The 72,089-nt window shown below is 37.2% G+C and overlaps 1 pseudogene; it reads right to left on the minus strand.

Moving 5' to 3' along the window:
* Nucleotides 1-8,270: 8,270 nt before the first annotated feature.
* Nucleotides 8,271-55,388, minus strand: LOC134365554 (S-adenosylmethionine decarboxylase proenzyme-like; annotated as a pseudogene).
* Between the last annotated feature and the right edge of the window lie 16,701 nt (nucleotides 55,389-72,089).

The raw sequence follows: 72,089 nt of genomic DNA on the forward strand, positions 1-72,089 counted from the left end.
ACTAAGAATATAACTGAAAAAATACAATTTAAAGACAAAGGGGAATGATGGATTCTCACCTAGAATATTTAGCGAGGGTCTCAAGAAAGAGGTCCCACTTATATGCACATGAGAGGCAGAATTCGATAGGCTGAAATGAGGACAAACTTTATTTACTCCAATTGGAGGAGGGTACGTGGTGTCAAGGCATGTTTGGAGAATAAATATTAATTTAAACAAAAGATACTCACGGTTTCCATAGTGTTTAGGGAAGAGGAGGTTGAAAGCCAGAGGACAGAATGCCTTGTGTGACTGGTTAAGCCATGCATGCGGGCTATTGTGCACAGGCAGGTACTGAGGACAGACTTGTTTTGTTGAGCAGAGCATGTTAAGTTCAGAGCAGAAATACTTCTACAGGAGACAGTAGCTCATCCAGAACTGGGGTAGAAAGACCAGGTGCATAAGATTACACACAAATCATTGAGTAATGAGAGAAGAGGTGAATGGGTCTGACTTTCAGGACAACGGAATGAATGAACAGCAATATGGTCAGTCTCTTGTTTGTTAGAGGGCTCAAAACACAAACTCTGTGTGTGTGTGTGTGTGTGTGTGTGTGTGTGTGTGTGTGTGTGTGTGTGTGTGTGTGTGTGTGTGTGTGTGTGTAAGGGAAAAAGAGAGGGAGACAACTTGCAATTCATTTTGTCATAAGGACATTTCATGAGAAAGATCTGGATGCATCATATCCTCATCAATTATTCACCTGATTCCCGGCCACTTTTCAAAGCATGTTATAGGTTCGTGTGTTATTTACTCCTTGGCCCTAATGCATTTCTTCTCCTCTGTTATCCTTACATCAACCCTGAAATGAAACAAAACTGTAATTAATTTTATGGCATGTAATAATAATAAAGACCAGAGAAATGTTTCTCATTTCCTGGAGGGCAATGACTCTCAACTGCCTGAAGAAATGGAAAATGATTTTTGCCATCTTAGGGAGAAGTAAAACAGTGATTTCCAATCAAGCTGTTTGCTCTCTGTGTTCAGAAAGAGGAATGAACTGGCTTGGACTTGTTTCTATAAAACACAATCAAAATTATGGTACATGGTAGAGAACAGGAAAATGGCATGATGCAAAATAATGAGTAATACAGAGATGTAAGTAAAGTGCCAGCACAGTGCTTGGCACCATGTGTGTCAATGTTTTGCTGTTTTTATTACCAAAATTCTGAGTTTAAATGTGTTGATTCTGGGATTCTGAGGAAGTCAAAGAAAATCCCATTGAATTATAGGGGACAGCAAGATACTCCCTCAGGATTCTGGCAACAGATCTTATCACTGCTTCTTTCTAACTTCAGGGACCTGGTTGCAGGAATGAACCACATTACTTGTCTGACTTTTTAATTTGAGAAAAAAAAAAAAACATAAAGTTTACAAAAAAGATGAAAAAATAGTATAACATATGTCTGTATATCTTTTACCAGAATTTTCCACACGTTAACCTCTTACAGAACCTGGTACAATTATCATAACAATGAAAAGAACATGGATGAAATTCAACTAACCTACAGACCTTATATAAAGTCTGCCAATTGCCCCACTGATGTCCGTTTTTAGGCTCAGGATCCTATATTAAGGCTGCTTTTAGGCACCTGTCTCTTTTATCTCCTCCAAGCTGGGGCAGGTCCTCAGTCTTTATTATATATTTGTTTATTATTTTTTGTTTATAACTATGACACTTAGGGAGAATACAGGTTAATTATTTGATGGTATATCTACCATTTGCTCTTTCGCCACATTTAAATTCAGAAAATGCATTTTTGGCCAGAATATCATAAAAATGATGCTGTGTTCTCAATATCATATTAATACACAAAGGATGGCCACATGTTTTATTATTAGTCATGTTAAATTTGATCATCGGTTAAGGAGGTTTCTTCCTGGTTGGCCAATGGAAAGTTGCTGTTTTCCTCCATTTATTTGATAAGTTTCTTATGGGTATACACTTTGTACAGATATGTTTGTATCTAGACAGGATCTTCCTTGTCATACCTTCACTCACTAATTTCAGTTTCTATTGATAAATCCTGGCTGCAACAATTATTGCTATGATGTTAGCCAAGTGATGGTGTTGAACTGTCTTTCCTCATTTATTAATTGGAATTCTATGAAGGGAAAAGCTTTCATTCTCTCCCATTTATTTATTTATTAAATCATTTATTTATATCAGTATAGAACAATGAATATTTTCTTCATTTTATGGGTTGCAATCCATTACTATAAGTATTTATTTATTTTGTTGCTTATTTTGTCATAAAATTGGCCATCAGAAGCTTCTTTGGGTTGGCTCCTGTATCCTTTTTACATGCCCCATCAATTTTCAGGCATTTTCTTATTTTTTGGCACCCTAAGTTGTCCCAGGCTCATCTGGTATTTTCCCTGTGCTAGCTCTTGACTCATCCAGTGCTAAAATAAACTCATTTTTATTTTCTTTTGTGTGTGAGTGTGAAAAGTGGCATTTCTAAAGCATTTTGGGACTCTAGGCATGCTCATTGTGACTGTAGTGTCATTGCTTCTAGGCCCTGTCAGCAGAGATAGAAAACATAAGTAAAATATAAGTATGCATGCACATGCACCTATGTCTACATCTGTTTATCTACATATGTATAACATGCATAGCCATGAGTTCATTCTAATACCTCTGATTCAAATCAAACATTGCAAGGTTCATTCTAGCCTCCTCCTTTGAATTATAACTTCTTTCTTCAAAAATAAGAAACTCGGCTCTCATTATCCACAACATATTTATATATTTGCTCAATCTTAGAATACATTTGAAATAGCTTCAGAATTACTAACCCTGCAGAAAACAAATTTACTACAGTACAATATTGTATGCCGTATAATTTATAATCAAAATACTGTTTTCCAAAGTTACTTAGGTTGGTCCTTATCTTCCTCACCTCCTGAAGGAGCAATGTGAAATAATAACGATAATAAAGAAGTGTGATGATATTATTTATTTTTAGTAAAGTTAGCTAATTTGTCATATTTTGCATTCCACTTGAAATTTACTTTCCTACCAAAGACTAGTTGATTTTCTCTGATTGTTTATTATTTATTTGGAATGTGATACACTAAGACAGTTCTGAAAGCTGGCACTTTACAAAGACATTATTCAAGGAAATGCTGCTCGCCCTTCATTCATTACTACTTATTGCCACTCCCCAGTGTTTGCCTACCCACCCTCTCTAGGCAGTCCATCTCATTAGTTTTGGGCTTACCTTCCTGTATTTCTTTTTGAACAAATGTGCAGATACATGTGTGTTAATTTATGGCATCTTCTTTGTTACACTAAAAGATGTGTACTATAGATACTGTAGGAGAACAAATTCCCTGTCCATAATCTTTCCAAGCACTGAATAACTTAAAGGCATACAACTAGAGAATGAGCAGACCATTGCTGAAGCCGCATAAACACAGAGAGTCTAAGGCAGTAGTGTCTACATATAGTTGGTCAAATTTCAGCCTATACCGCCTCTGACAGCATCTATAGCAAAGTTTCTATATGTTCTTCAATGATCCAGAATCAAGAAGAGTTCAAATACAGTGCCAAACTCCTACAAAATTCTAAGTATTAACTTTTTAAATGATACTTTGCAACTTACAAAGCACATTTTGCATGCATTATTTTATTAGATACCTTCAGCATCTTGTGAGGTAGTTGGAAGAAAGTTTCTCACCTCTGTTTGCATAGAGAGACACCGAGGTTCAGTTACTTGAGTAATTGTCAGCCATCCCCAACAGATGGTGATGCTCTTGCGAAGCAGTGCATTTTGTCTTATGTACCCCTCTAATGCCTAGCAGAACTACATGGTGCTTACAGAGTGATTAGGAAACACTGATTGGACAAGACTGAATTGTAAATCGAGGATAAATAACCAGTCAGGGAAGAAGTCAAGAATCCTTGATGCGTTTAGTAATTGCACAAGCATTAAACATTCAACAAGCCTAGAGCATTTATTATATACTTAATACTGGGTATACAAAGACATGTAAATCAAGGGTTGCGTCCTCAAGGAATTCACTGTCATCAAAGACAGATGACTAAACATGCAATTAGAATGTGATGAGCATGCTTTGACACAGATAAGTGTTATGGTGTTCAGAATCTACTTTTGAGTAAGTAGAAGCCCTTTGGGATTTTGGTATAATGGAGACAGTGAGAACAATACCCCTTGATATAGGAACGCTTATTGGGGTCTGAAATATTTCTTCCTGCCTCTCTTCCCTCACTGCATAAGGGTACATCAAAAAGTTCATGGAAAAATGGGATTCAAAGGTAATACAAATATTTCATGAACTTTTTGAAGACCCCTCATATTTCTCCCATTCACACCTATCTAACTCATGCTTGGTCTTTAGGTCTCATTTTATTTTGTTTCCTCCTTGAAGATGCTCCTAATTCTGGTTAGATTTCAAGATTCTTATTTAAAATTTGTTATCATCCTGTATTTTCCTATGCCCAATAATGTTTTCACATTGTATAAATGCTGAAGTTAAAGAGTTGCATTAGTCACTGCCCTCTTAGAACATTGCCTAGTGGAGAAGACATGGGCCACATTACTGAGACTTAGTTTCCTGCTGTGGTAGAATGGAGTAGTCATTATGGGATCTAAGGTCAAATGACTCATTTAGAATCTGACTTCTGCTCTTCCCAGTCATGTGATCTTGGAAAACTTAACCTCTCTAAGTGTCATTTCCTTCCTCTGGGATTTAAGAAATAAACTGGTACTTACTTCAGTGGTTACAATTAAATTGAGTGTAACAAATGTAACATACTTATAAATATCTGGCATTTAGAAAGCACCTGTTAGTTAAGGGTTAACTATTATTATTTTGTCCTTTACAAAACTTCAAGACTCTATAAATCACTGTGATGTCTCCCCTATCCTGATGACCCCACAAGACATAAACCAGCAGGCCATAGACTACTCCAAGATCTGCCCCTTTTGGCCCATGAAACATTCCACCCGATGCCCCCTAATTTCACTTCTAGACTGTGCTCAGTGACTGTCTTCCACCTCTCAACAGAAAATCTGATTCCAATGTTGTGCTTAGGTCATCTCTATTCCAGAAATCCTAAGGGAAAATGAAGATGCAAAGGGATCGGGGCATCCTTTGGATTTTGATTGTAACTGTGTCTGTGACAAAAGGAACACTAATGCCAATTCATATATCTCAGATCCCTGAAATGTCAGAGTGGGAAAGGAATCTAAAAAAGAAGTCCTCATTTTACATATGGAATAATCTGAGGTCATCAGTCAAATCAGTAATATAACCAAGATTAGAACTAAATCTGCTCATTCCAAAGGTTGAATTCTTTCCAACCCATAAATGGACACATAAAAAGAGCAAATCAGATCACTGAATTTATACTTTTCAGACAAATTAGTCCAAATTTTCTCCTAGTATATAGATACATAAATCTGGGGGAAATCTCAGTTTTTGTTTCTTTTTTGGGACTTAGTACTGATGACTGAGAAATTAAATAAAGAAAAAATTGGAAATCTGTGCTGCGACATCCCCTGCCCCCGAAATTCATATGTAGAAACCCTTCCAGTGTGACTATTTATTGAGATAGAATATTTAGGAGGTAATTAAGATTAAATGAGGTCATAAGAGTGGGACCCTAATCTGATAAGAAGGTGGCTTTATAAGAAAAGGAACAGATCTCTTTCTCTTGGCCATATGAGGACATAGTTAGAAGGCAGCTGTCTGCAAGCCAGGAATAGAGCCCTCACCAGAACCTGACCATGCTGGCACCCTGATCTCAGACTTCGAGCCTCCAGAACTGTAAGAAAACAAATTTCTGTTCTTGAAGCCGTCCAATCTATGGTTATTTTTTATGGCAGCATAAGCTGACTAATATACTAACAGGCAATGAGGGTGTATTTTAAATCTTTAACAAATATAATCTGTAGATGACTTCTTAGAGACTAGGGAAGAGGGCATGAGTTTGCAGTGTGCTTTTCCATTACCTGCTCTCCAATTTTGCTAGAATTAGTATCAATGAAGCCAGATTGGTAATGCTAGTTGAGAGGGGGGAGAGCAAAAGGAGAAACTCAGAAATAATATTATATCGTGTTCCCATTGAGAGAGTCAGTGTTTGAAATGGCAACCATCAGCATCAAGAAGTTGCATGAGGCAGTGATGGAGATCCCCTCCCCTATTCCAGCAGCAGATGGGCAGTGCTCTCCTTCACTCCCACCAGTACAGAACTGCTCCCAGTGGGACACTGGGATTCCTTGCTCTGGTCTAATTTTAAGTGAATCAAATGACGCGGCACTTTGCCACATCCCTCTGGAAACTATTCCAAAATTGAGCAGATCTCATCTTTTGAAAATGTTCCCTGAGTAATGGAAACATGAGGAAGGGGAATATGCTACAGACCCTGGATGCATCTTCCAACCACAGTGGAATGCAATATGCCAGACACACTTTTATAGTGGTCAGGGTGGACGTGGGAAAGATTTTGGGAACGGAACAATAAGTTCTGCTGTCATCTTAAATCACATCCAGTGCTAGATGCTCTCAAGGTTTATATCACACAGTGCTAGGCACACTAAACTATTTCAATCCAAGACATGGAGATACAGTTACATGGCTGCTACCATCTGGTTAACAGACTGGTTTCTACTTTTCAGACAGATATTACGCAGTGAGAATAGAAGAGGTGAATGCAGCTGGACTCATTCTTTCCACCAACTTGTATAGAATTGTAACCCAGATAATAGTCAGGGTCTTTCTGAATACTGAGACTTCCATCATATTTATTTCAGCACTTAAATTTATACCCAAACCTAAAGCTGTGAGTTCCTAGCCAGTTTTTGTTTTTGAAACCATCTTTGTCTCCTGTTTCAGCACCTATGTGTGCTAGTTTGTTCCACACCTTCTTAACTCAACTGTTTTTATTTGCCCCAAATCCCCACTACCGAAGTCTCTGAATTTTTGTACTTAACTATCTGGGGAAAGACAAATATGTATTCAAAAGACAGCAAAGCAAATGACTTCAAATGATATTCTAGTTTGCAAAATATTTTTGGTTTGCTGAAAATATTTTCAGTTTTTCCACCACTAAAATATTTTCACTGCTCCTTACACCTCATAGTCTCAACCTATTTTAATCTTCCTGCCTCTCATCTCTAACCCCAACCTCACAAGCCCACCCCCAGCTGTTATTTCTAGAAGTGAAAAACATTTATCTTGGTTTAATGCAGTCTAGTAAGGGATCATTTACTGTTGCATAAAAATCATCGTCGTTGGATTTTTCTCTCCACTGGGCCCTTCCCATAGGTTAATCAAGGTTTTTTTTTTTTGTTTTTTTTTTTTTTTTTCCAGTAAAAGGAGAAGATGACTTGATCTGTGAGGAATTCTGACATCAGAGCCTCAGATGAGGCAAGCTTTCCATCTTGCTGTGTTTTTCACTGCTTCTCTACCACTCTGGTCTCTGTACAACATGACACTCAAAGGTACAACTAGCTGCGCCTATAAATATATCCTGTACCAAGGCTAGAGCTTCACTGAAAAGAAACCGTAGACCATAGGTATGCTCCTCCACTGTCAGGCTCACCTAGATTACTCCTTGCTTTAAAGTGAGCTTTCAAAGGCACTTTTAAAATGCAGGTAGCAGTTGGGAATCTGTTGTGGTAGAACAGGAAGGCACATCCCTGTTTATTGAGGGCTATTGTGGCTTGAAATCCATCTCTGCTACAAGGTCAAGGACCTCTTTCAACCTCATTTTTTTTTTTTTTTTTTTTTTGGATCTAAAAGTAGGGTTAATATAATTTGCTCTGTAGGGCTACTGGGAATGGGAATATCAAAGAACAGCTGGGTTAGAAAATACTTTGTAAATGTTTAATCATATATTGCTTATATTGCTAATGCTATTTATTATGACTTTATTATCAGTCATTACTATCATCTTTCAATCACATTTGTTTATTAGGCTTTAGAGCGAAGATTCTTTAGGAACGGTGAGCTTTTTTGATGAGGAAGCTCTTATATGAAGAGATTTATTACAAGAAATTGACACACATGATTATGGGGGCTGGCAAATGCCATGATCTGGAAGTCTGTGGGGTGCATCAGCAAGCTGGAGACCCAGGAGAGCTGGAGAAAACTGATCTTAAGAAAGGCGAGATATTTTGCCCAAAGTTTAGGACACATTAGTTGTGGAGATGCTTTGCAACCCGGTGTGTGATTGTCTCCAAAGTCTGTCTACAGCATAGCAGTTAGGGGCATAAACTTTGGTAGCAGTTGGAACTGAGTTTGGATCCTGAGTCTTCACTTTTTAACTTCATAGCTCTGGCCCCGTAGTCTGTTTCTTCATCTGAAAAAAAAAAAAAAAAAAAAGTACAGATAGTACCAAACTCAGAAAGATTTCATGAGAATGATTCCTTCTTTGTGAGCTGCTTTCCACAGTGCCATTCATATGGTAAGTGCTTGGCAATTGATAGATGCTATTAATAATATACCAGCCTTTGCCTGGGTCACGGTTCTCCTTAACATATCTGGACTACAGGTCTCCAGACTTTCCACCTCTGTCAGTCTATGGATGAATGCTGCACTCACAGGAACTGCACTGGTGCTGCTGTCAAGACTGAATCTATTGCAGTGACATAGATGGTTTCTTTGGCATCTACAGTCTTCATTTAATTCAGAAACTCACAGTTGGAGCAATTCTTTTCTCCCTCCTCCCACCCCCTGGCAACATACACAAAATCCATTATTTACTCCGCCCCAAACACAGTCCAAGCTTTAGGAAAACAAATAGAGGTATTAGAGTGTTCAACTAATCAAGATTTCTGCTACTCCTGTCTTGCCTAGGATAGGTGCTGCTAATCAGAGTGAGTGACAGGCACATCTGCTCAGTGGGCGAGAAAAGAGCACTCCATTCAGTGCATTTCATTCATTCACTGCCAGGAAGAGAATCCCAGTCAAAGGTAAAAACAATTCTGCCTCTCCTTGTACCTAATTGTCCAGCATTGCAGAGGAGCGTGATGGGGATGCCTGCCAGCATCTAAAAGCAGAGCAGATGTTTTTGATTGCTCCTTCCTTTGTAATTCTACCCTGGAAATAAAGAATTTCAAACCTGGAAAATAATAGAAATATATGAACCTCACAAAGGGACATACACAGCATCAATATGGAATAAGAGAGTAAATGCATTTTGAGTCATCAAATGGGAGTATTTAGGAATTATTTTCCCAATCAGGTTGGTACCAAAGGAACACAAATGCACCTCTAAATACCTTTAACTGAGGGAAAAAAATGGCAGTTTCTATTGAATGTGCTTTCTTTTGATAACAGAAAAATAGTGGGCTTCCTTTATGATGCCAGGGTTGAACATTGGTCAACACTCGTTTGAAAAGCTCTGATATTCTAACAGATCTGGTTAGCAAGCAGAAAATATTGGCAAATCAAATAGTGTTTCTTATATTATGCTTTCATAGAGAGTTCTGTAAGGTCTCTGAAGCTAAATTGGAATCAGTGTCACCAAAGGAAAGAGCTAGGAAGAACCTGAAAATTGAGTGATTAAAATAACGATTTTACAGATGGGGAACTGAGAAGAAGCTAACTTGCCTAAGACAGAGAATGCGTGTGACCAAATAGAACCATATCATCAAATTTAGAGAAACCTGAAATATATGGGTAGATAATCATATTTATTTCTCTTCCATATAGTTATGTGCATTAATTTGAAGGGTGGTTAAAACAATTACAGTTTCATTTTTCAAGCTTATATAGGACATGTTGCTACAACAAAGAAAGAGAATGCTAATTCAAGAATACAATGCCATCTTTTATTTTCTGCAGTCCTGCTCTGGCATGATAATGAGAAAACAGCCTACAGTGTGTCTTAGATAGGAATTAGCACCTTTAAAAACAAATGCCCCCAACAGGAAAAAGTAAAACATTAAATAAACAAAATGTTTATGTTTGCTTCTTAAAAGGAGGCGCTTGTGGCCTCGTAAGAGGAAAGTCTATCACATGTACATGAACTGGGATTTCAAAATTGCCCTAAGTGATTCAGAATATCTATTTGACATCATAGAGTCCCACACTTTAGAGGAACCTCGGGTGCTACCTACAGCCATATCCCCATCTGAAGCAGCATACCACCACTGGGCAGCTCCATTGTGCATAACAGCCCAGCTTTAGTATGAAGCCTTCATTAAGACAAAACAGCTGTAATTTGACACTGTTAGTTGACAGAACATTCTTCTTTATCTTGAATTTGGCCTCTCTTGGTCTTTGATGTGCCTTCTGTGACCTTTAAAAGTAAGTCCAGCTCAGCAGCTGCTCTTTAGGTATAGGAGATCAGCAATCATGTGCTTCCTGTGTCTTCTTTTTTCCAAACAACCACCCAGTTCTTTTCATTTGGAAATCCTATGTAATGTTTGGTGATGTAACACTTAATTTTATGTGTTAATTGGGCTACGCGGTAGTGCCCATTTCTTTTGTCGAATACCAGGCTACATGTTCTTGTGAAGGTATTTTTTTAGATCTGATTACTGTTAGACTTTCAATAAATCAGATTATTTTCCATAATGTGAGCAGACTTAATCTAATTATTTGAAGGCCTTAAAAGCAAAGACTGAGATTCTCTTGCTCTGGAATACCCTAATACAGGTATAGTACCTCCATAACAACTTGTAGAATTGAATAGAAACCAGTGTCACAGATAGAGACGGTAAACTACTTTGATGCACTAGCATTTTAAGGAAGCTTTCTGCAATAATGGAGAAATCACACTACCTTTTAGTACCCAGTAATTCAAGATACTTCAAGACATTTTGTTGGGATAAATACACGTGGAGAATGCAATACCAGATCTTTCCATAGTCTCACTTCTCAACTGTCGCTCACGTTGTAGACAACCCAATGTTAGAAATAACATTAGCCTGAAGGATGAATGAAAGTTGTTTCATTTCTCTAGTGACAGAGATGGCAAGATTAATGACACTCCCATGTGCATAGAGACTTAACATTTATAAATCATTTTTACAAATGTTTTCTCAGGGGGATTCTAATTTCAATCCAAAAAATTAACCCATTGACTCTATTTTATAGATACAAATGGAGGCCTGAGGATATAAAATGATTTGCCCAAGAACTCTAAACTCATTAGTGGTAGAACTCCAAGTCTAATTTTCTACACACCCACCCTTTCCAAGGCTTCCTGTCAGTAAGTGGACAGAGGAGCTACAGATGAGCTTCTCTTGCGGCCGTGCTACTCACTCATGAGGCTATGAACCATTTGACCAGGAGAGGCAAAGGGAAAGACCTCTGCCAAGGTCAGATCACGCATTGCCTAAGGTTATTGTTCTCCATTCCAGCCTCAAGAACGCTAAGAGATCAACGGAAGCATAGATCGGGAAATAAGAGTCATGAGAAAATTTTAAAAATTGGCTAGTTTTCATTTCCTGTTGGCTTTTCCAGCAAATTCTTGGCACCAGATAAGAGAAATGTGGTAATGCGGTAGAACGTCTCTGCCAGACGCTGTCCATTTAGACACAGAACAGTGAAATACCCGAGTGCTTGATGCCCTAAGGGCTTGTCTGGACATCCTGAGGTTTTTACAGTAGCCAATGCTGTAGACGTTTTGCCATTAAGTAGGATTGCTTTTAGCGAATTTCAAGGCATCACATTATGGTACTACCTATATTTTCCGCTGCTAGCTCTGCTTTGGAAATGCCAGCAAAGTAAGTTTGTTTACTTGATCTCTGAAGAAAAGGTGCAAGCTGAGTTGTGTCTTGTCCTAACTGGCATAATTACCCATCACAGTATGCATTTCACAGGGTTAGAACCAGTAACTAGGAGTCAAATCGTGCCTTGTTTTAAAGAAAATAAATGTTTAGGCTTTGAACTTGGAAAACAGATTCAACACAGGAGTTAACCCTCACCTTTGAAAAGCATTCTCATGTTATGATGTAATAACAGCAATTGTGATTTATTGAGAACCTACTATGCAGCTAAATATTCTATAGATGTTATTTATAACTCTCATATCAACCCTGCAATGCATGTGAGAATAAATTGATACTTGGTGAAGGAAAGTAACTTGCTGAAGGTCACATAAGAAATATCTAACCTAGACAGGCTTCTCCAGCAGGTGTTTCTTTTACTATACTGAAGTGTGTGTCTTTGGATCATATATAAAACATGTTAACTATTTGTAAGGGAGAAATCTCTCTCTCTCTCTCTCTCTCTCTCTCTCTCTCTCTCTCTCTCTCTCTGTCTCTGTCTCTCCCCGCCCCCAAACCTGTCTCAGACACAGAAATTCTTCCTAATGAAATGAAATTTAAATGAAATCCCTGACAAGGAAAATAGTTATGCCATTTAAAAAGGTATCTTTTAGGTCCTAGAAAGTGGCTACAGTTACATTAGGTGTTCAATTATTTTTTGTGAAGTAAAAAAAATGCATAATTTATTCCTATTTATCCAAAGTGTTGCATCTAAGACCTTCATTCTTATCATACCATCATATATATATATATATATATATATATATATATATATATATATATATATTAAAGACAGTCATTAAATTTTTCAATAAGCATACACAGAGCACGTACTCTGGTGGCAGATATCGTCCTAGGAAATAGGACGCAGAATTTTGGAAGAGAGCACTCTAGATACTACGGAGACCACAGTCCGCTAGGGGAGACAGACAATATCAAACAGTGTAACAAGTTGTAGTTACATGCACATGGGACCTAAGACAGCTTAATGGAGGACCATCTAGACAGCCCTAGGAAGAGATGAAAACCTGGAGTGTCCCAGTGCCTGGCCACACATAACATTCCCTTGCTTTCTCCCTTTTTCTCTCATTCAAAGAGGCTTTTAATGATGTATGACTCTAGGTTTTTCTTAGAACCATAGGACCTGGGATTTGGAGATTGTGTAGATATTTTAAAATCAGATATTTTTTTTTTTTTTTTTTTTTTTTGCCATAGAATAGGGTAGAGAATTGAAAATGTCCACTCCTACACAACACTTAGGAATCCTAGACATTAAATACACAGCTGAATTCCCAAGAAAATAAGAGAAATTTTCAAGCACTAAAACCTCAAGGAAGAAATTGTGATCTAGACAATGAAGAAATGAGTGGATGCTATGGCAGGGTCAGGGTGGGGAAGAAAGTAAGGGGGTTGTTGTTAGGGTCTTGGTCATGTAAATGTTGATGTTCATTGGGCAGAGGAGGATTTGGGTCTGCTCATGGGTGAGAGTTCAAATTTAGACTTCTTCATTACTCCAGGGTTCCCAAAGGTCTATGTCTTCAGTCAAAGGTTGGGTCAGACCTTTTGAGTATCGTTCACATTTGAGTAAATATCCATTTGTTCATCATTCATTTATTCCTTTGTTAGATATTTATTGAGCTCCTTCTATAACCAGTGCTCTTGTAAAAGTGTGAAATACATTATTGAGTAAAATCAAGATCCCTGGTCCAAGAATCATAAGTTCCAGTGAAAGAAACATATATGTATAATGCGCACACACACACACACACACGCACACATACACACACACACTATTATATACATTTATTTTTCAATTGCATGTAGAACAATTTAAAAAATCAAAACTGTATAATCTCACTGACTCATTTTAGAGAAGGGAAACTAAAATGGAAAAGTAAAATGCTATACCCCGAAACACAGAGCCTTCCACCCAGATCTTTATAGTAATACAAACCTATAAAGCCCAGCACAAGCAGAAAGCCAGCATACTTGGGAGTTTACACCCTCTCTGGGTGGCTCTTACAAATGACAGGTGGGTGCCACACTGTGGACACCCAACTATCTTGCCTTGAGTTAGGACAAACTCTGAGAATTGTCATGCCCCAGAGCTTCCTGTGAGATCAGGCTGAGATTGAGACTTCACCCAAAATCACACCCTTGACTGGCTTTGTCTCACCCCTCTCTTGTTCTCCCCTTATCAGTCTTTTCTGCGAGCACATCTTTAATAAATAACATGTGCATAATTCCTCATCTCAGACATTACTTTTGGAAAAAATGGTGAAGCCAGAATTCTGTCTCCCATTTCTGTGTTCAAAGTTCACACACTCTCTTTTATACCAAGAGGGGAGGAAAGTAAGATTCAGAGAGTTTCATACTTTTTTCTTAAGGCCATGTAGCTTGCAAGAGACTCAAATCTAATATTCTAAAACCTAGTGATATGAGCTATACCACATTGCTTTTTAAAATTTATCATAGGGAAGTAAATTTGTAACAAAGTGCTGCAAAGATTTCTCAGAATCTCCCAGCTAGACTTGCATTTATACTCTGAGTCTCAGTTTCTCCACTTAGACATTAGGACACTTATTTTCTTCAGTGTCTTTGTTTTCAGATTAAGTGGAATAGCAACATGAAATACACTTTGGTGCATAGCTAGGTGCTCAGTTTATGTTTGTCCTTCATTGAAGAGCCAAGGTAAGAATAAATTAACCAAACAAGGACTCAGATGATCAAAATTGTTTTGACCAACCATAGACAGGCTTTTCTTGAAGCAAAGCCCCCATTTCCAGGAAAATACTGAAAAAATAGCAAATAATCTTGTCAGTCCCTCATACATAATGGACTATATTAACATCTCCATGGGTCTGGTGGGTAAAGAACGGAGGCTCATGTATTCAGAAGGTGTCATGATAAAGTCCAGTCCCTTTCCAAAGAAAAGCCACAGAAGACCAGCATACCACATTAAAAACTGTAGGGATCCAGCCAGCCCTTTCTAACTGCTAACTAGGCAATTCCCAGGAGCCTAGGAAGGAAATCCAGAAGGATATAAACATGAAATGAATCAAGCATGCAATTGATTTTCTGTTCTCTCTATTTTTCCTTCTGTTTTGTTTTGATGTGTGTGAGAGATATTTATTTATTTTTATCATCATCAGGACATTAGTATTCAGAGAGAGGAAAATGCCTCTTGAATGAGATGTTTGTAGGGAAAATTACAAGGGAGAGGATGCTGACTTTGACCGAGCAATGCCCTCTGAGGATTGGGGTGGATCAGAATGGCTTCTCATGTTTTTTCTGTTCCCCTAATGGATGTAAAATAACAACATGAAATAGAGGGGATGGAACAGCCAGCAGGAGGATAAATACCAAGGAAGCGATGTAAACACAGCCCCCAATTTCCCTAGCGAGTAAGAGAATGAGGAATGTCTTATTTATCTGTCTTTGCAATCTGCAAGGCAGAGTATGGAGCTGCCTCCTTTGGGAATATCTTCTATAAATAATCAAAGAATTGCAGTATGGGAGTTTGAGATGAAGTGAAAGGAACCCAGGAGACTTAAAATTTCTCCAATCTCTAGGTATTCACACACCTCTTCCAGAAAGCACCTCTTTTTCTTCTTCAGCAGAGAAAGAACAGGCCCTTTAAAACAGAGACACTTTAGAAGTCATTAAGTATGCCCTCCCTCCTCATTATTTTAGGATAGAAAAATTGATGCAAAGTATAGCCACATGGCTTAAGATTGACATACACTTGCTGGTGAGTATGTAGAAAGAGCTCCAAAATGAAACCACGCAGTTTGAATTCTGCACTCTTAAGTGTGTTATCTTGGGAATGTTATTTAACTTCCCCAAGCCTCAATTTCCTCATTTGTAAAACTGGGATAAAACTAACAGTAATTCTTAATAGGATTACTGTAAGAAATAAATGTTCTAATGTACGCCAAGTTCTTAGCACAATGCCTGGAATGTATTAAGAGCTCCATAAAGCCTAGGGATTAGTTTTGTTTTTGTTGTTGTCATTATTATTAAAACTATTATTATTACTCATTGAAGAACAGAAGTAGAATCCAAACTCATGTTTTCCATCTTCAAATCCATCCTTTATTACTTTCCACTCTTGTCATTTCTAATCTCTTGATTAAGATTTCACATTGATTTAGCAAATTTTATTGTTCTGATGTGTAATAACTGGTTGCATATACATCTGATGCCACTAGGTAATAGAATGCTTTTGGAACTTCTTAGACCAGGCCTCAGCTTATATCAACCTAATACGTGTCAATAAATATACTAGATAAATATGGACCTATCTCATCCGGATACAAAGAACACTGATGAATTTGCCATTGCAAATAGAGTCAACTGCCTTGGAAAAAGTGTTTGCAGAATATGGATTAAAATTATTCAAATGTATTCTTATAGGAAAACCTTGATCTTCCTTTTAGAAGGGGCAGGGCTAGGATGACAGGGAAAGACTTACGTATGAAGGCAGCAGCATCTGTAGTGTGCCTTGAAGAACGTGAGAGCCTTACATAAAGGCAGGAGGTAAGAGAGGACATTCTGGGTGGATCAATCACATAAACCATGGCATTGAGGACTAGCAGAACTTGCTCATAAGACTATTCTTAATCTTTAGGCTTCCACTTAAAAGCCATTCCGTCAAAGATGCTTTCCTCAATACCACATTTAATAGTGTCCACACTTTTTTCCCTCTTTCATAGTATCCTGCAGTTGTCCTTTGAAGCATGTCCTATCATGTAAAATTGCATATCTATTTATGTGTTGATGGGGATGGAGTGGGGTGTACATGTTTTCAGTTAACAGCAGTCTCTGCTATGAAATCAGGTCTATTTTTACTTACAATTGTATCCTCAGTGTCTAGCACCATGCCTATGTGACACATTGTAAATGCTATTAAAGATTTTTTTCAGTTAATGGATGGATGAATGAAAGGATGGATAAATGGAACAGCCAGGAGACTCACCTGCTAGAGGAAGGTGTTGTGCTGTAGAAATAGAGATATGGATGAGGCTTAAGATAGGTCATTTTGTCCCTATCCCCAAGAGGACTGTGGATAAATTCCTACTTCTCCCTGAGCCTCCATTGTCTTTTCTGTAAAGTGAGGGCTGAGGGCATTATGTGGGTTTTCAGGCAAGGAAGTTCTAGGTTTATATAGTTTTCTAACTCTTTACTTAGAAGTATTTATGCTATAATAGCTAGTACCCATTAGTAAGAATGCAGATATCAGAGTGCTTTATAATATGCGAAGACAGAATAGTTGAGAGCTTTATTTCCTTATTTATTATATAAGTATCCATTGAGCACCACCTAGGTACAGGGTGCTAGGGGAGGCAGAGCTGAGTAAAACAGGGCCCCTGACTTTGAGCAGCAGGAATGGAGAATGACAGGAAGAAAGTGATGATGATTAAAAATGACAAGGAGAGTAAGAAGAAGAAAGAGGAGGAAAAAGTGAAGGAGAAGAAAGAGGAAAAGAAGGAGAAGGAGGAAAAAAGGCATGATTTACAGAGCATGGTACCAAGTATTTTATGCATTTTATCCCATTTTATAGATGTGGAAAGTGAGGTTCCAACAGATTAACTACAGAGCTGTTGGTGGGGCCTGGGTTATTTGAAGTCTGACTGCCTCGTGGTCTTGACACTAGGCCCTGATACCTCCCTGCCTGGTGAAAATGCACACGGGGAAGCAGGCAGGTGCAATGAGGTGGTGAGGGCTTTGACTGAGAGCTGTGTCCTTTGCATTTGCAGTCCAGGACCACGGCCCTATTCCCTTCTTCCCCTGGGTGTGATTCCCCCTTCCCTTGTCCTTGCCCATCAAGAAAAAGAATAAAAAACAGAAGTTTTCATTAGCAAGCTGTAGGGAGAAAGACTATTTTCCCCAAAAGGTAAAGAAAGAGAGGAAGCTTTAGAGGCTTGGGGCAGAGACAGGGCGGGGAGATGGCAGGAGAGGATCAAACTGAAGCCTGAAGCATTTTGGCTCCTCTCCTCCATTCTTCCTTCCCTACTCTTGAAGCTTTTAAGTTCCATTCACTATATCAGTGGGATTTGAGGATTGGATTGATGTTGCAGTAATAGAGGTGCCAGAGGCAAACTTTGATTCTGCAGCTTCCAAGGAAAACAATTATCTTAATCTGATCTGCCATCCCTGCTTCTCCCCAACAGTGGAAATTCACTGGGTTCAGAGAGCACTCTTAGGGAGGAGACACACGTGGTGTCTTGGTCACATTACATAGTGTGACTTTGCCAAAACTTCCAAACTTCCCTTTTATCTCATTCATTTTATTTGCCACTGGTTTGTTAAGCACGTACTCAATGCTTCATACAACTAGCATTTGTTGAGCCCTTCCTAGGAGCCCAGTGCTTGAGTCAGGTACATAAGATACGTTACTTCATTTGGTCATCAAAATGACCCACAAGGTATGTGTGATCATAATTCTTATTTACCTCAGAGAGGTTAAGTAACCTGTTCAAAGTCACAGCTATTAAGAAGAGGAGCCAATATTTGAACTCAGCTGTCTGACTTCAGAGCCTGTGATCTTACTATGTCATTATACAATCCCTTGACCATGACCTCCATGTGTTAGCTATTGTTTTGTCTTTTTTATAAATCTGGAAACCAAGGCACAGAGAACCAAAGCAATTTCCCCCAGGTCACACAGCTTAAACATGGAGAGGCAGGATTTGAATTCCAGCCCATTTAATCCCAGCGTTCATGCTTTTTCCACCACACCAAGCTCCTTATGGAGGGTGCTGAGCCAGGAGGGAGGTTTGCATTTCAAAAAGGCCATTCTGTCTGGGATGTGGAATGCTTTCTGGTGGGAGCAGGGTGCATGCTGAGAGGCCACTCCCTGTCATATCAACACCAGGATGGTGCTGTGAGTTTCTCTTTTTTTATTTCTTTCTGCTTCCAGGATGTCCCCACATGTTCATTTAAGTCTGATTTCCATTGCCAGATAAGAAGGTGAAAACAGTGAAATTTGCCTCAAATGCTGCATATCCCAAGGGAATAAGTTGGAGACTCACATTTCCATGATTTCTAGAAGGTATATTTTACGGGTTCTGAAGTAGGAATCTGATGACCAGCATGGACATTTTTTCTTCAAAATAGCTACCAAGTCAACATACGATTTTTAGGAAGGTAACTTTTTTGTTCTGAGTTTCAGTTTCTGGGAACCATTACATAAAGGGATTAGATTAAATTTGAGCAACATTCCTCCGAGTGGGTACCACAATCCTCATGTGTGGTGCATGTGTGTGCATGTGTGTGTGGATGTGCGTGTGTATGTTGTGTGTGCTGCAGATTCCTGCATCCCCAACCCAGATGTATTTATTAAAATATCTAGGGATGAGGTGTAGCATTCTACATTTGAAATAAGTAGCCTCAGTGATGCCCACTGAAGGTGGACTAAGTGATTTAAGGTTCATTGATTCTCATTGAAAGTAACAAAGAGGAGGAAAGAAGAAAAGAAGAAAAGGATCAAGGAAGGAGAGGGAGAGAAGAGAAAGGAAGGAAAGAAGAAAGGAGTGAGGGAGGGAAAGAAAAAGGGAGGAGGAAATGAAAGAGAGTGAGAAGGATGAAGACAGGGAGGAAGGAAGAAGGAAAGAAGGGGAGAGGAATGAAAGAGCAACTTCCCCAAACCTTTCTATTCCTGCTGGTGCTGTGGAGAAATAAATGCCAAGGTGGATGGTTAGTGAAGAAGAAGTAAGGGTGGCTATAAATATATGATTAAATTTAAGTGCATGTGCATATATACTGATATAGAAACACACACACACATACATACACACACACACTCATATGAGTTCATGAAAGATTTGTATTATCTTTCAACAGCAATCTTTTAATATATTTTAATACCAATCTTTTAATATTGTTTAGTATGTTTTACACGGTACTTCAGAAGGTTCATGGAAAAGTGCGATTAAAAGATATGTATCTTTCCATGAACTTTTTGAAAACTCCTCATCTGTCTCCCCGTAGTCCTTGGCATGGCATCCAGAGCATAGGAGGGGAAGAGGAAGCCCTGCTGATTTGGTTGTTCCTTTTAGTATTTCTTAGTGAAGATGTGCTTGAAGCTTCCACTTACCCTACCCTCAAACCTCTATTCAAGATTGCCTACTTAATTAGTGGGGACAAGTGCAAAATGAAAATCTGGGCCCCGGGTTCAGAATTAAGAATTTCAAGACAGCTGCAGCAGAGAACGAAGGTAAGCACACGGCTCTACTAAGCACAAGGCTCTGACTGTGCAGGTTGCACATGTAGGAAGCTGGCCCTGGCTTTATTAGGATTAATTAAGTGCTCCTTTGTTTTCTCATCACATTTGATTGTAACAACAATATCAAAAATGCCACTGAGATCATTGTATTGTCTTCTGTTGTATAGAACTCAGTCTCTTCTGTGGGATTATTACCTACCTGAGAGCAGAGATAATTTACTGTGCATATTTGTAGATCCCAAATACAGTGCACAGGTTCATATCTCAACTGCTGAATAGTCCTTTGCCGGATTGATTCACAAGAACAAGAGGATAGGGAAAGCTACAGGGTAAAGGGTGATTTGAACCAGTTTCTGGAAAGTCTTGAATACTAGGTCTGGGTGTCTAGACTGTATCCAGTAATCAAAGAGTTACCATTAAGAATTTTTGTGTTAGTTTATCTTACATGGCTTGAGTGGGATGGAGGCTATTCATTTTCTGCTCTTTTCCAAAGACTCTGATATCTTTTCCTTTCTCTCTCTCATTTTCTCTGTGCGCGCACACACACACACACACACACACACACACACACACAATTACATGCATTTTTTATTTTATCTGAATATAATTGATATATAAGTTAAATGAAGAAAATATAGGACATAGATCAAGTATAAGGCATATGAAAATCACCTATAATCCCACATGAGAAACATTAACATGTTGGAATATTTCTAAAAAAAAAAATATATAGTAAATACATATAAAATTGTATCAGATTCATTCCAGAGATTTATTAACATCCATTAAGTTAATAAGCCCCAGTTGCTATTAATCCTGGAATGTGTAACATAGTATTGGACAAATCAGAAGCAGCTGAATCCCAAGTCAACTTTGCAATGTCGAATGTCCTCCTTCGTGATTTTTAAAAAACACTTATATAGCACTTACCATGAGCCAGCACTGTTCTCCATGTGTTGAAAAGATTAACTTGTTTAATTCTCACAACTATTGAATGAGTCAGGTACTATACTATTACTATGTTCATGTTATAGATGAAACTGAGGACTGAGACGTTAAATAGTTTACCCACGTTTACTTTTTAAAGGACTCATATTTGTAACTATTTTCATTTTCTCCACCCATGGCCTCCTATTAAGGATGGTGTGATGGAAAAATTACAACTAGACAGGAAAAATAAGTCCTATTGGTATACAGTCAACCCAGGAATCTACAATGATTTACTGCATTTTATCAAAGAACTAGAAGAGAGGAGATTGGATGTTCACATCACAAAGAAATGTTTAAGATTTGCAATAATGAATATGCTAATTACACTGAGTAGATCATCACACATTGTTCACATGTATTGAATTATAACTCTATGTCCTCTAAATATGTACAATCAATATGTTTCAATAATTTTTTTTTAAAAAGTAAATAGGATCAAAAACAAACAAATAAACTAAAAATGGTGTTGTGGTGGGTAGAATAATAGCCCCTCACCAAAGATGTCCACGCCCTAGTCTCCTCTACCTGTGAATACATTACCTAAATTCAAGAATCTTGAGATGGGAAGATTACCCTGGATTATCCAGTTGGGCCCAATGTAATCACAAGAGTTCTCATAAGAGGAAAAAAAGAGGGTCAAGGTCAGAGAAAAGGAGATGTATGACAGAAGCAGAGTTTGGAGTGATTTCAGGTCATGAGCCAACGAAAACAGGCAGCCTCTAGAAAAATATAAAAAGCAAAAAACTCCAAATTCTTCCCTAGAGTCTCCAGAATGAGTTGTAGCTCCGGTGATACCTTGATTTTTAGCCTTGTAATACCCTATTTCAGATAGCTCACTTTCAGAACAGTAAGATAATGAATGCTTGCTGTCTTAAGCCACTAAATTTGTGGTGATCTATTATAGCAGCAATAGGAATCTAATATAGATTGTGCATCTAAAATGTACCTCTTATGTCTTTGAGGTGCCAGGCTGAACCCAACAGTCGCTACATAATTTATAGTCTAGATGAGAGGATTGCAAACATCTCCACTTCATCTGGTACCAAACCGTGTGTGTGTGTGTGTGTGTGCGCGCGCGCGTGTGTGTGTGTGTTTGTGTGTGTGTTTATATGTATGTATATATTCATGTCATTAAACATTATATACAAAGACCTTTCCTGATGTGTTTATGTCTCAGCAGATATTCCAGAGGCCCAGAATATCCATTGCCACCTGCTGAAGTAGAACAGGCTAAGGGCTGTGGAAATGGTTTTGCCATTTCAATTATCCCCCATATTGTAGGTATAGAGGAGATGCTAGGTGGTTGATCCAATGAGAGGAGGCTTCAGAGAATAGTATATGTACCCTGGAATTTGGTGGATATAGAGACAGAAACTTGATTTATGTCAGAATAGGCCTAATGGGGGAAAGATTTCCAAAGGAGTCTTTGGCAGATGGGAGTGAGTATGGCTGTTGGAGTCCCACTTCCTACTATGATGGGAAAGGCATGTGTGTCCTCTGGGCCAGACAAGGCAACAAGCCTATGGTTTTTCTAAAGGGACTTTGCACAAGACTTTCTGCAGGGCAAAGAAACTCAACAGAGACAGTCTGTGTAATATGAGCAGATGGATTGTGGGGCTGAGGTGTGGTCATAAACACTCAGATGGAGGTGCACTAGGATCTGAGATTATCAAATTAGAGGGTCCTGCCATGGTGGGGCTGGAGTAGGAGAACTCCTAATAATCCCCAAGGCATATCACAAACAAAAGAGCCAGACTTTGAACATCTACCACTTTCAGTCCACTTTCAGTCCACTTTCAGCTTGAAATTGTACTAGACAACAAGGCTGCCTCTCCCTGTATCACTTTGTGAAAATTTGTAAAAAGCATACCCTTCTGGTGAAGGCAGCAAAGAACAGCACCTTTGTGAAAATTAACAAGTATGTCCCCTTCTCCCAGGTGGATGCAGTCCCTCACCAGAGTACCTAACTTCCCTAATAAAGTGAGCTAGATTTCTTGCTCCACTGGCTGTGTACTCTTATGCAGTGTGTAACCTACACAACTGTACATGGCAGCCCAAATGGCAAGAAAGATACGTCTTGCCTCTGTCCTCTCTCACGTCACCCTGACCATTCTGGGAAGAGTCAAAGGAGTCATAATGAGTGGGGAAAGAGGAATAGAAGAGCACAGTAGGGAAACAGTGAAGACATTGATGGCAAGTCTCTTTACCTCTCTCTCTGTTTTCCAGTTGTTAGGCCATTGCATGGAAAACGTTTTTGTTTTGTTTTGTTTTGTTTTTTATTGTATATATTTAAAGTGCAAAACATTATGTTTTCATTGGTGTGTGTGTATATATATACTTTAAAAAATGTTTGTAACCATTTGCTGTCTATGGAGATTGTTTGTGTGTGTGAGTGTGTGTGTGTTTGTCTGTGGGGGGGGTGGATATTATTCAGTCTCACGAAGAAGGATATCCTGCCATTTGCAACAACATGGTGAAAGCTTATAAGAGGCTGAGATTGACTTTAGTTTTACATTGAGCTGAACATTTTAGTACCTGGTAAAAAGATTATGTATTAATACCTGAGAAGGATCAGAGAAACTATGGGAAATCCCTTGAGATATAAGCCAAGAGTGTAAGAAAATTTTCTCTGTGAAGTAAGTTAAAGAAGTAATAATAAAAAAGAAAAGTTATTTTCTACTTGTACCTACAGATCAGAACATTCAATAAGCCAGTTATAAATACTGTAAAATAGTACCTTTTAAACATGTAATGAAGAGCTCTGTCAGAAACTACAGTGTGTTGATTAGAGCGTGGAAGAAGAGCTGTTTAATTGCTGAGACTCCAGGTCCCTTGTTTTCACTTCAGCCATAGCAAGTTCATTATCCCACATTTATTTAATGAACTTCTTTGTGAAATTTCACTTAAATAAAGATTTTCAGAGCCCAAACAAAATGTTTGGATATCACTAGTTTAAGGCATAATTTTTAACAGTTGCACATAATTAAATATGCCTTTTATTGTAGTTGACTACGTATGAATTTAACTGTCCTTATTGGACTGTAAGATTCTTTTAAAAGTAGAAACTTTATTTTATTCATCTTTGCATATGAAAGAGTGCCTAGAACATAGGAGGTCTCTATTTTGCTCACCAAATGAATGAATGGTTCCACTCTTACCTGCCCTGTTGGAGTCACAGACTCAGTGACGATTTGTTTTTTGTTGTCAGGTGACGATAAGATTATACCTTGATTGGTAAATGGGCTATATTTTAGTCTTTGTATTTAGTTACATAAAAATAGAGCTTTGGTCTGTAGTCTCTCTAGATACAGGATATGCTCACAGAAAGGCAAGCAGTTTAGGTGATAATAACTCATAAAAACTGCACATAACTCCCAACACTAAGTGTCACTTGCAGCAGGAAATTGGTGATTTTCAGTTGACATGAAGCGGGAAATTATTCCATGTCAATTGAAGCTGGATGCCTCCATTTTTGCTAAGAAGATGCAAAATGGCTCCATGTGCAGGAAACATTTAGCACTATGTGAGCTGCCATCGATTTGGTTGTAAAGGCAGAGGTTCAAGATGGATGTGGGAACTGAAAATGCCAGAGAAAGACCGAAGTTGTCACATTAGATGAAGTAGACATGCCTGTCTTTTAACCTCTAATTCCTGTGAGATGCCCAGATGAAAGGGAATCAAGCTCAGTCCCCAGGTGCTTGTGGAATGTTGTAGAAAGCAGGTGTGGAATTTTGTTCTTGTAATCACTCTCCCTCCACCTTCTCATCAGATTGTGTAATCTGGCCTGGGACTTGCCACTAACCCTCTGTGTGACCTTGTGTTAATTGTTCCTCCTCTTTTTCTTTTCCATTAAGTGATTTTTTTAATTGAAAGATAATTGATTATACATATTTATGGGGTAGAGTTGACTATCAGTATTTATGTACACTATGTGATGGTCACATCAATATTATTAACATGTTCATTATTATAAATCATAATATTCTTTGTGTCCCTTACCCAATTTCTCTCTAACCCCTCACCCTTTCCTCCTTTCCCCTTTCCCATCTCTAGAACCATAAGTCTGTTCTTACATTCTGAAAGTTTGATATATTATTGTAGTCTTTCTTCCTTTTCTCTCTTTCCTTTTTTCTTTCCTTCCTTCCTTCCTTCTTTCGTTCGTTCCTTCCTTCCTCCTTTCCTTCCTTCCTTCCTTCCTTCCTTTGCTCCCACTTATGAGTGAAGACATGAGGTATGTCTCTTTATGTACCTGGCTTACTTCACTTAACAGCATGGTACTGGCATAAAAATAGACACTAAAACCGATGGAACAGAATAGAGAACCAAGAAAGCAACCCACACACTTACAGCCAACTGATCTTTGACAAAGGGAACAAAAACATACACTGGGAAAGAGACGGCCTCTTCAATAAATGGTGCTGGAAAAATCAGGCATCCATATGCAGAAGAATGAAACTAAATCTGTACCTCTCTCCATATATCAAAGTCAACAGAAAATTAATTAAAGACTTAAGTATAGGACCTGAAACTATAAAACTACTAAAAGAAAACATAGAGGAAGTGCTCCGGGAAGTAGGACTGGGCAAAGACTTTATGAATAAGACCCCAAAAGCACAAGCAATGAAAGAAAAAAATAAATAAATGGTATTATATCACACTAAAAAGTTTCTGCACAGCAAAGAAAACAATCAGTAGAGTGAAAAGACAACCTACAGAATGGGAAAAATATTTGCAAACTACACATCTGACAAGAGATTAATACCCAGAAAATACAAGGAACTCAAACAACTTCACAGAAAAAAAGTCCAATTAAAAAATGGGCAAAGGAGCTGAACAGATATTTTTTCAAAGGAAAAATGATCAACATCACTAATCATTAATCATCAGAGAAATTTTCTTCCTCTTTGTGCCTCCCTTCTCATCTGTGCAATATAGGGAATCAAATTGAAATTTTAGTGTACTTTTGACATAAACTCTGTGCTACATGCTTATAGCTTATGGAATACTCACTGAAAACCCTGAAAAATGGATTCTATACTCTATTTTACAGATGAGAAAACTGACTCAGAGACTTATAAACGGGTTTGCTCAACGTCACATGGCTAGGACATGAAGGAACAAATGTATAATTCTGTGTGAACTTTATCTTAGAGATTGTACTCCTAGTACATCATTCTACTAGGAGATACGTATGGTCATACTTAAGCTGTACATGGTTTTGTTGTTGTCATCGTTATTTTTATAATGGAGAGAATATAAGGTTAAAAATCTTGCTGCTAGATTTAAATTTAAACTGCTGTTTACTTGTTCCACTATCATGGACAAAGCATGCTGATCTTTTGGGCCTCCGTTTCCTCAACTGTGCTAGACAGAATAATGTCCCCCACAGTTCCCCATGCCCTAATACCCAGTACTTGTGAATATGGCAAAAGGGATTGTACCTATGTGATTAAGATTAAAGACTTTGAGATGGGGAGATTATCCTGGATCATCTGGGTGGGCTCAGTCTAATTACATGAGTCCTGAAAAGTAAAAGAAGAAGGCCGAAGAGTGGGTCATAGAGATGCAATGACAGAAGAGCAAGACAGATGGCAACATGAGAAAGAGTTGGCACCTCATCACTGATTCTGAGATGCAGGAGACCCCTAGGAGCTAGTGGTCCCCAGCTGACAGCAAGTAAATGAAGACCTGAGTGCTGCAGGCTTATGGAACTGAATTGGATTCTTCCCTAGAGTATCCAAAAATGAACACAGCCTTACAATACACTAATTTCAGTCCTGTGGGACTCATACCAAACTTCTGACCTATAGGCTGTAAAGTAATAAATTTGGATTGTTTTAAGCTGCTTCGTATATAGTAACTTGTTATGGCAGCAACAGAAAAGTAATGCATCAACTGTAAAGTGAAAATATCAAACTATACAGTGTTGGAAAAGAGACATTGATGGAGAAACTACAAAGAGCAAGAACCCTGCTTATAGAGGAGGGGAATTACAAGAACATCCTAAGATGCTAAAACCTAAGGTAACATGCAGCTTGAGGGTTTCTTGAAGCTTGTGCTATAAGAACACTTGCTGCTGGGCAAAGTCTAAAAGAAGGACATCATGCATTATTTTTGGAACTAATTTTAAAAGAAGTTTAGAAATAAACTCAAAATCCCTGGCCAAAGACAAATTAATTTTGACAAGGGATCTCTAAATTGCTTATAATCTATCCTACTCTCTTGGGTTGTGACACTGAAATCTGAACTGAATTATGCTGGATGAGGTTGCCAGAACTGGAAAAAGATGAACACAAATGAATCCAATGTTGTTCAGGGAGAGAAAAAGGAAATTTTCCCTAGTTTGAGGAAAAAATAAATAACCCGTAGGCTCTATTACTGTCCTTAAATAAACTACCCTTAGCTGTAATCCTCTATTGGCTTTGAACACAAATGTCCAGGGATCTAACATGGCTAGTGAATGTCTCTAGATATAAGATAGTGTTGCTGTTACACAGAGTGATGTGCAATGGTCTGAGCTCAGACACCGGACCTTGGTTTGACCACTTCAGCTCTCTACCCCTTCTTACTTGGTCCCCTTTTCTTTAACTCCACTTCTTTACATTCTCAGTCCCTCAAGGGTCAGTGCAAATGGTGCTCCTCTCTGAAGTTTATCAAGTATTGTCCAAATGCTTGTCACTCCCCAGTGTTATCTCTAGCACAAAACTCCTCTCTAGGAGCCAAATTCATATATTTAACATTCTCATCTCAGTAAATGGAAAGCAAAACCAACTTAATTGCTAAAGCCAAAGTCCTTGAATCATTCTTTATTCCATCTTTTTCTTAACTGGCTGCAATCAATACACTAATAAGTCCTAATAATTCTACCATTCAATATCTATCCGAAATTTATCTATCCCATGCCTGAATTTCTGATACCATCACCAAAGCCCAACCCACCATCAATTTTCACCTGCAGTACTTGGGTAGTCTCCTAACTGGGCTCTCTGATTCCTCTAATGTTTCATATAATCCATTGTCTACCTAGAAACCACAGATCTCTTAAAAATATGAATCATGCCCTGTTACTCTTCTTCATAAGTGTCCTTAAAATGAATGAACCCATCAAGCAAACTTAAGTGATTCTGCCTCTGTTTCTTCTTCAAAACTCTCCTTTTATTGATCATCCAGCCTTAGTGTAAAAATCTGTCTCTTTGCAATTCCCTTGCAATTTCCATGGGTCTGAGTTCCACTTTGGAGACTTCACAGAGTACGTTTAATCTCTCTTCCAAATGACAGATGTTCACATCATAATTGTATATTCCTTCACACCAACACTGTGACTTTTTAAATATATAGAGGTAGCTTAGTGAAAGCAAGACTCAGGTGGGGAGAGCTTAATGTACAGATAAGGAATCCAACAAACTTGGGGAAAGTGGTGTACTCAGGGTCAAATGGAGAGGGAGCAACTACACCAGGACTGGAATCCAGGCCTCCCGACTCCTGGTCCAGTGCTCTGTCCACCACACCTCAATAATTCCTAGCCATAAAGGAATCGAGCAATGGAGTCTTCATCTTTTTTTTTTTTTTTTTTCGTGACCGGCGCTCAGCCAGGGAGTGCACCGGTCATTCCTATATAGGATCCGAACCCGCGGCGGGAGCGTCACCGCGCTGCTAGCACAGCACGCTACCGAGTGCGCCACGGGCTCAGCCCTAAGGAGTCTTCATCTTAGTGAGTGACATCACCCCTTAGTTTTAAGAGGGCCACATGTCATTTCCTTCACCAAACACTCAGTTCTGTATTAGTTTCCATTCAATTAGACACTGTCTGGAAAACATGAAAGAGTGGAATGTTTTTACACATGACCAGGTCTCCAAGTTGGTCAAGGAGAATGTGTCCAAAGCACTTATGTTGTCTGGAAAACACACATAGGTACTCAAACGTGTCTGTTTTCATGGGGAAAGAGGGAGATTTTGGAGGTTGGTTTGGGTACAATGAAGGTTTTTCCAAGAAGTATATGGAAGGTGGTAGTCTATGAAGTATCAGAGTTAGCTCCAGAAAGAAATCTGTCTCATAAAAGCTTTGGTAATAAGATTGTACTCATTTCATGTATTTATTAATGATCACATGATGAAGTTTCCAAACATGAGGAAACCTGTTACTGTTGTCCTGACAGGACACACACAATGCCTGAAATATGTCAGCTCCACAGGAGCCAAGCTTTGTGTCATTCCACAGTTGTGGAATCCTACAGAATGGACTGGGTGTGGAGAGGATGAATAGAGGGCTCAAGGAACTTAAAGGAGCAGGAAAAATCACGCTCCTGTGGTATGTGTCTACACCTCAGCCACAAGGAGAATAATAGGGCTTTGGACTGAAAACCCAGAGACAGGCCCAAATTTCTGTTCCTACTTGCCATAGGCAAGTGACTCAAACTCTCTGAGCATCAGATTCCCCAATTCTATAGCAGCTCAAACTCTACCAGAACTCCCCAGAGCACATCCTGTGGAACATCATTTCTGAAGATGCAAAAGTAAAAACAAACAAACAAAAAACTATGAACTATGGTAAAATGAATTTTGTAGATGTTATAATACACATTACACTTTAAGATTCATGATGTGTATTAGCTATCAGAAACTCTGATGAGCCCTTTAGCGATGAAACTCTTTTTTCCAAGGAATCACTTAAAAGCATTCTGTAGAAACAAGGTCCTACAAAGTGTTTTGGGAAAGATTGGATGAAGTACTTTCAAACAAGTCTTTGGGATTTAATCTATGGTCCTGTGAAGGGTACATCATGATTTGTGGCTTAAATTTTCAGATAATTAAATCCCATTCATTATTGATACTTTTCCAGGATTTTGTCTTTCTTACCTTACTCATCACTCTTAGCCAACTATCACATATGCTCATTTCCTATATTTGTGTTAGTCAGGAACCATTTAGTCTCTAGCTACAGAGGCCTAATATCATAAAAATATATGTTGGGAATGAATATTTTGGCCCGCAATAGTTCAAAGATAGTATAGGATAGTAGATTGTCTGCAAAGATGTGCACCAGAAACTCCTCCCATCTCTGTACCTTCATGGCACTCTTTCAATCAGGGAGTAGAGTGTTTCCTTTATCCTTAATCTGGCTTAAATTTGTGAGTTGCTTTGGCCAATAAAATTTGGCAGAAGCGATGCTGTATCAGTCTGGACCTAGCCCTTAAGAGGTTTGACTGTTTCCTTCTTTGCTCTTTTGGAACACAGCCACTGTGTAAATAAGTTTGAGCTAGACTATTGAGTGATGAGAGAAAATGAAGGAGAAGAGAAAAGGAGAAAGAGGTGGGGAGAGGCCACATGGGTAAGAACTAAGGCTTGGTAGCAGAGTGTTAGCACTGTGGGTCCAGATGCTTGAGTGGGTCCCCTGGTATGTTTCAGTCCCAGCTAAGCTCTGGACTGAGTGAAGTGTCCTTATTTATGGACCCCAGTCAACGTAATATGGAGCAGAAGAACCACCAGCTGGTCCAGAAATAATAAGAAATTTAAAAAAAATTCTTTGTTGTTTTAAGCAACTGAGTGTTGAGAGGGATGTTACATAGCACTAGATAACTGGAAACAAACAAACAAACAAAAAACTAGTGCTACCATAACAAAAATATAAAACACATGGCATTAGTTTCAGGACCATGCTGTAGGCAGAGGCCAGAGGGTGGTGGAGCAACTCTTAGTGGGAAGTGGAAGAGTAGAGTGGAAATTGCTATTGAGATGGCAGAAAGGGTGACTGGTGTTACGAGCGGAAACAGTATTACCTATAATAAAGTGGAAGGTTGAAGAAAAGAACAGAACTAATGAATTTGTGAATCTTACCAAGAAGATTTTTCAGGAAGAATATTGAAAGTATTAATTGGCTCTTTTATCTGCCTGTTAAGGAACTGGAAAAATAAATTAAGAAAGACCTGTTTAGTTACCAAGCAGAATTTAGAGAAAGTATTTCCAACCCAAGATTAACAAGGTTGGAAAATAAAACTGTTCCTAATTCTCAGCTACTTCAGCTGGCATGTGTTCAGAAAAGTAAGAAATGGCCCCAGGGCAAATATCAAATCCTGGGTACTTCCAGCGATGTAAGGATGAGAGAAATATCAAGCCAAGGGTTTGGTTATGAGACATAAGCAGTGGTTAAATTATTACCTTTAGATCTTTCTCATATAGTCCACAGAGCTTCTAAGAATCTTCAGGCTATTGTCCCACAGCACCTTGACTCAGAGTCCAAAGTGGAGATATTCCTCATCTGAAGAGATATATAGGTGTGGGATTATCTCATGGAGCAGATTGTAATTTGATATATAGAGAGCCCACAAAGTTTTGTTGTTATTGTTTAATCTAATCATCTTAACAACATTTTAGAAATAATTTTATTAATGTAAAATTTACATGCAACAAAATTCACCAATTTTAAGTGTATTGTTCATTGAGTTTTGGTAAATGTATACAGTCATGTAACCAACACCAAAATCAAGATATAAAACCTTTTCCTGCCCCCAAACGTTCACTTTTGCCCTCTGCCCAGCAAATATCCATGACAAATATCAATTTAGTGTTGCTATAGTTTTTCCTTTTCTATAATTTCTTCCAAATAGTATATGGTATATAGGAATGGTGCCTGGCTTCTTTCCCTTAGCATAATCCTTCTGAAATTCATCAATGTAATGGTAAGTTGTCAATAATAGTTTGTTGCTCTTTATGCCTGATTAGCATTCCATGGGTGTGTGTGTAAGGCAATTACTTTATCCACTTACCAGTTGATGGACATTTGGGTTGTTTCTTTGTTTAATTATTAATGGAAAATAAACTGCTGGGAATGTTTTAGTACACATTTATATGTGAACCTAGGCTTCCATTTTTCTTATATAAATGCATGAAGATTAGATTACTGGATTATATGGTGTGTGTTTATTTATTTTTATAAAAGCTGACAAAGTACTTTTCAAAGTGGCTTACAATTGGCATTCGCACAAGCAGTAATTCAGAGGTCCAGTTGCCCCACATCTTCACCAATATTCAGTATTGTCATTCAAAATAATAATATTCATCCGGATTGGTATATGTAGTATCTCCTGGTTTTGATTTACATTTCTCTAACATCTAACAATGTTGAACATCCTTTCATGTGCTATTGGCCAAAACATTTTTTTTTTATTTGGGTTTTTGTTTTCTTGTTATTGAGTCATAAGAAAAATATATATATATATATAAATATATATATATAAATGTATATTTATATATATATGCACTGAATATAAATACTTTATTAGATGTTTGGTTTACAAATAGTTTCTCCCACTCTATTCTCATTTACCTTTTTTATTTCTTAACCATATCTTTCAAAGAGCAAAATTTTTAACTTTGTGAACATTTATCTTATACTTTTTACAATTTTGGTTCCTGATGATGTGTCCTGTCTAAGAAATGTTTGTCTAAATAAGTGTCAAAGAGATTTTTCTTCTGTGATTTTTGTTAGAAGTTTTATAGCATTAGCTTTGAAGCTAAATGCCTATAATTCTTTGCTCTATGATCTACTTCAGATTCATTTTTATCATGGTGTGAGGTAGTGGTCAAAGTTATTTATTTCTTTTTATCATGGACTTTCAATTTCTCCAACACCATTTGTTTAAAAGACAATTATTCAACTCTTAAATTACCTTGACATGCTTCTCAAAAAGATATTGACCACATATATGCATGTCTATTTCTGGACTTTCAGTTCTGTTGTGATGATCTATACTTATGTTAATACCACACTTTATAGTAAGACTTGAAAACAAGTAGGATAAATTCTCCAACTGTGTTATTCTTTTTTTCAATAACTCTTTTGGCTGTTTCATGTTATTTACATTTCCATATAAATTTTATTATCAGCATGTCTATTTCTACAACAAATTCTTCTGGGATTTAGGTTGTGATTATTTTGAATCTATTTGGTGGGAATTCTTATCTTAGTGAATTGTGTTTTTTCATCCATGAACATGATATATCTCTCCAATTACTTAGGTCTTCTTTAATTTCTCTCAGCAGTGTTTGTAGATTTCATTGTACAGTTCTTGTACATATTTTCTTAAATGTATTCCTTAAGTATTTCATGACTTTAATGCAATAAGAGGTATATTTAATTTTTTAAAATTTCAGTTGTTTCTTATTAATATATACAAATAAAATTATTTTTAAAAATAATTTTTTATTGAAGTAAAAATTAACCATTTTAAGGTGAACAATTAGTAGTATTTATTATATTCACAATGTTGGGCAACCATCACTTCTATCAAGTTCCAAAGTAAAATCCCCTACCCATTAATCAGTTTCTTCCATTCCTTCCCTCCCCCAGACCCTAGAAGCCATCAACCTGCTTTCTTTCTCTATGGATTTAGCTATTCTGAATATTTCATATAAGTGAAACTATACAATATGTGACCTTCTGTGCCTGGCCTTTTTCACTTAGTATATGTTCAGACTTACCCACATTGCAGCAAGCATCAGTACTTTGTTCTTTTTTATGGATGAATAATATTCTATTGTGCATATATACCAAAATTTGTTTATCCATTAATCCTTTGGACATCTGGGCTATTTTTCTTTTTGGCTATGGTGAATAGTGCTGCTATAAGTATGTATGTGCAGGCACTTGTTTGAGTACCTCTTTTCGGTTCCTTTGGGTTTATACCTAGGAGTAGAGTTGCAATATTTTATAATAATTTTATATTTAAATTTTTGAAAAACTGCCAAACCATAGTGGTTTAACCATTTTAGAGTATAACAAGCAATGAATGAGGGCCCAATTTTTTCACATCCTTGCCATCAATTGTTATTTTCCATTATTTTTTAAGTTATAGCTTTCCTAGTGGTCCCAATAAAGTGGTACCTCATTGTGGTTTTGATTAGCATTTCCCTAATGACTAATGATGTTGAACATTTTTTATTTGCTTGTTGGCCATTTATATGTCTTTTTTGGAGAACTGTCTGTTCAAATTATTTGCCCACATTTTAAGTTTGTTGCAGGTATTTTTGTGGTCAAGTTGTAAGAATTATTTACATATACTGTTATGCCCTGATCCGACATATGATTTGCAAATATTTTCTCCCATTCTTTCACGTGCATATCCAGTTGACCCAGAATTATTTGTTGAAGAGACTATTCTTCCCCCAATTGAATAGTCCTTGTTGAAAATAAAATGGCCATAGAAACATGGGTTGTCTTTCCATTAATTTTGGTCTTTAGTGTTTTTAGTAATGTTTTGTAGTTTTCAGTGTATGAGTCTTCTTTTCCTTGCTTACATTTTTTTCTAGATATTTTATTATTTTTGATGCTATAGTAAATAAAAATGTTTTCTTAATTTCCTTTTTGGAAGGTTCATTGCGGGTGTATAGAATGACAACTGATTTTTACATGTTTGCCTCGTACACTGCAACTTTGCTGAATTCATTCACTAGTTCTAGTAAGTCTCACGGATTCTTTTGGATCTTTATATATAGGGTCATGTCATCTGTGAATACAGATAACTTTACTTTATCTTTTACAATTTGGATGTCTTTTATTCTTTTTTCTTGCATAATTATTCTGGCTAGAACTTCAACACAATTTTGAATAATAGTAGTAAGAGTGGGCATTCTTGTTTGTTCTTAATCTTCAGGGAAAAACTTTCAGCCATTCACCTTTGAGTATAATGTAAGCTGTAGGTTTTTCATAAATGCCCTTTATTATGTTGAGGAAGTTCTCTTCTATTCCAAATTTTCTGAGCATTTTTATCATATAATGGTGTTGGGTTTTGTCAAATCCTTTTTCTGCATTAATTGAAATGATTGTGTGGGTTCCCCCCTCTTTTGTTCTATGAATATGGTATATGATGTTGATTGATTTTTTTAAAGTTGAACCACCGTTGCACTTGTGGAATGAATCTCACTTGGTTCTTTCGATATGCTGTTGAATTCAGTTTGCCAATATGTTGTTGTAGGTATTTGTATCCATTCCCATAAGGAATATTGATCTGAAATCTTATTTTCTGATAATGTCTTTATCTGACTTTGGTGTCTGGTTAATGATGGCCTCATAGAATGAGTTAGACAGTGTTTCCTTACCTATTTTTGAAAGATCTTGAGAAATATTTGTGTTAATTCTCTTAAAATATTTGATAGAATTCACCAGTGGAGCCATCTGGCCTTGGACTTTTATTTCTTGGGTAAAATTAAGTTTTAGTTGTAGACTTTCTGTTTTTCAGACTTGCTAGACTCAATTATTAGTTGTAGTAACTTTTATTTAGTAAGTTCAAAAGGATGTTTGACACAGAGAATCATGCCATCTACCAATAAGATAGTTTTACTTTTTCTTGAGAACTTTATATGATTTTTTGTTTTTGCTTTATTGTACTGGCTGGGACCACTAATTCAATATTAAATGAAAGTTTTCTGCCTTTGCCACTTACCAGCTATGTGACTGGGGAAAATTACTAAAATTGTTTGAGCCAGTTTCCTTATCTGTGAAAGGCCAACAATAATATTACCTATCTAATAAGATTGCTATTGAGTTAAAGGTAAAAATTTGTACAAGGTTCTAAGGACACTGTCTGGAATGCAGTAAGTAATAAATTAATATTAGTTTTCAGTAGTAGAAACAAGAGTGGTGATAATAGTAGTGTAAGTGCATTTTGGGCCACACTGGCTGGATGATTTTTAAACAGGTCGATAATCTCCTATGAACTTCAGAATTAATATTATTAACGTTAGTTCTTATAATTGGTGCTATAACTAGTTAAACTAATGAATGCAAATACTACTGAAAATTATGAAGCACTGTATAAATATGAAGGATTAAGAGTCTAATTATAAGATATTTTCACCTATTGTCATATAGCCACAAAATATCAGAGTGTTTGATTAAGAAAATATTTAAATTAACTTCCGAATCAATATATTTGATAGGTTTGTCAACAACTGTAAATAATTGCAGCTCATTCTCCATGAATTTTACTGATCACTTATTAATCCCTCTAAGTAATCTGGCAAATAATCACTCATCTATCCATCCATCTTCCTAATCTTTCATTTGTCACATTTACTTGTTCACCCATTTCATTCTTTTAACCATTATTATATCATTAATAAAAGTCTACACTTATAAATTCAATAACTAAAAACTTATTTTACCAGTAGTCTTCATAGATAATTTATTGATTTTCTACTTTGAAAGACCCTGTTATAGATACAAAAACGACTTATATGTGATTATATCTTTCTCTTCACATGGTTACAGAAGTTCAAGGAAGGGTTGAAAAAAGAGGTATTTGGGCAATACTTGGGTGGGGAGTTTCCCCACGCTCAGTAAAATGCTGCATGTCCTCCCTTATAAGTAGGAACTAAAAAAATAAACAAATAAATGAAAAAAGGAAGAAAGAAAGACACAACAATCAATATAATTTGTTAAACTTTCAAAAGGAAAGAACAGAACTGAGGCCACCATGGGTGTGAAAGTGGGAGGTGGAGGTGGGTTAGTGAGAAATTGGTAAAGGGCCACAATGAATGATTAAATTGTGTAATGTTGAATATGCTAATTAACCTGATTTGAGCATCACATATTGCACATGAGTATTGATATTCAACATTTTTCCCACAGGTATGTACAATCAATTATATTTCAATTAAAAAAAATCTTAAAAAGAGTGAGTTGAAATGAGCATGTGGGTCAAGGATAAAAGAATTGAAGAACAAATAAGATCAGTCAACAAAAATGAGGAACAGGTTTTATGGAAATAAAGATGCTGGTGCAGACCAGTTGAATGCAGACCTGGGGAAGTTGGCCATCAAAATTTCTTTGTGGGGATATCCACCTAGCAACAGAATGATTCCAATAGTTCATTTCCACTAAAAACTGAGCAACCACAGTTTGATGAATGCCAACATGAGTAATTGCATTGGAAGCCATAGTTGAAGGCAGAGAGTAAGGACAGGAATGTATCAGCAAAATGAGATTATGTGTGTATCAGGAGATGAAGGTGAGAGCTTGGAGACTTAATGACAACACAGTAAAGAAAAATATGAGTTTCTTAAGAGCCCAGTGTAGCCATATGAAGAGCCTGTCTAATAGGAGGAATAGATCTAGCTAAAATATCACTTAGAATTTGTTAAGCTGTTTTCTAGAAAGAAATGTCACCTCCTGTGTGTTGCTAATTAAGCAAATACTTTGCATGAATCAGAATCTAAAAGAGCGAGAAACTATAATTACTTATTTTAGAAAAATACACACACACATTTTGCACAGAGTATTTTAGAAAACCTTTGAGAAATGACACAAATAAGTTTAACTTATTATTTTTTCTTCTTTTGGTACACTATGTGTTTTTGATATGATAGTTTTTATATGGGGAAAGATGTTAACAAAGATATAGGTTAACGTGGAATTATACTCTGGGATCCTCTGCAAGGAGTTAAAGGTAGAACAATGTGTAAATTTCTGCACAGTCAATTACACAAATTGTGCCAGAGGTGGAAAATATTTCAAAGAGGTCTTATAGCCTGGACCTCCATTAATTCATCTGTTTGGTTATCTTTTAAATATTTATTAAGCAAAATTAAAATAAATGCATTTTGTATTTAGAATGACTTGGACTCCCTACTCTGGGATTTATAAACTGTTTGATTTTGGATAAATCAGTAATTTTCTCTGATCCCTCCATCATCTTTCCAGAAGTGAGAATAATCATACCTGCTTACAGGATTTTAGTAACTATAAGTGAGATGATTGTAAGGTGCTCGTTCAAGGACAGGAACATGTGAAATAATATAAGCTTGTCTAATAATGGAAGGAAGTTTGGATGCAAAGGTTCATAAGATTCTTTCTTTATCCTTCAATACCATATACACATGGGGTTGAAGAGAACTCAGATCACCAGGATACTCAGTAGAGAGAGAGCCAGCTAAGTGGAAGGCTTGTATTGCAGTCACCATCTAGGGCTGAGCTCACTTTCTTCACAGGGAGAAAAATGAGTGTTGTCATAGACAGAGCTGAGGTTGCATATAACTTGTACCCTCTTTACCTGTGTAAAGATGGACAGTAGTGAGCTGCCACTGTGATTATGGTCTGTCAGGCATGTGAAAGTTATCCCTCAAATGTGGAACTAGTATTAAAAAATTGCATTGAAGTGGAGTCAATTGACATAATATATGTCACTATTTACCTCTCCTGTGCCTTAGCCAATATCACTATCAAATCATAGTATCTTTGCTATTGAGCAAAGATGTAGCCTTAAGATCTACTTCAGTAACCTCAGAATCAAATGGATATGACACCCTAGAAGAAATACATTTCACATTTTGTTTTAGATATAGACAGGGATAGTTATGTAGGTTTTTACTTATCAACCACCTTCAATCAAATGGTAGTGACTGCATCATGATGTAGAGGAGGATTCTGGAGCTTTGTTCAGTCCTTTTAAGAATGGGAACCATTGATGATACCTGGTCTAGAGTATTTTCAGAGGTCCTCAGAAAGCATTTTTGTCTCAAATTTTTCTCTCAAGTTTAACATCAATATAATTTATTGATTCAAAATGACACATACAGTGTTAGGTCCAAAAAATGACAATTCTACTCAATTTAGCAAGAGTAACCACAGAAATAAGCATGAGAGGCCACAGGAAAAGCGAGAATGGTATTCCAACCTCTTTAAGGGATGAAGATGCTTCAAAGGGAGTAACATTTGAAGTGAGTCTTAGAGAGGGAGAAGGAGTTTATGAAAAGAGAGGAAAAGAGATAGTATTATAGACATAAGGGTTGTTTAAGCAAAGACTGGAAGCCAGAACTAGCACATAAGGGGTGTCAGAAGGAGCCAGTTGTGCTGACACATAAAGGGAAAAGCAATGAATGGCAGGGATGAGGCTGCATAGGTAGGCTGCAGCCTGCTTTAAATAGGGTCTTGATTGTCATGGTAAGGTGTTTGAACCATTTCCTGAAGGTGGGAATCGTGAAAATAATTAAGGGGATAAGTGGCATGATTAGAATTGTGTTACAACAAATAATACTGCTGGTTGTGACATTCACTGAAGCACCAATTAGAAGGAATTATGGGTTTGGAAGCAGCAACCTGGGCTTCCGGTCCCTACTTTCTGACAATTATTGTATGGCTTTGGGAATGAAGGTCTCCCATTCCGGATCTCAGCCTCTTCAAGTGGAAAATGATTGAGTTGGACAAGGTGATTCCATTGTGTTCCTATGGACCTAATATTTTACACCAATCCTTTGGCAACTAGCCTATTTAATTATGTTTCTCAACTGAATCATTGGAATAATTGAGAGAATTATTTCTGGGCTTCGTATCATGTTCAAAGAATGTACATGTTTTAAACGAGGTTACAAATGATTTTGGAAAGTGAGAAAATACTCAAGCTAAAATAGCAAGTCATCAGTCTGTTTCCTAAATAAATACTTAGCCCACAGAAAATGGAGAAAATGCAGGTTTAATATGACAAAGAGAGTGAAGATAGGACTCTGACACCTTTTTCTCAATTTAGAAGCCTAGACCCTCAGAGCTGCAAGGAATTTTATGGATCCCCTGGTCCCATAGTTTTTAGGTTTTGTTTCTCATAACTTAAGTGTTCTATGGAGTTAGCTAAGGGATCGCCTAGCAGAAAGTTGGGCCTTTCTTCACCAATTGGAGCAATTCCAGTTTAATTGTTATTATTTTTTTAGTGCTGGATATCTTTTTTATTCTTCTGCCTTTCCTTCTTTCTTTCCATTCTTCTTTTGTCCCTCTTGTCTTCTGTGTGGAATATTGACTTTCTCACTTCATGTTATTCTGACACACCTGGCAAGCCTACCACCTCACCCCTTAATCTCTTTAACCACAGGACTATGCCATTTCCTTGGACTTTCCCATAGGGTGACACAAAGATAAGGAGTAGAGATGTGGAAGTGGACTGTTCTCTTTTCCTCCGACTTCTCCTAGAGTCATCTTGCTGCTTCACATTGAGGATCTGTCTGAGAATGGAGCTGAGTAGAATAGAAGTATGTGGGAAATGGGAACAAAGATCTCTGATGACAGCTTTTGGTCCCTCAACCAGCTGTGTCTGACATGTTTCTTCCCCTAAGATTTCCTAGTTATTTGAGGCAATGTATTTCCTGTTTTACTTTTAAGCTTGTTTGTATTCAGTTTCTGTCACTTTTCATGTTGAGTTTCAAGAAGTATTTATATATGAGATTTCATGTATGATTTTATTTAAGGAAATATTTTTCCACTATTTCTCTCTGACAAAATATAATTTGGGAACCAATGATCTCATCCAATGTAATTGTTTACAGAGGAGGTGACTGACGCAAAAACAGTATCATTTCCCACAGTTACATGGCAAACACATGGCAGAGCTTTTACCAGAATGCAAGGCCCACGGTGTTTGGAGCTGCTTGTCTCATTCTGACATATCTGCCCACATGCAAGATATCACCCCCCCAATTCCACACATCACTGTGACTTACCAAGTACTGAGAGGTTATATTTCCATGCTGGTCCACAGGGAAACATTTGAGGAAGAAGTCTTCTTCATCCCTACAGAGGCTCAGCAAAGACTTCCCATATTAGCAACACACAAATATGTGTTTAGCAATAAAATAATTTGCTCAATCAATCAGACAGTGTGGAAATGATCCTGAAGGATTCTTGGAAGCCCTTATCCTCAACAGGGGCCGTAATGCTTGGACACTGCTAGGGGTATGTCATCATGGTACTGGAGCACCACCTCCTGGTTGTGTTGAAAGTTTAGTTTACCTTTTCTAGTCAAATAAAGTCCCATATTTACTAGAAATTTAGTACCTTAGATCTAGAAGGACCTTTAGAAATGACTTAGTTCATCACTCCTATTTCATGGGTGAAGAGACAGTCTAGGAGAGAAAAGAGTCTCTCTACCACCAGAATAATTAATTAAGAGCAGAGACAGGATGAGAACCCAAACATACTGATTCCGCATCCAGTGCCTAATTTCATGGTTGTAAAAGTTGAGGATTTCTGAGTATAAAAAACTGAAACTAGTCTGAATTAAACTGAAAAAAATAGTGGAAGTCAATGGGGGTAACTTATAGAATTGAGAGGTCAGTTGAACCATTGGGTCAGAGACAAGAGACAATTGGAGATCTAGACAGAAAGACCTGTAGACATTCGCTCCAGGGCACTATATTAATTCAGTAGGAATCAGCTTCAAATGTTTTCCATTCTTGTATTACTTTACTCAAGATTTGAATCCTAAGAAGATGAAGACTGATTGCCTAGCTTGAGACACTTGCCAACACATGGTGAGAAAGTATAAGAGCCCCCGACTGATAGTTCCATCAAGACATTGCAGGAAAAAACCTTATAGGAAAAGTATTTTCCCAAAGGAAAATTGAATGCTATTTCCAGAAGAAAAGGAAAGAGATGCTAGGGAGACAAAAACAACAGATGTCCACTGCAGGAACAAAGCCAAGGATATTACTCAGGCACTTCCAAACTAGGGCCATGAAGCATCTACGCATAGACCAGAACATGTATTCATATTTAGAAAGTGCCCTACAAATTGCAGATGGCTTTATTCCAAAGCACAGAAGGCCATGAATTCACAGCCTCTGACTATCTGATGAATCTTTTCCTCAACATTGTTTGTTCCAATGCTTATTAATATTCAAATGAGGGCTTGTCCACTTTCAACTATTCCAGGACCTACAAATCAGGTCTTATAGCAAGATCATGTGATTAATACCCAGGCCTTGCTACTGATGGAAAATATGAAGGGCTCAAGGGAAAAGCTTCAAAACCATAGCACTTTAGTTTCTACCTCTAAACGGGGGTCCATCAATTATGTGTAAGTCCTCCCTCTAGGTCAGGGCTTTTCTGCTTTGGCACGGTTGAATTTCGAGCTGGAAATTCTTTGTTGTGAGGAACTGTCCTGTCCATTATAGGATATTTAGCAGCATCCCTGGACCACTAGATGCCAGTAGCAACCCTCAGTTGTGATAACTAAATATGTCTGTAGACTTTGCCAATTGTCTCCTGGGGGAGGTGAGAGCGGAGGCAGAATTGATTCTAGTTGATATCTACTAGTCAATGTGTTTGGAGATGACCCCATGGATTCAGAAAACCAATTCCATTTTTACCTTGGAGGGAACATTTTATCAGTCGTCCCCCTTTAACAGTGGGAGAATTTGTCCTGGAAAGTAGGGAGTTATTTAGGGATATTGCATAGAGCCTGGGTAAATGCTGGTGAGAGATACTGTAGGGAGAAGAAGTACATCAGATGGATGGGTTTTTTGTTTGGTTGGTTGGTTTTTGTTTTGTGTTATTCTTAGAAGTGAAAAAAACCTCAGATTCGGTTGTTGGATAATTTTAATGCTGTTTGCCCAATAGATATAGGCTTCTGTTTGGATTTTGGTTATAAGTAGCCAAATGGAAACTCAGTTTGATTCACAAAAAGGAGTATCTGTGAACAAGAAATGGAAAAGGGAAGTTGTAAAAAAATCAAAGGTATTTAAAGGACCCAATACTCCCTCCATCTCTCTCTTTCCCTCAGGGAGCCTCCAGTCAGTCTTTTGAAGTCTCTCTGACCTTTTTCTGTATTGTCCTCCCTCCACCAGCTGACTACCTTGGCTTTCTCACAGTTGTTGTTTTCTTATGACTTGAATTTGACAATGACTCATTAAGGCAACTCCAGTGTCTTTTTCTAATTAGTACCGTTGGGGATTTAGCTACTAACCTAAAATTTCATTCTTTCAGTTGTTCCAAGTTCTAAATTCGGAAAAAGAAAAAATAAAAAGCTAGTTCATCCTTTTGCATGAGGCAGCAACATAGTTAATTGATCCATGTATGGATTAGCTGCTGTATTTGTTATGATGTCTCTGATTACAAATAGCAGGAAACCCCAATTCAGTTGGCTGAAACAATAAGGAAAGTCTATCATCTGACAACATGAAGTTCTGAAGTAGGGCCTCTTCTGGGTCATTTAATTCCATATTTTATTGCTGACTTAAAGGTCTAGGTTTTTTATATTGGTCTACTTTGCTGTCCTCAGCATGTTCTAAGTTTGTTCCAAGGCTAGCTCCCCTCATGATCATTTTTACAGCTCATTTAAGCATCTCATCCTGTGATTACATAACATGGCAACATCCTAGGTAAGAAGACACTGTTCTTACTAAGTTTTCTTACTAAACATTAAAAAAACCTTTTTCCAGAAGTTTTCCAGGATACTCCCCCACATTACCCTCACATTTCGTTAACCAGATTTATGACATATACTATAGCTAAACCAAATGCTGGCAAGGGAAATGAGATTATTATTATTATTAACATAGACTAATGGGATTTTACTTCTGAGCAGGGGATATAGTCACCTTTCCTAAACAATTTGTACCTGTACAAACATCAAATTGTGTTACCAAGGAACAGGTAGAATGGAACATTGGTGGTAATGGTGTCTGATTCAGCTGGCTTTGCATCAAGTGGCCACTTCTTGTCCTTTCTTCTATGGTCAGGGAAGATGAGATTCCATGGCACAACCTTGCTGCCTAGCTAACCTATGGATATATCTGCTCTTGGGTTCAATGTCCAGTCTAATTCTAATAAACTGTGGTAAACTGTTCAGTTTCCTATATGGCAGGGACTGGGTGTGGTCAGTTTTCTTCAGAGAGGGCTTTGGAAACTGCTTAGTACCATGATCATGTGCCAAATATTTTTTTTTTCTCTTCCATTCCTCTTATATACATCCTCGTCTTTCTTATTTATTAAATTACTTGTCTATCAAGCCTGTATTGAGTGCCTACTATGGGTCAAGCCCTTTGTATATAGAGATGAATAGGACATAATACAGAAATTGAGGAATCCATAGAAACGATGCCACAAACTATAGAGGCTGCATTAACTTCCAAGAAATGAAATCTCCTAGGAAATCCAGCTAAGAAAATATACTAGTAAGAAAGTGCCAAACAGTGGCATTTATGAAAAAAAAAAAAAATAATGAGGTGATTTATAAAAGATGGTTCTTTTTCTTCTCTTTATTCTTTAACAATATTAAAGGTAATAATAGAATTACTTTATATTCTGATACTGCCTCATCGTACAGAATGCACTTCCATGCCTTTTAGCAAACTTCATCTTTATATTACACTGTGAGTCCCACAGCAAATCTGTCTTGTTCCCCAAATGAAATGGTCTTAGAGAGATTAATCCCCACCTAACCTAAAATATGTGCAAGGTAGCATAACTGATAAATACAAGAACAGGAACTTGAACCCAAGACCTCTGATTTCATAGCCAGTCTTTTTTCTATGCCAAGTGCTGCTTAAGGCCCTATATTTCTATCTTGATAGAAGTAAAGTCATAATTTATTAAGTGGAAGCAATTATGACACTCAAGGCTTGTTAATACCAACATTTTAAAAGTTTGATGATAATAAAATAAATGCAAATATAGTTTTCTCAGGAACACATACATTGGGTCAAACAAAGATAAATCCAAGAGATAGAAATCATCAGAAACCTGCTATAATCAATAGATAAGAATAATGCGTAACTAGCATGTCATCTCTGTATGGATAAATTGTGTTTTAAAGATATTGGGAGAAAGTTTGCTCTCTTAAAGTGGTTAAACATTGCTGCCTGCCATCCTGTTTACACTGTTAATATGCTTTTCAAATCCTTTTAGCCAGATAAAGCAAAGGTAAACTTCAGAATAGGCCCCGTACAAATTATCACCAATTTTAAATTAATGAGCTTTTTGCTTTATCTGAGTTGCAGAAAGACTAAACAAATGTGCTAGAATCATTTATTTTTTTCCATCCGAAGGGCTGTATTTCCTTTTTTAGCACTATTTCCTCTCTCAGGAAATTTAAGAGGTCCGTTCGTTTCAAAATTCCAGTGTTTCTATGTGAAATGGACTGCCAGGCCACCCCATGCCTTTCTTTTTTCCACCCAGTAGATGACTAAGCCTTACTAACTGGTTTAAATCTTATTTTTCCATTTTCAAACTTATGTTCGACATCATCAAACAATAATGTAATTTTTGCATGGTGTCTTCCTTTCTCTACAATTCTATGAAGAGAGGAAGAGCTCTCAGTGGGAGCGGCATCGTGTGTCGTTTAACAAGAATAGCAACGACTTACTGGGATCCCTCTCCATCATGTGGCCCAGTTGAAGCCAGTTAAATCCCATTTGTATACTCTTCTTTATCCCCATTTATGCCAGGACTTTGGACCCATTCTTCCCAATGTACATATTTTGTATTGGAGAACACTGGATCCAAACAAATCCTGCTTTAATCTCAACTCTGCAACCTCAGGCAAGTTACTTCCCTCATTAAGACTCAGTCTCCCCATATGTAAAGTTAGAGTATCCGATGTGATTAAGATCTCTTCAAAATATTAAAAATGTTTTGCTTCTGCTTAGCTAAATTTTTGTCAAAGCAGTAGTCTTTAATTGACCATGTTATCACTACTATTCCAATATTGTTCATGCATTTCCCAGAGCGCTTTGGAAAATCCAAGCAGAAATGGTTATCTGCTAAACACAGGCATAGAATATGGCGTTCTCTTTGAAAATGTCTGATGGTATCCATAATGCAGAAAGCAAATACTGGTTTTGTGGCAGAAAGTAGAATAAACCCTTCTACTTGGAAATATTTGTAGGGAGAAGAAATGCTTATTTTTGAAGTTTATCCTTACCTTCCACCATGAATAAATGTATACTCATATGTTCATGACCCAGGCATTTTTCTGCAACCTCCAAAAAATTAATTTTTACTATTTAGAACTCCATCTGGATTATGATCATGTTGATTTTAATCCCAATTAATCGCTCACAGTCAGCTACAGATAGAAATCCTTGTTCTACTCTTTCTCCCCTTCTCACTACTGCATTTGAATAGTCTAAAAAAAAGAAAAGAAACACTAAGAAAACCTATACATATCTGATTTGTTTTTCTCTCTCCCCCCAAAACAATAACAAACAATGACGAAAAACAACAAATTAGAGGCAGGTACATTTTATAAAGCCAATCTGCTCTCTCTTCTTATCAGGCTCATTCAACAATAACAGTCAAGCAAACAAATCAAAAAAGGAAAGAAAATGACACAAAATCAAACTTGAAAACCAACCAACCAATCAACCAACTACTACCACCACCACCACCACAAGAATAGAACATGCATGGCTTTTGATCCCATTGACCCAGGCCACATCTCTCTCTCTGGCTTCAGACTTGTGTACTTTTTGCCTTCTGGACATTGCTACCTACATATTCCACAAGTACTTCTAATTGAACATGCTCAAAACTGAACGAATTTTTACCCTAATCCTGTTCCATTATACATGTTACCTTATTTCAGTGAACGACAAAACCAAGCCAAAAATGCGAGGCATTATTCTTGGCTACCCTTCTTGCTGCACCTTTCACAACAAATCACTTACGATCCTAACTTGTAATATTTCTGAAGTCTTTCTACTTTTCTTCCATCTCCAATGCCATCGTGTATGTGTGTGTGTGTGTGTGTGTGTGTGTGTGTGTGTGTGTGTGCGCGCGCGCGCGTGCGCGCATGCACGTATATACAGTCATCCACTGCAATGATGTCATTTCGGTCAATGACACACTGACTGTATATACAGCACTAGTCCCATAAGATTATACTGGCTGCATCATAGGCTATACCATCTGGGTCTGTGTAAGTACACACTATAACATTCACACAACAATGAAATCACCTAATAATGCATTTTTCAGAACGTATCCCTGGTAAGTAATGCACGACTGTATATACTCGTATGGGGGTGTTGGGGTGTGTGTGTGTGTCTGTGTACTACCATCATCTTTGCAACTAGCTTCTTAATGATGCCACTATTAGCTGATCAATAGATTATTTATATGGCAGCTTCAAATGTGAATAAGATTCTGTTATTCCTCTGCTTGCAACTCCTCAGTGGTTCCAATTGCTCTCCAGATAAAGTCTAAGTCATTAACATGGCTTGTGATGACTTTTCTCTTCTCACTTTTATTCTGCTCCCTGTCCTCTCCCTAAACCCTAATTCACTGTTCTCAATCCTGTCAGCACCTTAAATTCACAGGCTTTTGAAGAAAAAAAAAACTAGATTTTTCTACCTTCCGACACACACACATACACACAAACACACGGAGATAATGATTTAGTTGGTGTGAGATGATGTCATTCATTAACAGTTATATAAAAACTTCCCCAAATGATTCTACTGTGTAAACAGAGTTGAAAACCACTTCTTGAGATATTTTGTTCTCACAGTAGTTTCATTTTCCAAAAAACACCATCCCAATTCTTTAAATTATTTTTCTCCCAAATATTCTTTTTATCTGGTTGCTCGTCCTCATGTCTGGGCAGTCTCAGATGGAGTCATAATTCAGCCAATATTGGATAAATGCAGAAAGGCAAGCAGGTAGGCAGAATAAGAGTTGTGGAGAGGAACAGGAATGTGTTCTGGGAGAGAACAGCAAGACCCGAATTTAGACCCCATTCTGACAGACATCCGTTGTGTCAGAAATGTTGCTTAAACACATTAAACCTCAGATTTATTATCTGCAAAGCATACATAATACTGTCTAATGTACAAAGTTTCTGTGATAATTAAATTTGATAACATGTATCCATTTCAAAAAACAGGGCCCAGAATACAACTGAGTAAAGAGCACTAGCTTTGGAACCATCCAACAGTCACTGTCAAGTGTTAAGTCATATGCTTGATGGCAATAGCACCTATAATCAAGTTGCTTGAATTCTCTCGGCCTCAGTATCTATTACCTCAAATTAGGTATGATATTATATGACTTAAACTTCAAAAAAGAATTCTTATCCATGGAAAATAATTGTAATACATAAAAAATGCTCTCTATGCTATTTAGTTATATGCATTAGACTCCAATAAAAAGTTCAAAGACTGTATAAATTTTAGGTATTGTAATAGTTATAATGGAATCTATTGTAGTTATTATTATTATATTCCTATTTGCACAATTTACCCACACTCTTCATATTCTCTGTCATTTTACCATAGGTTCCTATACAATGAGTTACTTATTTTATGTGACACTTCCCACTCTCGAGGGATGTATTTGCCCAGAAACTAGTGTTTTAACTCGGTGTTGGAAGTTCCAAACAATGATTCTGATGATCAGTTCTAGGCCCTGTATCATCCCCACTTTTGAAGGTTCTTCTTTTCTCTTTTTATCTGACTACTCAGGTTGGCAATTAGAAACCCTTTCAGTATCACACTGAAATTAATCCCATCTAGAGATCATGTTGGCTTATAAAATGCCGGTCATTTTTCAAAGTGTTCAATGTCAAATGATGCTTACATTTTAGTTCTGATGTCCCATGTTGTGAAATTAGCTGGCTATATTTTCTGGATGCATTGATCACACACTTGACACATACTGAGTGGTCTCATTTTTCCTGGATTTACAGTTTTTAGAGACTATAAATACTCTCAATATACTTCCATTTATCAGAATATGTGAGGAAAGCTGAAATTAATACCTTACACAGGGATTAGCACCTTTAGGTATTTATTACCAGATAATACTTCAAGATGGGGAATATATATTACATGGAAGGTGTCCTTAGCCAATTTCTATATGACAGTTGTTTGGAAGGTGTAGAAAAAATGAGCTGTCAGAGTCAGGATCCAAAGAAAGAGAAAGAGTGTGCAACAAAGATAAATTGTTTCTAACCGAATGACAGTTAGCAGAAATAAATTTAAATTCCTGCTTTCAAGTTCAAATAATTGACTCCACAAAAACTGTTTGAGGAGTTGTCACTAAGCAGGAACACTGGTGGAGAGGGCTATGGTTAGCTGACATAAGCTCAACAGATCAATTGTACAGTGTACCACCAAGAGAACAGGAAACAGGCCTTTACTGTGTTCTGTTCTGGGTTATTACCACTACTTTATTTAATTCTCACAACTATCATTTGAGAAAGGTTTTTTTTTTTTTTTTGCTCCCTCTTTAGTTGGACAACTGCAGTCTTGAAAGGAGAACAAAGTTTTACAAATTTACTAAATGAAAAAACCAGAAATAAAATCCAGAGAAATAGTATGTCTAAACTCTTTTATTCTTTCGGTTTCATCCTTCTGAAAGTCTGTATAAGTCCTGCTTCCAACCACGAAAGAGTAACAAGGATAAATTACCTGCCCACCTGAAACAATAACAACAACACACATATACACAAAGAAGAAGGAAAAGACAGACAAAATACATAAAACAACAGTTTTCAAGACACTGAACATTATGCAAAAAATAATACTGATCCCTGAAAGATAACAAAAATATTAAATGTCTTATAATTGCTTGATCTTACTGTCTTGAGAGATTTTTCAAGCCATAGCACAAAGAGAGGAAACACAGACAGAGCCCAATGAATCCTCTGAATTGAGAAAATAGAAGTGGTAAATCCAGGAAGGACAAAGCATTTAGAATTCATGGGAGAGAATGCTGGAGAGAGCAGCTCATGGAAATTTACAGATCTGCAGTGCATCCTTCTATCGCAGTATTTAATTGACTACTGAACAGTGTTTGCATGTAGGAAACTACTGGACACTGGAGAAAAACAACAAAAAGAGTTAGAGGGAACACTACCTAATACTCATTTAGGACCAAGAATAGTGTATTTTCTCATCAGTCAGAGAAGAAAACCACGTAATTCACGAAGCATTGTGTAGAAAACTCAGAAAGTCATGCCGCAGTATTGAGAAATAATTATCCCTAGACTGAACATTGTTCTGCTCTCAACTAATACATTTTATAAGCAAGGCACAAAAGGATCAAAATGTTGTCAACTCCAGGCTGGCTGGTTAGCTCAGTTGGTTAGAGCATGGTGTTACAACTCCAAGGTAAAGGACTGGATCCCTGTACCAGCCCGCTGAAAATAAATGAATGAATGAATGAATGAATGAGTAATACACACACACGTGTGTATATATATGTACATATATATGTACATATGTGTATATATATGTACATATATATGTACATATATATATATATGTTTGAAAATCATAGCTTAACTGAAATTCAAAACAAAGTTCAATAATATTGTAGGTATATAAATATATCCAGCTCTTATCAGATAGTATTTACAATGTTTGACATCTAATAAAAAGTTACCAGACATACAATGAAGGAGAAAAATATGACCCATAATAAGGAGAAAAATCAATCACCTGAAACTGACCAAGAACAGGCACAAATATTAGAAATATCAGAGAAAGGCATTAAACCAATAATAAAACGTACAAGAAAACAGTGAAGCAATATCTTTAAAGTACTTAAATTATAATTTTAAAAAACCCCTGCAGAGCTAGAATTGTATGCCCACTGAAAATATCTTTCTAAAACAAAGAAGAAATAAAGACAATTTCAGACATACAAAAAGTGAAAAAAATTCACCATCACCAGACCTGCGCAAAAAGAAATGTCAAAAGAATCCTTTCAAAACAAAAGAAAAACAATTCCAGAATGAAATATGGATCAACACAAAGGAATAAAGAGCATTGGAGTTGTTAGCTATCTAGATAAATATATGAGTTTTCTTAATATTTAAAGCACTTTAAAGGATAACTATCTAAACAAAGATAATAATAATGTAATGTGGGATTTCTGACATATGTAAAAGTATAGTATATACCAACAATAAATAAAGTTCAATAGGGGAAAAATAAAGTGGTACAATATCACTTGAAGGTAGGCTCATAAGTTTAAAATGCATATTATACATCCTAAATCAACTGCTAAGATGAGTATAGAGACATAATTAATAAGCTGATGGAGAAAATAAAATAAAATTTAAAAAATCAATCAATCCAAACAAAGATAAAAAGAGAAATGGAAGCAAAGATCAGATATGAATACAAAACAAATAGCAATTAAGCAATAATAAATTTTAATGTAACTATATCAATAATAACTTTAAATATAAATGATCTAAATACTGCAACAAAAAGGCAAAGATTGTCTGGATAGAAAAGACCCAAGTATATGCTAGGTCTTGGTAACATTTGAAATATATGGTTATGTGTTGCATAATGACATTTTGGTCAACTATGGGGAGCATGTGCCATGGTGGTCCCATAAGATTATAATGGAGCTGAAAAATTTGCATCACCCAGTAATGCTGTAGCTGTCATAATATCACAACACAACACATTAACTCACTTAGGAGCAATAGGCTATTCCATCTAGTTTCATGTAAGTACACTCTATGATGCTTGCACAATGATGAAATCACCTAAAGATGCATTTGTCAGAAAGTATCACCGCTTTTAAGCTACACATGACTGTAAAGAGACAAATAAGTTAAAATTAAAAGGATAGAAAAATATATACCCTGTTAAAACTAATCAAAAGAAAGCTGAAGTGATTATGTCAATATCAGAATAAATATATTTCAGAGTAAAGAATGTGGCCAGAGATAGAATAAATTTATTCCCTTAAAGGGGGAAATTCATCAAGAGGACATAAGAACCCTAAACATCAGAGCAGACCTTCAGTTTACATAAAGCAAAAATTAATAGAAATGTAATAAAAAGTAGAAAAATTCAGAATTAAAATTAGAGATATTAATACCCATCTCTCAAAAATTAACTAAGGCAGTAACACCTATATTAAAAAAGAAAAAAGATCTCAGCTAAATGGCCTCAGGTCCATCTTTTAAAACTAGAAGAACAATTGAAACTAAAGTAAGGTAAAGAAAAAAACATAGTAAATATTAGAGCAAATTTTTTAAAATTACAATACAGAAACACAAGAAGAAGGAAAGGAGAAGACACAAATGATCAATAACAGAAATAAGAAAATTGACATCAATACGAAGTCTACAGATATTAAAGAATAATAAAAGAATATTATGGCAATTTTATGCAATAAATTCAACATTCAGATGAAATGTAAAAATACTCTTAGACACACACAAAAAAGCTCATTCAAGGAAAACCAGATAAAGAAGCCCTATATCTATTAAATAAATTGAATTTGTATTTAAATATTCCATAAAGAAATATTCCCCAGTTTTCAAGGGCTTCACTGGTAAATTCAACCAAATATTTATGGGAAAAATAACTACCATTTACATAACTTATTCCCGAAAATTGTAGAGGAGGGAATAGTGCACAAGCCATTCTTTGAGCCCAGAAGAATTCTTTTAACAAATCCCAATAAAAACTAAAATAAAATTAAATAAAAATTTTAAAAAGCTACAGGCCAATATTCCTGATAACTATAAATATTCATTTTTTAAAAAATTAAACCAACTTTTATAGACACTTAAATTATGGTACTGAAACACATCTCAACTGATTTATGCCCAACAATGAAGGGAGAAATCATGACACCAAAACTTTCCCCTCTCTATTTTACTAGGATTGACTTATATTATATATTATAAAAATTTGTTATATTCACATAATATAAATATTTATATTATATTTAATCTCCAATTTTCATTTTTCCAGGATTTGTTCTACACAAATTTGTACAGATTTTCGACATTAGAATTCTTAAATCTATTTGAGGAAAAAAAAAAAAACAAAAACAGACCTTAAGCCAACAAATGCCATCGAATCTACTGGGATACTGTTGAAGAACAAAATTCGTTTGAGAATTGATCCTCAAAGCAGCACCTCAAAACATTAGGTCCTATGGTCATTACAAAATCAAACTGATCATGTTCACTGAAACCTTCCTCAATGAAATTTTCAATCAACTTCATGCTTAAAATAAAAGTCAAAACTGATTTAAAGCCTAGTAGATTTTAAGTCTAGAAACACCAAAAAATGGGGTTTCATTCGTAAATATGGAAGAAACAAAACATCACTGGATCAATCCATAAATTATTTACGGAAAAATATGGTGAGGACAAGAAATATAAAATTTACTGAACTTTCTTGTTCTCTCCCAGTTGCTTAAAATTCATAGTATTTGTAAATATAGCTAAAAAGCCTATATATTTGTAGTTATTAAAATAGTCTTGAAAGGCTATATATTTGTAGTCATTTCCCATTGAACAATTTGGAATTTTGTATGTTATGTTTTATTTATTCATTAATATGTTCTTATTTATGGTGTATATCTGAATAATCTGGACATTTCTCATTCTGGGCAGTCACTCATTTGTCACGTGAAAGGAACACTATAGTTAGGAGGACAGATGAAGTAAGAACACTCACATGCATCACAAAGTTACAGAATTGAAAAAAAAATGATTCTGCTTGGAACCAAAGTTAATGGAAATTAGTGAAAATGGCTACTAAAGTAAGTTAAGATGAATGATCCAAGATGATTTTACTTAAATCAAATCCAGTACATCCATTATGCTAAATCCCTTTGCTAATCAGTTCAGCGATAGAAATCCTTTTGTACTATTTAGCAAGCTAGTAAAGGCATGTTGTGCCTCAGAAGCTAATCTCATTTACTAAAAAGCACAGAATAGCATATGGTTTCCACACAGTTCAGCCACCACACTCTAATCTCAATCTTCAACTCTCTGTGGGTCTTCCCTGCTAATTAACACTGGAAAAGTTTATTTTTGTCACATCTTCCAAAAGAGCCCATGCCAATAAAAAGGAGGCCAAATTCCCATGACCTTAAAAGAAAATTAAGCCCAGGGACCATCAGCCCTCTACCCCAACTACGATATAAGATTAGTCTATAAATGCACAGTGTAACAGTGTATTGCTTTATTTGGAGGTTGGGGAGAAGACACCATGAGGAGGGAAGAAATCAATTAAAGGACTACAAATGCAGGGAGCAATAATGTTAAACAAGTAATACACAGAATGAGTCAGTGGAATTATTTTCTTAAGAGGACTCTACTTGTGGAAGAAAAACTTTAATTGATGTTGCAAAAAACATCAGTATGAAGTAGAAACTGGTTTCAATAATGTTAGTAGAGAATGTGTCCTAGAAAATACAGATACCTGGATGTAAAGTTCTGTCAGCAATTTAATAGAACAGTCCCAGATAGTTAGGCGAAGGCCAAGACCTAATGAGGATCTGTGGGGAACTTTGGATGATACCTGGAGAAATGTTACAATGTGCACAAACCAGATTGAATTGCTTTCATGAATGTTGTAAAGTTTCATATCATAAAAGGTCTTTTCTACACGCATTTCAATTTCACAGCAAGAATGGTATAAAATACCAAAACATAGAAGAGATCATTCATGCAAGATATCTAACTCCTTGATATAATAACGCATACGATTCAAAATGATTACACTATAATTTCATCTAGGGCTTTCTGCAACTACAAGGTGGTGGTTATGGAAAGCATGGCCCTCAGTTTCAACATCTAGAATGCAGCCATGGCCTTCTATGTGTTTTCTCTTTTTGAGTTTTTTCTTCATTTTTCTTATTCCACTCTGCTGTTGCTGCTGCTTCTTAGCAAAAGGGGTAAAAACAAAGTTGTAATAGCTGTACATAGCACTCTGGCAATCAGAAATGTAAAACTTTCATTTTTGTTGGAAGAAAGCACTATGCGACATTTGGAACTCTGGTAACAAACAAGGTGATCACAAATTTTCCTGGCTTGAAGTCCTCCACAACTTTCCTGATCAGGTCATCATAGGAGGTCGGACTTAAGTTTGTTTCAAAGCCAACATAAGAAAATTCTGGCTCTGGAGTGATGTGAATAGTCCAATAAGTTCCATTTGATTCCATTCCATTCACTGAATATCCACAAGGATTAAACAGTGTGACATCAATAATCGAACCAGGTATCAGTTCAAGAATTACATTCTCATGAGTGACATTTTTTGCAGTAATAGCATATTTCATGTAGAACTGGTCCATAACTGCTGGGTCAAGCTCACTCGTTAGAATTTCAAGTGTTTGATCTGGCTGACTGATTACCCAGCTCTCTGGGAAATCCAGGGTATACAAGTACCAATAGTCTGAACTCATATGTCCCATACAATATCCTGATCCACTCAGGAAAACTGCATTAAGAAAACCTATTTCTTCCTGGGAATTTCAGCGTGGGTCCCCTTGGTGAGAAGCCTTCATGAAATTCTTATGAGGCTAAAAGAAGTTTTATATTGAGTCAAACCCACTGTAATGCCTAGCAGGCTTCAACAGGGTAAGCAGAGCTTTCAGCAAGAGTGTAGTATCACACGTTCAAAATGAAATGTTTCTTAGAGAAAAACATGCCACTCTCACTGAGTACATAAGCTTCCTGTTTGTTGGTTTTTGTCACATTTGTGAGTGAGCATTGCACATCCTTCAAAAGTACATCTCACTCAGATCTTGAGAAAGTGCAAAGCTCCCAAGATTCTTGGTTTGCATTGGGTTGGTGCCTGGAGAAGCAAACCTCCAGCAGCTTCTTGGTCCCTTTGAAAAAATGTGCAGCTTCCATTACCGTGAGACTAGTGAACAACCAACAAAATTTGATACAGAAAATCAACTAAATTTAATCTCTTCTCCCACTGCTTCCTCTGCAGATTGTTCCAGCTGTATTACTAAAGTCCAGTTTCTTTTATTGCTATAATTTTCTGTTAACTTTTAAAACAAAAGGATTAATAAAAATTTTGACTTTTTTTGTGAGCATAAGTTGAACATGAGTCTCCTGGAAATAGAGGCAAATACAGTTTAGTCTCTTGTAGTCCGCTGCTTCCCCATTAGAGAGTAGACTGAGCGCTAACTAATGTAACCGGCCACACTGTGAGCGCTAGATGCAAAATTCTAAATAAATTCTTATTAAATCAAACAAACAATATGTCACGAGGGTAATCCATAATTGCCAAGCAGGTTTTATCCCAGGAATGCAAGGTTTGTTTAATATTTGAAAATTAATTAATGTAATTTCCCATAGATGCAGAGAAAGCATTGATAAAATCTGCCATCCATTGCTGAGCAAAACTCTCAGCAAACTAGGAAGAGAAAGGAACTTTCTCAATCTGATAAAGGACATCTATTAAAAAAACAAACACAAAAAACAAACACTAAAACTAACATCATACTTAATGGTAAAACACTGTATGATTTCCCCTAGGAGATCTGGAACAAGACATGTCTGCTCTCACCACTCATTCTTAGTGTTGTACTTGAGTTTCTAGCCAACACAATGAGGCAAGGAATAAAGAATAAAGACTCCCAGACTGGAAGGAGAGGAATAAACTGCCTTAATCTGTAGATGACATGATTCTATAAGTAGAAAATATACCCGCCAAAACTAAAACAAACCTAAACTTGATAAGTGAGTTTAGCAAAGTAGTAAGATACAAGAGTAATGTAAAAAAATAAAATTTTATATTTATATATTAGCAGCAAATATTTTATGTTTATATATTAGTAATGCAAATTCGAATTTAAAAATAATAACATTTGCAATAGCATCAGCATCGCACTCTACCGAGTGAGCCACGGGCCAGCCTTGCAATAGCATCAAACATGAAATACTTACGTATAAATCTGACAAAATATTTATATACTGTTAATTCCACAACATTGATGAGAAAAAAAATAAGGTCTGAGTAAATGTACAAACATACTGTGTTGTGGGTCAAAACCCAATATTATTAAGATGTCAATTCAAATTGATATAGAATAAATTAATCTATAGAATCAATGAACTTCCAATAAATTTCTTAGCAAGCATTTTAATGAAACATAATTGATAAAAATGTATTTAAATTTATATACAATTGGCAAAGAAAAATTAAATTGATTCACTTTGTTGTAGATTCAGCTTAGGGTATGGCATTTAAGAGATTTTTTTAAAAAAGATTTAATGTTTAATGTTTTTTAGTGATTTAATGTCATTCAACATTTAAATGAACATAAACAAAAGCAATAAGTTAAAACTTGCAGATGAATTTGGATTCATTAAAAAATAACAAATTATCACAGTTGTTGAAGTCAGGTTGAATTTCCTTGGAGGATTCAAATTTATATCAGAGGAAACAAATATAAAATGTTAATAGTAGGGTCTAGGTGGTAGGTATATGAGTGATCAGCTAAAATTTCTTTAAACTTTTATATACATTTGATAGTTTCCATAGCATAATGCTTGGAAAAATTATCTGTGGGATTTCTTAGCCACTCACTGTAAATACAGGGGAGAATCCAAAGCCTTCTCCCATCACCAACAGACCTATTTTAGGAAAGATGCACAGTTCAAGAACAATAAAATTAAAGGTTTCTACTCCACATGCAGAACACTTAGGGAATTGTTTTTCACTTTTATTTTTATTTTTTTAATCATACATCACCTGTTCACACCTCTGTTTGAAGAAGTGCCATGTTCACTTTCTTTCTCCCCCTACCTCTCTACTCCTGCTTAGAAAGCAAAGCAAAAATAGCTACTGTGCCAGGTACCATGCTGAATGTTTCCACATTTTAACTCATTTAATTCTTAGTTTGGTATGTGTATTGGTCAGGGTTCATCAGAGAAACAGAACCAACAGGATATTTATTTATTTGTTTGTTTATGAATATTATTAAGGAAATAATTGTCTCACATGATTATGGATGCTTGCAAGTCCCAAAATCTGCAGGGTGAGACAGCAATCTGGAGACCCAGTGGAACTGATGGTTTAGCTCTGGTCCAAGTCCAAAAGATCTGAGTACAGTTCCAGTGCAAATGCTGGCAGGCTCAAGGCCAAGTAATGCAGAATCTCTCCTTAGAAAGCCCATATCAGTAATTTAGCCTGATGCAACTTTATGTTCCTTCCACCATTATCCCACACCATTAGTATCTGTTCCCATACATTTACCCTGGATTTCTGTCCATATAAATTAGAAAGCTCAAATAGTTCTTTTGGAGTATAACATACCTCCTCACGTGACCCATGAAGGTGAGTAGCTCATCTTTTGGTGTCTGCAGAGACTTGAATCTAATTATAAGTGTAGAGGCAAAGAGGGTTAATGAGGGTGGGATCTGAGGAAAATCATTATTGTTTTGCAAGGCAATTGTTTCCTCGGGCAATGAATGATTAATTCCCTCAATTGATGGTGCAGAAGATGCTTCCACTGTGGGTGAAGAGTCTGCTTGCATTGGTAAATAGAACTCAGCATTTAGGGGATCAGCATTCCTCCCCAGCATTATCAGGTTCTTCCCACACATCCCCATTCCAACTTTCAGGATTCCTTTTCTTCACAATCAATGTCCTCACTTTAAAAGTAGGGGGCACCTGTGAGGCTGGTGGTCCAACTAATATTGTAATTCAGCCAGTTGCAGGATGAAATTACACGTTCAGTTTTCAGGAATCTCAGTCCTGTGGCTACAGGAGATTAGGGTCTCATGCTCAGCATACATAGAAACTTATGTCACAATTGAGCTAGGAATGTGAATCCCTGAGTTTATAATTTTCTCTTCCTACTTCATCCAGCAACAATAGGAGCAACCAGCCAACCTTATTATACTCATTTGTTTGACAAAAATGTTTAAAAATATCATATACAGTCATGCATATTCTTATAAGATTATTATAAGTGGTTGATTTGCAGTATCCAGTGGTGATATTTTGTGTATCTTTATTGTCAGATTATTCCATGGACTATTAGTTCCATCTTTATTACTGAAAATATTTTCCCTAAATATAATCAGAGAGCCAATTCTAGAAACCCCAGAAACGTTTTTTAAAAAATTATACTTAAATTATTGTTTCTCTGGAACCATTCTCAATACCAAAATCTGTGTTTGTCAGAGTTCTTCAGAGAAAGAACCAATAGAAAGTATATCTATGGGCAGAGAGAGAGAGAGAGAGAGAGAGAGAGAGAGACCATTAAAAAAAAAAGAATTAGCTCATGCAATTATTGGGGCTGGCAAGTCCTAAGATCTGCAGGGGAAGTCAGCAAGCTAGACTAAAGACCAAGGAGAGCTGATAGTTCACTTCAGTCTGAAGGCTGGCAGGCTTGAGACCCAGAAAGAGCCAATGTCTCATCTCTTACTCAGGATAGGGTCAGCCTCTTTGTTCTATCCAGGCCTTCCACTTAATTAGATGAGACCCCCCTACGCTAGGGAAGGCAATCTGCTTTACTCACTCTGCTGATTAAAATGTTCATCTCGTCCAAAAATGCCCTCACAGAAACACCCAGAATAATGTTTGACTAAATATCTGATCACCCCATGGCCCAGTCAAGTTGACATGTAAAACTAACGATCCTGGTACTACTGAATCTTAGAGAAGAAACTTCCCCTATGGCAAAGCCAGGACTCTTGAGATGTAATATTTGAGGAAACTTGAATGCAATCAAGAAACAAGCTGTAAGACTCTTGTGGAAAGAGCCTTTCATTCAGTTATGGAGGGAGGAGCAGTACCACAACTATGAGTCAGAGTGCTTGACATACCCTAGACCAAGCAAGGTTCTAGGGTCGCTTGTATGGGGATGAATAAAAGAGATCACATATGTAGTCAGGGGTCAGATGTCGTATGGCCTTGTAGGACATCAAAAGGCACACAGATTATATTCCGTATGCAACAAGTAAGCATTAGCATTGGAGCAGGGAAGTAACATGAAGTGCTTTGAGAAAAGACATAAGGGTGGGGGAGAAGAATAAATGTTGGGGGGCTGTGTCTTTAATTCAGTTTCATTTCCTTGAAATGGGCAAACAGAATGTGCACTGGTGGGCTGCAGTAAGTATCCCAGTTTGAATATTGCTCACTGTGTGGACAGCCTAGTCTCCCATGCACACCCTCTGTCTCGATTCTGGAATGAAATGGAAGCCAGAATACGTCAAGGTCATTGACCACCCTGATCTCAGAGGGCAGATACTGCTCTCAGGATTTCCTTTGCAGCATCAGAAGCTGTAGGCTCGTTAGACTCAAAATATGTGAACCACCACCACAAGTCAACTTTGATTTAAAGCAAAGGAGCTGGCATTGCTCGAAGGTGAGGTCACTGGAATCGGAGCCCTGATGAAGTTTCTCAGAAAGAAAACATTGTGCTGTGTTTGTGTCTCCCGCACATTCCTCCTTCCCTCTCGCCTCACTTCCTACCACATGTGGGTTGGCTGTTCCTAAGGCCCCAGGGATTAAACAAAGTCGTTGAGTTTGGAGCGTATCAAAGAGTCTATACACACCAGAAAGAAGTCCCCTCAACCTGGGCACAGTTTTCCAAGGAAAAATTCTCTAACTTGGATGGAAGAAGGAAATTGGGAGAGGAAGATACTTCAGCCTGTTCTAGAAAACAGCATTTGCTATGTGTTCATGGAATTTGCTACATAATAAGGCAGCTGATTCTTCAACTGTGAGTCAGAGTTTGGCTGATGTAAAGTGATGGAGGAAAAAGCCCCTGGAGGTTTATACAGAGGCAATGTTTCCAGAATTGTGACCCCATCAACAAAGGCTGGGGACAGGGATCTGGGATACCTGGATTTCTGGATCAGCCCAGCCACAGGAGTCTTGCAAGGCTGAGCTGGTTAATTTTCTCTTTTGGCTTCAGTTTCCATTTCTGTAAAGTTGGGGTAATAATATTATTTCCCCTATCAGGTTAATATGAGGATCAGGGTATATAATGAATGGGAAAGTGCCATGTAAACTCCAAAATTTTAACCAGTACAAGTTTGTTTTATTATCATAACATTCAACTAATTTTGTATTGAAGACCCACTCTGTGTTTGTACCTATTCTACTTTTGGGGATTGAAACACAGTGGTGTATCTAGTAGAGACAGGGACTTAAAATCATGTTTGTTTGTAAAAGTGGAAATATTGGTGTTTTTAAAGATATAAGCTGTTTCCCTGGTTCCATGGAAGTGAGTTTGAACTCACCTTAGGAGACTGCTGATTATTCATTGTATATCTGAAATTCCTTTCTCCTCCAGTCTTTCTGCCTCAGAAGATACTGTCATATGACACCCACTGAATTGCTCAGGAATCATCTTTGACTTCTCGTACCTTTACCCCTTCCATCAGTAGGCCTTACTTCCTGTACCTGAAGAATATATCCCCAAATCTTTCCTCTCCTACCTATGTCTACTCCTGTCATCAGATGCAAGTCCTACTCTTCTCTCACCCTGCCTATCACAAGATTACTAGCTGCTTTCTCTGTATCCACCGTCATCACCTGCCCTACCTTTTCTCCAAAGCAATCACAGAGATGTTTTAAAAACCCCAATACCATTTTTTTTTTAAATAAACATCTAATTGCCTGGATTTCAAACTCCTTAGCATGGTCAGTCATGCCCTACGTGATATGGTGTCCATCTCAACTTGGAGCACAGACAGTTCCTCTTTCCAGTGGTTCACTCTGTGTTCATCACACCGGCACTTGTGCTGTTCCTCAAGAGAAGATTACTCTTATCTCGGGGCATTCACTAGCTGTTCCCTTTCCTAAAAAGCTGCAATCCCAAATTACTGAATGCTTACCTTTCTTCTCAGTCAGTTCTCAGCTCAGATGTCTTGACCTCAGAAGTACATTTGCGACCACCCAACCTAATGACTACCAACCTAGTCACTTCCTCAGTATGCTGCATTTCGTTTTCCTGGCATTTACCATTATCTGCGATTATCTTGTTCACTGGTTTACACCTTAGTTGTCCACCTCTATTGGAAACTACGTGAGAACCAGTATCTTTCTCATCTAGCTAAGTTCAGTGCTGTATCTGGCTGCCATTCTCATTATGACACATGCAGAACAGAATCTTGTCCCCAATCGATATTTTTAGAGTGGATGAAATGGCCCCTTTTACTTTGAGAAAGTCACTTCATAGTGCCTTAGGGGTATAAATATAAAACAAAACCCACCAAAATCCCCTGGTAGTGTTGCAGGAAGATCTATGTTGAATGACAGAACCTAAGGTACATTCCTCAGATTTATTTATTCTATTTTATTTATTTATTTATTTGTTTGTTTGTTTGTTTGTTTGTTTGTTTGTTTGTTTGTTTTTTGGTGGCTGACTGGTATGGGGATCTGAACCTTGACCTTGGTGTGATAATACCATGCCTTAGAGCTAACTGGCCACTCCTCAGATTTAGATAAGAGCTTTGCTCAGTGATATAAATTGGGTTCATTTTTTTAAATTTTATTTTTTAACAAATCATGCTTCAGAAAATTGCTTTCCTGGAAAAAAATACTTTTCCTAAATATGGATTTTGACTCACCCAGGACTATAAATTATGGAGTGCTTTTGTGGAATTATGAGCAGCTGCATATGGGAAAAGGAGAGTAGATGGAAAGGAATCATAAGCAGGGATGTGTAGATCTGATATGTTTGTTATCTCAATCTGGTGGAAAGCTTGTAAAAAAAAAAAGGACTGAACAGAACTCAGCAGTAGAGAGAACACAGACTGAGCACCCTGCAGTTGGTGTTTTTTACCAAAGCATAGCAGTGTACCAGAAAATGAAGATTGTCTTCTCTGGATCAAGGGGCCATACATAATACCCACTTGTGGATGAGCATGAGGTTTTCCCTGAAGAGAATGTATAGTCCCATCATCAATCATCTGGGGTCCCTTCCAGTCCTGTTGCAGAAGATGATGCCTGGGATGAGAAGGCTTTAGAAAGGGGAAGAGAAAAACTCCCACTGTTCTAGGGGGGCAGTCTTCATTAGCCTTGACTAATGTCAAGGGATCAAGTGATGGGGAGATGCCTGGGAAAACCCCAGGCAATTGGGAGGCAGAGGATAAACCTGGGAACTAGTTTCTGCATTTGAAGGAAGACTGAGAGCTAGGCAGACATGACAAGGTAGGGGACCAATAAATTGTATTTGACCTGTGGATCCTGAATGAAGCCACTTCTAGTGGCATTTATAAGTTACTCTCTGTGTTGTATGTCCATCTTATTATTTCCAACCTATTAGAAGTGTTCTCTCATTCTTGGTCAGGGCAGAAGGTAAGAATGATCCTAGCCTACTGGGGACACTGCCCAGTGGAATGGCAGTCTGGTGAGGACCACTGGCAACCTATTAAGTTAGATGATGTCACAACCAAGAGGCAGATGGCGTGGATGAAACAAGGACATTACTCACCCTACTGTGTCAAAGTGTAACCTGGAAAAGTCTCCTAAGTGACCAAGAAACAGTAGATGGGTTGGAGCACCATTCTTTTTAGCAATTAGGCTGGTTGAAGTTGGTGCTATGATAATTCTGCTATAAAAGGAAATGTGACTTATTTTGGAGTCATGGGCTTCTTGTCTGGAGGCAAACAGCTCACACAGACATCAGGGGGGACATGTAACTGCCCTCAAGGAGCTCACAGTTGGAGTAAGTTGTTTTGGCATTTCGCAGGACCCACACAATCCTTCCTGTGTTCCTCCCTGACCTAGGCACAAGATTTTTGTTTCTCAATTTTGATTTTGGAAATGGCTGAGCCCTTTCTAAAACCAACCAAGAACTCCACACAGAGTTCTACTTTGAAGGCCATTTCTGGATCAGCTGATTCCGTCACACAAGCAAGAGTTCTTAAAATGAATTTGCTTGGAAAAATAAGGGGAAGCACCCACAATAAATTGCAAGCCATTGCTTTTTGTAAAAAAAGAAGGGGGGGGGGTGTCAGTCACAGACTACTAAAATTATTCCTAAATCATGTGTCTTTAATAATAATGACACAGTACAAAACTTCTTTGTTTACCAGGACTTTATTAATTTCACATGCATAATGTCATTTTGTTCCAATGCCAAGCTGATATTTTTCATGTTACTTTGTTCATGAGAAGATAGTGGATCAATGAGTTATCTGCCCAGGGCACCATAGTTTTGTGTCAGAATAAGGACCAAAGCCCAGCTCACTTGCTAAAATGCTTTTACCAAGATGAGACAAAGGAATCACTGCCCTTTATGGTACAATTTCCTTGTATACTGATGAAGAAGCGACTTCTCTGTTGAACTCTCAGTAGAAGTGGAAGAGAGGTGAAAAGGGAACTAGAAGGACTGAACTCCAGGCTCTTTCTTTTCCTATCTGTTCTGGTTCAAAGCATTTTCTGGATATAAGAAAGCTATGTGAAGCATTTTGGAATTCAAAATTGGTATTAAAGTTATAAAACAACCAGATGTTCTGAAGCAAAGCCTCCAAACCTGCTAGAGAATGTCCTGTGATATCCACAGCTCAATCACATTTGAGACACAGATTTGAAAGAGTACTCTCTCACTTTTTTAGATTGTGCCAATGACCTTATTTGGGGTAATAACTAAAATGGACGTGGGAGTATACTTTGCAAGTTTATGGCATCAGTAATGTCTTTTCGTTCCTTCATATTTTGGAGATGTAGAGGGTATTGTCACCATTTTACAGATGAGAAAACTAAGGCTTAGAGGGTTCTAGTGACTTACCCAATGTGAAAGAACAAGAAAGACTTAGTGACTGGGGATTGTAAGTCAGTATTTGCATACTACCATTCCATCTGACTTCATAATAAAATCACACTGTAGAAGTGAATTCAATTCCTGTCCATAAACAACAAGTTTTGCAAAGTGTCATCTGCTGGATTGGACACTGAGTGACAGAGATCACTAATGGCTTAAAGGAGTGCATTGTCAGGTTGGGGAAAGGCAGAAAAAAGCTTCAGCACAGTATCTACATTATAACTACCATTCTGAATGTGTAACAATTTTAAAAGTCAATACCTGCGTCTTTACCTTCCACTCTGTATAGGCACTTATATTGTATCATTTAGGATACCAAACAAAAACAACAAAGTCCTGACTAATAGTAATCAAAGCAATACAGATATTTATTAATTGCTTTACCAAGAAAGCCAGTAATTGAAAATTGTAGGACTGGTCCTGTGGCTCAATGATGCCATCAGGGACCTAGGTTTTTATCTATGTGTTTATCAACTCGTGGTTATAAAACAGCTGCTGTAGCACCAGATCTCACATGCTCCACACTAGTGTCCTAAGGCAGTGCAAAAGGATTCTGTAAAGTTTCTGTCTTCTTAATCAGAGACTTACAGTGCTAAGCATCATGCTTATCTTATTTAATTTTCACCAAAACAAAACAACTTTTAGTTAGTGTTATAATATTGTCTACACCTTACAGATAAGGCAATCAGAGGGTTATTTAATTTTCCCAAGGTATGACCTCAGAATTAAAACTCAGGTCTAATTGTTGCAGGATACAAAATAAATGCCCCCATATCAGTTGCATTTATATTCTCCAATAAGGTGCCAACAGAAAGAGAAATAAAGACAGTAAGATCATTTACATCAGTCACCAAAAAAAACAACAACCTAGGAATCAATTTAACCAAGGAGGTGAAAGACCTCTAAAATGAGAACTACAAACCACTATTGGAAGAAATTAAAGAAGAAACAAAAAGATGGAAAGACATTCCATGCTCTTGGATTGGAAGAATTACCATTCTGAAAATGTCTGTACTACCCAAAGCAATCTACAGATTCAATGCAATCCCCATCAAAATACCAATGACATTCCTCATGAAAATGGAAAAAACAATCTCAACATTCATATGGAGCATCAAAAGACCCTGAATAGCCAAAGCAATCCTGAGCAAAGAAGCATAACACTACCTGACTTCAAATTATACTACAAAGCTATAGTAACCAAAACGGCATGGTACTGGCATAGAAATAGACACTCAGACCAGTGGAGCAGAATAGAGAACCATGAAATCACCCTCCAGGCTTACAACCATCTGATTTTTGACAAAGGGAACAAAAACATACACTGGGGAAAAGACTGCCTCTTCAATAAGTGGTGCTGAGAAAATTGGATATCCATATGCAGAATGAGACCAGATATGCATCTCTCACTGTATAGTGAAATCAACTCAAAATGGGTTAAATACTTAAGTATAAGACCTTAAACTATAAAATCACAAAGGGAAAATATAGGTGAAACACTTCAGCAACAAGGTCTGGCACAGACTTTATGAACTTCAGCCTGAAAGCACAAGCAACAAAAGAAAAAATAAACAAATGGAACTATATCAAACTAAAAAGCTTCTGCACAGCAAAGGAAACCACCAAAAGAGCGAAATGACACCCTACAAAGGGGGAAAAAATTTTTGCTAACTATGCATCTGACAAGGGATTGATATCCATAATATACAAGGAACACAGAAATTGCACAGTAAAATAACAAATAACCCAATTAAAAAAATGGGCAAAGGAACTGAAAAGACATTTTTCAAAGGAAGACATGCAAGTGGTCAATAGGTACATGAAAAAATGCTCAATATCAGTAGTCATCACAGAAATGCAAATTAAAACCACATTGAGATGCCCCTCACCCCAGTTAGACTGGCTATAATAAAAAAGATGGTGAATAACAAATGCTGGTAAGGGTGTGGAGAGAAGGGAACACTCCTACACTGTTGGTGGGACTGCAAATTACTACAACCACTATGGAAAACAGTATGGAGGTTTCTCCAACAACTACAGGTAGATCTTCCATATGATCCAGCAATCCCACTTCTGAGTATAAACACAGAGGAATGGAAATCGTCATGTCAAAGGGATACCTGCACTCCCATGTTCATTGCAGCTCTGTTCACAAGAGCCAAGATATGGAACCAACCTAATTGTCCATCGATGGACTTTTGGATAAGGAAACTGTGGTATATAAACACCATGAAATACTACTCTTCCATAAAAAAGAATGAAATTCTCCCATTTGCAACAACATGGATGAGCTTGAAGAAACTTATGCTGAATCAAATAAGCAAAGCACAGAGGGATAAATACCGCATGTACTCACTCATATGTGGGAGCTGAGAGAGAAAAAAAGGAAGGAAAGAAAGACCACAGTGGTGTGTTGGATGTGCAGAAGGAGAGAACATACCTAGGGATGCAGAGTGGAGTGTGGAAAGGAGGAGTGGGAGGGAAGTCGAGGATAATTGGGGGAATAATTAGGTAGGGGACAGGGGTGTATTCACAATTTGTGGTAATGGGAATGCTGCCAATATAGATCTGGCCATCACATCTTATGCATGAGTGGTGACAATTCACTCTGTACCCCATGAATATTCATAACCAATAAAAAAATTAAAATTAAAATTTAAAAAATATATATTCCAAAGAATGAGCCTTTAACCATTAAGGTGCTATAAAGCCTGCTTTGCTAAAAGCTATAATCCTCCTACAGTGAAATTCAGACAAATCATGTATTTGTAGGTTTACCATATGGCAGTTCAAGCAGTTATTAGAACTGATTTTCCTCCTTCATTTGTCAGACAAGGACATTGCAGCAAAGAAAAAAGCATCTTCCGAGGTCACACCACTGTTTAGCTGTCAGGCAGGTCCCAGATTCCAACTGCAATCTCCTCCTCTGCTGTATAGAACTTTTCTGCTTTCATTCCCTTGATTTTATTCTATCTCAGTCTAGAAGAGGATGGGCTTAAGATGATAATATGCCTTAAATGTTTCAGTGAGATGGTGGGTGATGAGAGGGGAGAAGGTTATGCATTGCTGTCATATCGCAGATGTGGCTAAAACACCAAGAATTTTCCTCCCATTCCCATAAGAAAATGCCAGGAAAGAAACCACTTCAAGATGCTGCTATCTTGCTATGCGGGAGTGGGGGGTGAGGGTAGGAAAGAAGAAAAAAGAAAGAAAATGAAACAAAAGCCTACAATGTCTCTTAATCTACATTAGCAAGAAAACTCCACCACTCCCTCCTTTTTAACCACTACTTACATCAGATGAGAGACTGTTTATCATTTGTTCTCCCTTTGTTCATGAAGACCTTCACTCCTTGAGGTCTGAGACAGTGCTGGCTGAACAAGCGCAAATGGAATGGAACAGTGTGCTTAAGTTTGCCCTGGATGAAAGAATCCTTTCTCAAATGTTCCTTCAATTCTTTTCTCACTTTTTCTTTCTCATTCTTGGCTATGCTGTTGTCACTTTCTCTGTACCAGGTTTTAATTCTTTCAAGACTCATGATTGCTTTATGTTTTATTTTTTTAATTATTTAATTTTATTTTGTCAATATACAATGTGGCTGATTATTGTGGCCCATTACGGAAACCTCCCTCCCTCTTCCCTCTGCCCCCTCCCTCCTAACAATGTACTTTCTGTTCCCTTGTCATTTCAACTACAAGGAATTGTAATTGTTATGTCTTCTTCCCTCCCCCCCCAGGTTATTTGTGTATTTATTTATTTATTTTTAGCTCCCACCAATAAGTGAGAACATGTGGTATTTCTCTTTCTGTGCCTGACTTGTTTCTCTTAATATAATTCTCTCAAGGTCCATCCATGTCATTGCAAATGGCAACATTTCATTCTTTTTTATAGCAGAGTAGTATTCCATTGTTTAGATATACCACATTTTCCATATCCACTCATCTGATGATGGACATTTGGGTTGGTTCCAACTCTTAGTTATTGTAAAGAGTGCTGCAATGAACATTGGAGAACAGGTATACCTTCGACTTGATGAATTCCATTCCTCTGGGTATATTCCCAGGAGTAAAATAGCTGGGTCATATGGTAGATCTATATGCAATGGTTTGAGGAACCTCCATACCATTTTCCATAGAGGCTGCACCATTTTGCAGTCCCACCAACAATGCATGAGAGTTCCTTTTTCTCTGCAACCTTGCTGGCATTTATCATTCAGAGTCTTTTGGATATTAGCCATCCTAACAGGGGTGAGATGGTATCTCAGTGTAGTTTTGATTTGCATTTTCCAAATGCTGAGTGATGTTGAGCATTTTTTCATATGTCTGTTGGCCATTCATATATCTTCCTTTGAGAAATGCCTATTTAGCTCTTTTGCCCATTTTTTAATTGGGTTGCTTGTTTTTTTTTGTTGTAAAGTTGTTTCAGTTCTTTGTATATTCTGGATATTAATCCTTTGTCAGATGTATAGTTTGCAAAAATTTTCTCTCACTCTGTTGGTTGTCTTTTAACTCTGTTAATTGTTTCTTATGCTGTGAAGAAGCTTTTTAGTTTGATATAATCCCATTTGTTTATTTTTCTTTGGTTGCCTGTGCTTTTGGGGTCATATTCATGGAGTCTGTGCCCAGTCCTACTTCCTGATGTGTTTCTCCTAGGATTTCTTTAAGAAGTTTTATTGTTTCAGGGTGTGTATTTAATTATTTAATCCATTTTGAGTTGATTTTAGTATATGGTGAGAGGTATGGGTCTAGTTTCATTCTTCTGCATATGGATATCCAGTTATCCCAGCACCATTTGCTGAAGAGGCAGTCCCTTCCCCACTGTATAGGCTTCATGCCTTTGTCAAAGATCAGATATCTGTAGGCATGTGGGTTGACGTCTGGATTCTCTATTCTATTCCATTGATCAGTGTGTCTGTTTTTATGCCAGTACCATGCTGTTTTCGTTATTATAGCTTTGTAGTATAGTTTAAAGTCAGGTAGTGTTATGCCTCCAGCTTTATTATTGTTATTATTATTATTATTATTATTATTAATTATTATTATTATTATTATTTGCTCAGAATTGCTTTGGCTATGCATGGTCTTTTGTTATTCCACATAAATGTCTGGAGAGTTTTTTTTTTTTTTCCATTTCTGATAATAATGTCATTGGAATTTTGATGGGGATTGCATTGAATTTGTATATCACTTTTGGTAGTATGGACATTTTCACAATGTTGATTCTTCCAACCCAAGAGCATGGGATATCTTTCCATCTTCTTGTGTCCTCTTTAATTTCTCTCAGCAGTGGTTTGTAGTTCTCATTATAGAGATTTTTCACACCCTTGGTTAACTCTATTCCTAAGTTTTTTTTTTTTTTTTTTTGGTGGCTATTGTAAATGGGCAAACTTTCTTGGTCATGTGGTAGTTAACTCCCACAGTTTTTGTTTGTCTGAGAAATATACTACTTGCCCTTCATTTTGGAAGGTTAGCCTTGCAGAGTAGAGTATTCTTGGCTGGCAATCTCTGTCTTTGAGTATTTTGAATATATCATCCCATTCTTTTCTGGCTTTTAGGGTTTGTGATGAAAAGTCTGATGTTAGTCTGATTGGGGCTCCCTTATAGGTGATTTGACACTTCTCTCTTGCAGTTTTAAGATTCTCTCTTCGTCTTTGAGTTTTGCCAATTTGACTAAAACATGTTTTAGAGAGGACTTTTTTGGGTTGAATATGTTTGGGGATCTTTGAGCTTCCTGAATATGAAGATCTGTGTCTTTTCCTATACCTGGGAAGTTTTCTGCCACTATTTTGTTAAATATGTTTTCAATGCAATCTCCTTTTTCCTCCCCTTATGTAATACCCATGACTCAGATATTTGAGCGCTTAAGGTTGTCTGATATCTCTCTTAGATTTTCTTCAGTGTTTTTAATTCTTTTTTTGTTTGTTTCTTTGCCTGTGTTATTTCAAACAGCCCATCTTCAAGGTCAGAATTTCTCTCTTCTGCTTCTGCAAGCCTGCTGGTTAAACTCTCTGTTGTGTTTTTTATTTCATTGAATGAATTCTTCAGCTCAGCTCAGCAAGCTCTGCTACATTCTTTTTCAGGGCATTGATTTCATTGTACATTTCTTCTTTCAGGTCCTGTATGCTTTTCCTCATTTCATCATGTTGTCTAGCTGAGTTTTCTTGTATCTCTTTTAGTTTCCTTAGAATTATCACTTGAAATTCCTTGTCAGAGATTTCAAAGGCTTCTTGTTCTATAGGATTTTGAGCTTGAGAGTTATTACCCTTTGGGGGTGTACTTTCTTGATTTTTCATATTTCTGGTATTTTTCCTTTGATGTTTAGTCATTGTGGCAGGGGAGTTCACCCTCCACTGGTTCAACACTGTTGTCTGGCTAGGATGCTGTTGGGACTGCCAATTTGGCATAGCTGCCTCAGTGTCTGCTCGGTTTCCCACTGGTGCCTCGGGTGCATGATTGTCTCAGGTCTTGAGCCTCTCCAGGGAGGTGCCTCTCTGGTCAGTGCACAGTCGGCTGGGCTGGGGGTGGTGTCTGGCTGTGGCAGCAAGGCCTATCTTCTGGGTTGCACGCTGGTACCACAGGGCGCCTAGTCTCCACAGATCTTGGGCCTCTCTGGCTGGGCACCTCTCTGATCAGCATGCACTCAGCCAGGCTGGGGATGGAGTCGGGCAGTGTTGGCAAGGCCTAACTGCTGTGTCATGTGCTGGCACCGCAGGGTGCGTGGTCTCTGTGGATCTTTGTCCTCTCCAGCTGGTTGCCTCTCTGATTCCTTTGTTTTGATAGCAATGTTCAATTATCTTATCCCCTGGTGGCCCTCTCCAAAGTCCTGTCATTCTTAGTGTCTCATCAAATGTAATTCACAAATTAGAGTGAGGGGTGGGGTAGAATCTGTAAAGAATGGTATCTGCACAATATACAACTAAAGCCAATAATCATTTTGCATATGTTCTGAAAATTTTAAACCATAGGGAAAATGGAGCATGCATATTGGAGTCTTTAATCATTCTAATTTGCTAGACACATTAGGTAATTAACAAAGATCTTCTTTAAAAGTCATTAACAAAGTTAGATGTGAACATGTGACATTTACAACACTTTTTTTTTCATAAAATAGCTAACATGATGAAAAGTACTAAACCTGAGAACTGACAGAGCGTTCTTCCTTCTATTCCTTTGCCATGTAGACTTGTGCCACAATGACAAGGAAAGCCCAAGAAATCTATTGATTTCCTCAATGTCATGTATTTAGTATTCACACCATACATTTGTCCACATGAAATTTCCAATGGGACTTCAGTGGTAATAATGAATAATATCTTGATATCTTACTTATTTTTTGTAATCTATGGTATAATGATTGTAAGTAATGTCGCCTAGTTATAGAGATAATATGTCTAGATTTTTTTTCTTAGAACAAAACATCTAGATAATATATTGTTTTTTATAAATAGATGGTAACAGGTGTTTGGTGAGCACATACATGGTAACAGGAATTGGATTAGGTGACTTTTATCTATCTCATTTAATTATTTTAACAATCTTGTGAGGTAGGCTTTATTGACCTGTTTTATGGATGAGAACTCTGAGGCTTACAGAGAAGTAAAATGGTTTGAATCAGATCCATCTGGTTTCCAACGCTTTGCTCTGTCATCTACACCACAGTGTGTATACACACACACACACACATAAACACATGCACATAAACATGCATATTTTCTCGTTTATATTTTGCACTGAAATTCTTCTGATATGACATATGCTGGAGCATGAAAAATGAGTATGGGCTACCTGTAAAGCCCTTTAAAAAATATAGAGAA

This window comes from Cynocephalus volans, chromosome 17 (genome assembly GCF_027409185.1).
Source record: "Cynocephalus volans isolate mCynVol1 chromosome 17, mCynVol1.pri, whole genome shotgun sequence".
NCBI classification, from domain to species: Eukaryota; Metazoa; Chordata; class Mammalia; order Dermoptera; family Cynocephalidae; genus Cynocephalus; species Cynocephalus volans.